Consider the following 72,089-nt stretch of genomic DNA (forward strand, 5'->3'; position numbering starts at 1 on the left):
AATTAAAAAAAAAAAAACTAAAGGACATTAATATCACTCTTAATATTAAATTAAAATTTAAATAGCAATTTAAAACTTAATATTTGCTCAAAAATGAATAATAATTTAATTGTGACAAGAATTACTGTAATAATGCTAATAATGGCAATAATTCAATCACAAATAATGTCATAATTAATCTCAATTAAATTTATTTTTAATGCCAAAATTTAAAAAATAACTAAAGGGCATTATTTTTTCAAAATTAAGCATCGGCCATCATCCAGCTGTCCGCCTTCTTCAGATGAGGAGCAACAGCAGGCTACCGCAGTATGGCCTGATGCAGCGCCGACTGAAGAAGGAAACAGTGCCACCTGATGCAGCCGTATCTGCCCGAAGAAGGGGAGGTGCAGCGACGTCACCGGAGAGTCCAGCTCGTCTTCGCCAGAACTCCTCGTCGCAGGTCCAAGTTCGCCAGAGCCTCCGTCGCGACGCCGCCACGTCGCCGGAAATCCGTTCAGCGCCTTCGCCATCTCGCTTCACTACAGCACTGCTCCGCCGACGCCACACACGACCGCACGTTTTGGACGAGGAATGGCACCAGAGAACACCCGGCGACCACCTTATTGCCAGCGAGGGGAAACAGGAAGATCGTAATGCCAACTCTGTACCTTACTGCCGACGCCTGACTTAAAGGCGTAACAGCGGCGACTTCAGAGAGAAAACAGGAAGATCGCGATCACCTTCTTCGTGGAACAAAACGCAGCAACATCCGGTGCACGTTCATCCATGGATGATGAAGCGCTGATGACAGCCCACAATGCCCCACGGCACCGCCGCTACGTCATAGCCGCTGGTGGACACTGACTCCGTTCGTAGTCCGCGATGATAAGCACTCTCTCGACCGACAACAGAGGAACATATCATGTTTCGAAAGAATAAAAAAAAACTTAAGCATTCTGAAAAACTATAGCACAGTATACGTATATGAAATTGTATTACAATTTAATATAATTGATAACTAGGCAGAAATTATTTGAGCTCTGAAACCAAATGTTAGACAATAATATGACTTACATGAACTAAAAATAACGAGTAACCTGACTCGTTACAGCGGAAGCTTTAGGATTATCTGAACATTCCTTGCCATAGTTGTTGGTATTGCCACGGGATGGTAAACTTGCAGAATAAAGGTTAGTGTTTTGTCTACCACTTCTCTCCCGAATACCTAATGGTGCTACTGCCATCGCCACTATTTATTGTCATGAAGAGGTAACACAATTCGGGCAATCGGCATGCCAGCCATGTAGTGTATACGTGTCTTCAATTAGGAACTGCCTTCTTGTCACATGTTCTCAAGGACATGTGGTAAAATAAAATATGGTAAGCGTTTAAATGATTACGTTCAGCTAATCGGGCGCTTCAGCCGACCGGGCACTCGGTCGGACAAATACAGGCTGTCGGACAAATATAGGCGGTCGGTAAGCGAACCGACCGAAGTGAAGGTATTACCTATCACTATCAATGCTCTTATAGATTTATTATTATAGGTATTTATGTAATTTGTAATGTTATATTTTTATTTATAATTTTAATGATTTTAAAATTTAGCTAAAAGGACAAAAGGGCGTTAATCGTACATTCGTACAGTGCGCGCCCTACACTGCACTGTAGTAAAAAGCCAAAAACATGGTGGAAAAAAATTTAGGATGACAATGGGTCGGGTGTGGGTTGGGGAGGGCTACATCCATCACCCGACCCACCTTATATTTTCTCCACCCACCCCCTACCCCCAACCCACAACCCGCATCGGGTGGACTTTTTCAAAACTCACCCCACCTCCACCGGGTGCGGGTGCCCACTATGGGTACCCACCACATATGATGGTTTTTGGGTTTTCGGGCCCAAGGAGGTCCAACACAACCTTTGACTGGAGGATACACCTTTCAATAAAATGTATGCCTATATTGGAAATAATGCTAGTGCTCAGAATCTCTTTGGTATTCTCCCTCTCCGGGTATTCAATCGCCTGCCCTTCCACAAGAGTGGAGGAGCCTTTATATAGCGGCTCATCCTCTACCGACTTGAAGGCCCTTAATGGCCGACTTCAAGACTAATTAAGGTATGGAGCCGTTGGACACCATTACTAAGTCGGCCAACGGCTCTTCCAGGCTTGTAACAGCCTGACCGAGTCCTGCTTTCAATGCCTTAACGGCTCCCTTTTAAACGAGCCTCTTCAATGCTCTCAACGACTCCTTGAACCGAGTCCTTTCCTGGGCTTGGGCCTCAGTCGACTCCTCGTCTCGGCCTAAAGCTCTTACTGGGCTCCTCTTAGCAGCTCTGAACTGGACCCCGTACTTGGGCCTGGGCCGACTCCAGGACTCGGCCCAATTGCTCTTCGGGCTCCTCTCGGTGCTGGCCCACTTCTCCTATCTCGAACCATTTTCTTTGGGCACCTATCTCTTGGGCCGGGGTCCTTACCCCATCAACTAGTCCCTCACTTTTCCATACCCGGTCCGCTAGCCTGGGTTTGGAAAAGTAGTAACTGTCCATCTCCTTCAATCACCGTGTCCATGCCTTGAATAACCTTTTGAAACATCCGGATCATCAGCCATTCTCTCCGGATCCCGCGGGGCCGTTTGGATTCTCCGGTCTAGACTTGGCACCTATAAATGGCCTCCTCCCTTCTTCCTTTCTTTCACAAGTCCATCATGGGTCGTTCTCCTCTGAAAGGAAAACGAATTGACTTTGGGTCTCCTTGGCGTCCGCTTCCTTCCAAGCGGACTCGGCCTGAAAGGGAACACAAAAAGAAGACTCCTCGCCCGGCTTCTCAGAGGTCTCCTGCCGGCGCTACTCCTTTAGCTCCTCAGCCGCCGACTCCTCCTCGTCGTGAGGTCGCTCCATCCTCACACCATCCGCCTACTCCCACAACTGCCCGAGTGACTTTTCAAGACGGGTCCTTTGTTGAAGTGGCGGTTCCAGAGCAACTTACTTTCAGAATGACCTTCTCAATCCTGCTGGACGACCTGGACGGGCCAGTTACGGGCCTAATGAATGATGAGGATTACGCCCGCTACCTGGAGGCGTATCCGGATGATGAGGAACCAATTGCGCCACCGCTCATGCCAGCTTTCTGGGACTCGTTCTGTCCATCCCCACCTGGACCATCGGGGGGATTCTTTGGGAGCGACTCTTCCTCGCCCGGCGAGTGATCATATGTACCGGAGTCGGCGATAGTTCGGAGGAATCTTTTTTAGGAGCATTTTCATATTCCTTATTGTAATAAGCTCCTTGCTACTTGTACCCTCCTTTTTTATAATAAAAAAATGCTATTTTCGCCTTGCCTTATGTTTTGTCGTGTACCTCTTCGGATGACTGGTCAAGGAGTCGGTCACATCATCAGGCCTTTTTCAGTCTGACCCCTGCAAGATTCCCCGTATCTCGGGCGAATCCAATCTTCTCTGCGTGACGTGCGAATCCTGTTCTTCCTGGGCGGATTCGATGGAACTAATCTCTGACAGAGATTCGCGTCATCCGTCTAATCTGGCTCAGTTATGTCAGTTATAATCTCCTCCGTAATTATTGCCTAGATATTCGCCTTCACTGGGCTATATAAGGACCCTTCATAGTTGATGCAAATCGCAACCCTTTTCCTTTTGCGAAAGCACGGCACTATGAGTTACAGAGATGGTGATCGCCGCTGGTCCATTCGCAACAAGGAGCATGCTTGACTGGAGCAGTTGAGGCAGAAGAGGCTGGCTAATGGGGGTCGTTTGGTGGGCGACTCGGCTTCAGACCCCATTGTGGTGCCCCCAGACATGCTGGACCTAATGTGTAAGGAGCCTATCGATGTGGAGATGGAGCCTGTGGTGGAAGATCCAGAACCAATGGTGGAAGAGAAATGGGAGGCTCCTCCCCTCTTTGGCGTCGCCATGTCGCCGAGCGCTCTGGAGAGGCCCTTGCAAATGATCAATGACGGGAAGCCAGCCGTGTATCTGGACGAAATGCCAGAGCCTGAGCCGAGTCCGTTGCCTTTCCGCTCTCAGTACTTCCTGGAAGGCCCTCCGACTGCTCGCCCATCGACAGAGAAAGAAGCCAAGCCTTGACCCGTTTTTTCTCTTGTAACTTGTATCGGCCGAGTTCTGGGCCTTGTAATCTCCGTGCTTATTAAATAAACTGTGTGGTTCTTGGCTTGTCTTCTGCTTTTTATTCGTTCTTTGACTGACTCCTAGCTCAGTCTTGCGAGACTTGTTCTCACCAAGGGATCGTTAAATCTGGCTGCCCGACTTCGTTATGAGAATTCTTGTTGACCGACTTCTGGTCCCTGTGACCGATTCCTGTTCTTTTCACGGCGAGACCTCCATGGCAAGGGAGTCACCGAGTCCGGCCGCCGACCTCATGTCTAAAGTCTCTTCACGAACTTGTCTGACATAGTCTGTTGGGCCGGGTTCTACCGGGTCTTTCTAGAAGCTTCTGGTTCATACCCTATGGGCCCAGAGGCCGTGGCCTACGATGGGCTTCCGACTTAGCAGGCCGGGTCACGGATACCCGGCCCTAGCCTAGGGCAGATGCGCCGCTTGCAGGCTAGCCCTAGGCCTGAACCGTCACCCCGCCTTTTGAGGCATTAAATGTGGCGTCTCTTCACATCTTGTCGCCTCCGATTCTTCAAACGAGGAGGCGACACGTGGCGGTCCTTTGGACTTCCTTCCCCTTTAAATAGCCATCTCGTTTCTCCCCTTATCCTCTCCTCCAATCTTTCCTTTCAACCTCCGTTCAAGCTTCTCCGATCATTCTGCCTTTCCTCCGACCTCGTTTCCGGCTTTAGGTAATGTCTACTTCTTCGCATTCTTCTTCTTCTCGCCGTCACTCTGTTGACAACCCGGCGGCGACTTCGCCGTCGTCCTCATCTTCTTCCTCCGTTATTCGTCGCGTGGAAGTTCCGGCAGGTCTACCGGCGGCGTCTTCTTCCCAACCGACCCCCTCTTCTTCGGGGGCGGCTACTCCGATGAGCCCTGCCACTTTAACTACGGTGGCGGCTCTGTCGGACGGTGCCCATCGGCCGCGAGGAAAATTTGATTCTATTGTCCGGCCGACCGGGCTTCCGTCGTGTGCCACGGCGGCGGACCTGGAAATGGCTCATTTTCTGCTCGGTCCTTCGGCTGTAGTCGTCGCCGCCGAGGACCGGCCCATCCACAACCCGCCGGAGGGTTATGTGGGTATCCATCTGCACTCGGTCACCTTTGGCTTCCAGGTGCCTCCTTGTCCGTTTCTCTCTCTATTTTTCCGGCACTACAACCTGGTCCCAGGTCAGTTAGTGCCCAACTCTCACCGCCTCCTCACTTGCTTCATAAACCTCTGCCATTGGTGGCGGTGTGAGCCAGATCTAGACTTGTTCCGGTACCCCTTTACCGTGAACAAAGTTGGCTCACACTCGCCCAGCTATGTCCAAGTCGCCGCTCGTCCTGGGTGACAGCTTTTCGAGGGGCTGTCCGACTCCATTAAAGAGTGGAAACCTCTTTTCTTCTTCGTTCGACCCGCTCTCTCTACCTTTTCTTTTCCGACCCTGTGGCCGGCGACTCTCTTCAAGCCTTGCTCTCGGCGTGCCGTCTTCACTAAGGATGCGGTCCAGGGCGGTAAGTTTTTGAAGAGCTTGGGACCATACTCTGTCAAGTACTGGTCCCGAGTCCGGGCCATGGCCAAGCATGGCTTGCTGCCGGAGGGTGCGACCACCGTAGGTAGCGTATTTCTGCCTTGCTTTCCTTTTGCTCTTGTGCTCTTGTCTTTATTTCGACTCGGAACACTTACATCTTTGCCTTCTTTTGCAGGTCCGTACGACTCTGACTCAACTAGTTCCGACGAGGCTGCCGTACCGACTCCCACGATGACGGACAGAGCCGAAAAGATGAGGCGCCGGCTGACCCAGCGTGCCACCGGTGCTGCCGCCGCCTCTTCATCCCAGCCGTCGCCGGCTCCAAGGTCGACTCCTCCACCACCTCGTAATGTGGTGGATTTGACTCCGTCGCCAGTTGTGTCGCCCACTCGGCAGCCGCCTCCTCCTCAGACCGAGAGTCCAAGCTCTAAGCGGCCGGCCGGTCAAACGGATGAGCCGACTCCGAAAAGGATCCGGCTGAGCCACGAGGTAGAAGAGGATGCCCAGATCTGGATGGGCGCCTCCTCCGTCCGCAAGTGGTGTGCTAACGTCCTTCTGCCTAAGGACGTGGCGGCGACTCATGCTCTGGGGGATGAGTACATCATCAAGGCCCCGCTACGCCAGTCGTACCGCATAAGCGTTCCCGACTTAATTCCTCTTATTCGTTCTTTCCTTTTATTATCTGACTTGTGGCCGTTTCACAGAACCTCACCTTCCAGATGGAGATGAGCAAGCGGCTGCAGAACTTCAGGACCGAGATGCGGTCTATGGCCCTCAAGTTACGCCAGACGGAGGAGGCCTTTCTGGAGGAGCAGGCGAAGCACCTCAAGGTGATGGAAGTGCATAACTCCGAGATGCTGAGGGTCACCCGTCAGTGGGAGGAGGAGCGGGACAAGGTGGCGACGATTGCTGCGACTTCCGTTGAGGATTACAAGAAGTCGGCCGCCTTTGGGGCGGATGTGAAGGCGGCGATAGAGGCTCGCCAAAAGGAAATCGCCAAGGAATGGTTGTCGACGCCGGATGGTGACGAGTTCCTCCTGGACTTGGGCGAGCGTGACTATCGCCTTGGCTTTCGCGAGGCGCAGACAGAAATCCACTCTGCCTTGCTGGTCCGCGACTCCTCTTTCACTCCCGAGGGCTGGGGCCTCAAGCCCGTGATAGACGCTCTTCCGGCAACTGAAGGACCGTCGGCGACTGTTGACCCGGCAGCTCTTCCGGCGACTTTTCCTGCAGCAACACCTCCCGAGCTCGCCGAGTCCTCCCTTCAGGCTGAGGACCCTTCTTCTGTTCCCCTAGCTGGACCAACGGCAGGGGCTCAAGTCGAAGGGGTTGATGTCGACACCCCCTCCTCTGTAGCTTAGGGTTTTCAAGATAACCCTCTTTTTGGAAAGGCTGACCTCCTTCTCGGGCCTTTTTTAATTTTAATAAAATTCCCATTTTCCTTTTCGTATTATCTTGGGCTCGACGCTTTTTCTTTAACCTTCAATGGTTCTGTAAATCGAAGAAGTATTCTTAAGGCATCAGGCCCTGCTAACCCTGAGGGACGACTTAGGATCGAGTCCTTGTTAATTCTTCGGGTGCTCGCCGAATCCCGCAGTCGAGGCGACTTCCTCTAGCCTTTCTCGAAAACGACTAAGGGTCTGGGCCCCTGTTCCCTAACTTTTCTCTCGCCGAATCCCTCAGTCGAGGCGACTCCTTAGGCTTTTTCTTTCTCAGAAACGATTTAGGGTCAGTGCCCCGTTGTTTCTTTATATACTCGCCGAGTCCCTCAGTCGAGGCGACCCTTTAGGCTTTTTCTTTCTCAGAAACGTTTAGGGTCAGTGCCCCGTTGTTTCTTTATATACTCGCTGAGTCCCTCAGTCGAGGCGACTCCTCTTGGCTTTTTCACGGAAACGACTAAGGGTCTGGGCCCTTGTTTCCTAACTCTTTCTCGCCGAGTCCGGGGAGTGATTAACTGTAACTTGTACTTTTTATTGAAGTCTCTCAGGACCCTTGGGCCCATACATGTTCTGTTCCTTTCTATTCATAGAACTTCTTTAGGTGGATGACGTTCCAAATCCGGTCCACAGGCTTGCCCTCCATGGTTTCCAATTTGTAGGTTCCAGCCTGGACAACCGCGGCAATGCGGTATGGTCCCTCCCACTTAATCGCAAGCTTGCCCCCCTCTGTGGGTTGACTGGCATGTCGATCCCGTAGTACAAGGTCGCCGACCTGGAAGGTTCGCGGACGAATCCTCCGATCGCGATATCTTTTTACCGCCTATTGGTATTCAGCCATTCGCGCATTCGCGGCTTCCCTCTTTTCTTCTAAGAAATTTTTCTCAATTCGAAGACTCTCTTCGTTCTCCGTGTCTTAATAGGTACGGACCCGGTGAGTGGGCTTGACCACCTCAATTGGAACCTTGGCCTCAAAGCCATACGCGAGCGAGAATGGACTCTCTCCAGTTCCTCGCCGTTGGGTAGTGCGATAAGCCCATAGGACTCGGTCAAGCTCATCCGCCCAATTCCCTCGAATATCTTCCAATTTCTTCCGAATCCCATCCACTAGCGTTCGATTCACGTTCTCGACTTGTCCGTTGGCCTATGGGTACGCCACCGACACCTTAGTGTGGCGGATATCGTGCCGGCGGCAGAAGTCGGCGAATGCCTGACAATCAAACTGTCGCCCGTTGTCGCTGACAATGTGCTCGGGCAGGCCGAAGCGGCAAATCACCCTTTTCCACAAAAAGCGTCGGCATTGGTACTCGGTTATGGTAGCCAGTGGTTCCGCCTCGACCCACTTGGTGAAGTAGTCGATAGCTACGACACAGAACTTCAAGCCTCCGGGGGCGACTGGTAATGGCCCCAACAAATCAATCCCCCACTTGGCAAATGGGATGGCGGTGGTGACCGGCGTGTAAAAAGTAGCTGGCCGAGTGTCTTTCTTGGTGAATGCTTGGCAAACGCCGCACTTGGATATCAATTCAATACAGTGCCGCATCATAGTTGGCCAATAGTATCCTTGGACGACTAACTTCCGAGCGAGCGTGTGGGCGCCCTGGTGCGCGGCACAGATACCTCTATGGGCTTCGTCCATTATTTTTTCGACCTCGGGCCTGAGCAAACATCTTAACAAAGGTCCTCCGAACGACCGTTTATATAATTGCCCATCAATGATTTGAAAAGAGGGGGCCTTTCGTCGAACCCTTGCGGCGACTCCCGGGTCTTCCGGTAACTCGCCTTTTTCTATGAATCGCCGGATGTCCTCTATCCAGAACATCTCGGGGTTCTTCTCTCGGTCCCATTCCTCGTCAGTCACTTGCTGGATCCTTAGCGGTGTTTCTTTGACGCTTGGTCGACTTAGCTCCTCCTTCTGACAGATTTTTACCAGGTGGTCCGGTACTCCTTCCAAGGCAATCTTGGACAATATGTCAGCCTCTACGTTATCCGTTCGAGATATATACTCTATTTCGTAGGCTCCGAACTCTTTTAACATTTCAACCGCGCGCTCTCTATATAGAGTCATCCGGGCATTCTTGGCCTCGCATGTGCCTGAGATCTGCCCGACTACTAACCTAGAGTCAGTCTTGACTCGTAACATCTCGACCCCTAAGGCCCTGGCGAGTCGGAGGCCGTTTAACACAGCTTCGTACTCGGCCTCGTTGTAGGATGCTTGGAACAGGTAGCTCAAGGCATAATACAGTCGGAATCCTTCGGGAGTGATAAGCACAACACCACCTCCACAGTGCTGTCGACTTGATGCTCCGTCCGCATGCATTTCCCACCACTCGCCTAAGCAATTCTCCGTGGCGTGTTCCTTCTCTTCCTCACTCGCCGTGCATTCGACCAAGAAGTCGGCCAAGGCTTGACCTTTTATGGAAGGCCGGGGCTGGTACTCAATCCCATACTGGGTTAGCTCTAGGGCCCATTTTACCAGGCGGCCGGACGACGAAGGGTTTCGCAAAACGCTTCCGAGCGGTTGGTCCGTCAGCACTCGGACGGTGTGGGCTTGAAAGTAGGGCGCCAACTTGCGCACGGTGATCACCAACGCATATACAATCTTTTCCAAGGCGGTATACCTTGACTCGGCAGCCTTCAGGGAACGGCTCACGTAATAAACCGGGTGCTGGACTCGTTCTTCCTCTCAGACCAACACCGAACTCACCGCCTTGCAGGAGGCAGCTAAGTACAGAAATAAGGGCTCGCCCGCCTGGGGGGTAGACAATACCGGGGGTGTCGAGAGGTATTGTTTCAATTCCTCAAACGACTGCTGGCACTCAGGGGTCCAAGCGAATCCTTCCTTCTTCTTCATGGCTTCGAAGAAAGGCACGGTCTTATCCACCGCCTTGCTCAGGAAGCGGCTAAGGGCGGCCAGTCGGCCGGTCAACCGTTGCAGGTCTTTTATAGTGCTGGGAGGCTGCATGTCGACGATGGCCTGTACCTTCTCAGGGTTAGGCTCGATACCTCGCTTGGTGACCATGTAGCCCAGGAACTTTCCACCTTGCACGGCGAACGCGCATTTCTTAGGGTTCAGCCGGAGGTTGTACTTTATCATCACTTTAAAACAGTCGGCCAAATCCTCTGCGTGTTTGCTCTCCTCTCGGCTCTTGACGAGCATGTCATCGACGTACGCGGCCATCGATTTTCCAAGCAGGTGCTGGAATAGTCGGGCCACCATTCGGGTATATGTGGCTCCGGCGTTCTTGAGCCCGAAGGGCATGACTCGGTAGCAATAAACTCCGTCCGGCGTCAGAAACGCGGTCTTTTCCTCGTCCGCCGGGTGCATGAATATCTGATGGTACCTCCTAAAGGCGTCCATAAAGCTCAACAGTGCCGACCCCGCCGTCTCGTCGACCAGTTGATCGATCCGAGGTAAGGGAAACGGGTCTTTTGGGCAGGCCTTATTAAGGTCGGTGTAATCCACGCACATCCGGGCTTGGGTACAAGGACCACATTCGCCAACCACTCCGGGTACTTAACCTCGCGGACGTGCCCGACTGCTAGTAGCGTGCTCACTTCTTCACAAATTCTCTTCGGTCGTTGGCCAGGTATCGCTTCTTCTGTATGACTGGTCGATGCTCGGGATCCACGGCGAGTCTGTGCGATATGATCGATCGGTCGACGCCAGGCATGTCCTCCGGGCCCCAGGCGAAAACCAGCCGGTGTTCCCGGAGCACTTTTATGATTTCCTCTCTTACCTCCTGAGGGAGACCGACTACTATTTGGACCCGCCTGTCCGATTGCTCAGTATCGATCTCGACTTCTTCCAATTCAACAGCCGGCTCAGGGCGAGGTATTATTGTTTTCTGCGGGGGCCTTTCCGTGATTTCGTGGACCTGCATCTCGCGCTTGACCATTCCTCGGCATGCTTGCAGGTAGCAGTCGCGGGCGACCTTCCGGTCGCAGCGCACCGTACCTATTCCATTAGGCGTGCGGAACTTTAGGCAGAGGTGCTCGATTGAAATCAGAGCTCCTAGGTCCTCAAGACCCGGTCGGCCAAGTATAGCATTATGCGAGCAGGCCAGATTTACCACGACGAATTTCATACTGAGTTTCTGTACGTCCGGGTAACTGCCAAGCTCAACCGGTAGGGTAATGGATCCTTCTGCCTCCACCGAATCTCCAGTGAAGCCGGCGAGTGGAGTTTTGACGAGACTCAGCTGTTCTCGGGTCAATCCCATTTTAATGAAGGTCTCCAGGTATAGCACGTTGACGCTGCTCCCGGTATCGACCAGGATTCGGCGAACGACTACCCCCTTGATATCCATTGCTATTACCAGCGCGTCTCGATGCGGTGTCTCTCCAGCCGGTAAATCCCTATCGGTGAAAGTGATGGGCTCTCGGCACACCTTCTTGGAGTTCTCCTCGCGCCCATACACCGTCCCAACATACAGCTGTCGAGCCCAGGCCTTTCGAGTGTTCGCTGAGTCTCCACCTTCCGGCCCGCCGACTATCATGTTGATAACCGGCTTTTGACGCCACTGGGCCTCGTCCTCTTCAGATGCTGACTGCTTGCCCTGTCCGGTCTCGGCGGCGGCAGCGGGATCCTCGTCCCCTCGATTGGCCGACCTCCGTCTCCATTGATTAGGAGGCGGGGTTCCTTGCTGGATGATGCCCTCCATGATCTTCTTCAGGTAAAAGCATTCTTCTGTACTGTGGGTATAAGATTTATGGTAACGACAGTATTTAGAAATCTTACCCGTCTCCTCGCTCGTAGCACGGTCGTCCATTGGCGGAGGCGGCGGCGGGGCGACTGCTTGTATCTCATGCACCGGCCGCTCGGGAGCCGGCCGGTAGGGGTGTACGACGGGCCTGTCGTAAGGTCGCCGGGCTTCGGATCGACGGGTTATGTCCGGGCGCCTTTCCTTGGTTTCGGCTCGCGTTCTCTTTCCGCCGGCGGATCCGCCGACTTCGCGTTGCCGTTTGTGTTTCATAGCCTGCTCTGTGTTGGCCCTCTTGTTTGCCATGTGAATGGCTTCCGCGTAGGTAGCCGGGCGGTTGTCCCGCAGATCTCGGTATAGCTGACCGGACCGCAAGGACTCGATGAAGAAAGTGAGTGCCGTCTGGTCCTCGACCTCCTCGATGGACTGGATTTCTTTCTGCCAGCGGGCCAGATAGGTTTTCAAGGACTCGCCTTCATCCTGGTGAATGTCGCCCAGGTGTGTTAGGTCTTTTTGTGGTTTGATATTAGCGGCATAGTGGCTCATGAAGCGGTCCGCTAGCTCTTCAAAGCTGCGAATCGACCCTGGCGGTTGTGCCACTAGCCACCTTTGTGCCGGTCCTTTTAACGTGGGCAGGAAAGCGCGGCACATGACCGGGTCCCGAACTCCCAAGACCTGCATCTTGGCTTGGTAGCTTAGCAAATGCTCTCGAGTATCGCCGATCCCATCGAACGTGGCTTGCTCCGGGAACTTGAAATCACCCGGTATCTTAAAGGCCATGACCTCGTCCGAGAAGGGTAGGGCGGTTAATAACGTACGTCCTGGGGATTTGGCTTTTCCCTCCATCTGTTATTTCAGATTTCACACTTCTTGGACTAAGTTTGCCACTTCGACCCTCTCCCGGGTATGGTTTCCTGTTGATTCCGTGTTCTCACCGACCTCAGACTCGGCCGGTTGGTCGTGGTTGTGGACGGGCTGTTCTACACGGCGAGTTTCAGTCCTGGTTCTTTTGGTACGGTTCTTCTCACGTGCAGTTTGCCGACCGCGAGCAGCTAACGGGGCACGACTGGGTTCCCTTTGACCCAATCGTTCTCTTGCCGACTGTCGTCCGGCGCTCGGACCCAACCGAGAATGAATGGACTGTACCGGCTGGCTCTCGGCCCGGCGGTTCGGTTGCCGGTCATCGGGCCTATGAGACGGCTGCTGATTGCGAGTGACGGATCGTTCTCTTATTCCTCGGCTCGCCTCGGCGCAGGCACGCCCAATCGCACGTAATTGCTCAGGCGTAAACTGCACCTGAGGCAGCTGTTGATTCATCGGTGGTGTCGGTGGCGGTGTTGTCTCGTTTTCCTGACTCCGAGTGTTTCTCCGATTCAATTGATTTCTCAAGTCCGCCCTCAGTCTGTTATCGGGTCGGCTCGATTGTTCCTCACTTCCTGCCATGTCGGGAGCTTTTTCTTTTTCGTCTGAGATTCTTCTTGTCATTTCTTGAACTCGCCTCGCTCAGGAGGACACGCGACTCTTAGTTTCGATCCCCACAAACGGCGCCAGTGATGGTTTTTGGGTTTTCGGGCCCAAGGAGGTCCAACACAACCTTTGGCTGGAGGATACAACTTTCAATAAAATGTATGCCTATATTGGAAATAATGCTAGTGCTCGGAATCTCTTTGGTATTCTCCCCTCTCCGGGTATTCAATCGCCTGCCCTTCCACAAGAGTGGAGGAGCCTTTATATAGCGGCTCCTCCTCTACCGACTTGAAGGCCCTTAATGGCCGACTTCAAGACTAATTAAGGTATGGAGCCGTTGGACGCCATTACTAGGTCGGCCAACGGATCTTCCAGGCTTGTAACAGCCTGACCGAGTCCTGCTTTCAATGCCCTAACGGCTCCCTTTTAAACGAGCCTCTTCAATGCTCTCAACGACTCCTTGAACCGAGTCCTTTCCTGGGCTTGGGCCTCGGTCGACTCCTCGTCTTGGCCTAAAGCTCTTACTGGGCTCCTCTTAGCAGCTCTGAACTGGACCCCGTACTTGGGCCTGGGCCGACTCCAGGACTCGGCCCAATTGATCTTCGGGCTCCTCTCGGCGCTGGCCCACTTCTCCTATCTCGAACCATTTTCTTTGGGTCCCTATCTCTTGGGCCGGGGTCCTTACCCCATCAACATACTATCTTATTATTATTTTTTTGAAAAATAATATATAAATTATTATTACTTATAATAATAAAATAATAAAATTCATTAGCCATACTAAAACATAAAATATTAGAAATATTTAAATATAATAACTAAATTGTTAATTTTTAAAAATAAACTTAGTAGTTTAGATATAAAAATAGTAAAAATTTACGCAAAGTTGATTCGGGTGGATATCCACGGAGCGAATTAAAATTTCCATTCCTAGAGAAGATGGCGTAGAAGTATCAACGCCAAATTCTCCACCCGCACCTTCCTAAAGATATATTTGCAGCTTGTCGATTCAACTCCGACATACTGAAAATATGGAGAATTAACATGAAACTGAGTGGAATGCTAATGTTGAGAACCTGCATAAGTTAGTCGCAAACCAATTATGGCACTAACTCTAATAGAAGGGTCTTCTTCAAATACATACTCTGTAAGGAGAGCCAATGCCTATGATAGAAAACATTAGTTCCCAAGATAAATGAAGAGTCAGAGTCAAAGTAGGCATCATAGTACAAATTGGTATCAGAGCATTGTTGAAATCGTCAATTCTAGTACAAAATTCGAGGTGTCAAAGTTTGATGGTATAGAGAATTTTGGTTTATGGCAGTCTAGGGTTATTTGATAGCAATACTCTGATACCTCGTATATTGTACTTGAACTAACCATCTCAACAATGCTCTGATATTAATTTGTGATATGATACCAATAGTGCTCTAATACCAGGCAATCTCTTCATTTCATGATCACAAAAATACCAACCCAATGGTGATTACAAAAATGCAATCACATCAAGTGATGCATTTGTATCTTCTACAAGTATTGGACGAAATTGTGCAAAAACCTAGAAAACAATGAAGTCGCTAAATCATATGGAGAAAAATATAGATAGAACAAAAAAATATAACATATTCTTAAACAATTTCGATTTCCCCTAACATATAACTTTCTAAATGCAACAATGAATTTCTTGGAAGCACAAGAGTCATTATGCTAACAGCAAACGTTGACTCACATAATGAAAAAAAACAAAAACTCAATCATGGTAATGTTGAGAACCTGCATAAGCCAGTCCCAAACCGATTATGGCACCAACTCTAATAAAAGGGTTTTCTTTAACTACATACTCGGTAAGTAGAGCTAATGCCTATGATAGAAAACATTAGTTCCCAAGATAAATGAAGAGTCAGAGTCAATGTAGGTATCACAAAACAAATTGGTACCAAAGCACTATTCGTATCATAGCACAAATTGGTATCAGAACATTGTTGAGATGGTCAGTTCAAGTACAAAATTCGAGGTGTCAAAGTTTGATGGTATAGGAAATTTTGGGTTATGGCAGTCTAGAATTAAAAATTTGACGGCAATGCTCTGATATCTCAAATTTTGTACTTGAACTGGCCATCCCAACAATGCTTTGCTGCCAATTTGTGCTATGATACCAATAGTGCTCTGATACCGGGCAATCTCTTCATTGCATGACCCCAAAAATACCAACCCCAATGTGATTACAGTAAATACAATCACATCAAGTGATGCATTTGTATCTTCTACAAGTATTGGACGAAGTTGTGCAAAAACCTAGAAAACAATGACGTCGCTAAATCATATGGAGAAAAATATAGATAGAACCAAAAAAATAAACAATTTTTATTTTCCTAACATATAAATTTCCAGAGGCAATAATGAATTCCTTGGAAGCACAAGAGTCTTTATGCTAATTGCTAATGTTGACTAAAATAATAAAAAAAACACAAACTCACACCCGGTAATGTTGAAAACATGCATAAGTCACTCCCAAACCAATCATGACACCAACTCTAATAAAAAGGTTTTCTTTAACTATATACTCTGTAAAAGGAGCTAATGCCTATGATAGAAAACATTAGTTCCTAAGAACAAGACTTAAGTGGGGCATTTTTTGGGCACTTTGTAGCGAAGGTTGTACGCCGGATACTTGTAAGTTTTGTGAATTGTATTTTTAGTTGTTTTTATTAATTATTGTTTTGTAAATTGTATTTTTAGTTTTTTTTATGTAAATTGTATTTTTAATTTTTTGAATGTTGTAAACCTGCATAAGCTAGTCACAAACCAATCATGGCACCAACTCTAATAAAAAGGATTTTCTTTAACTATATACTCTGTAAAAAGAGCTGATGCCTATAATAGAAAGAATTAGTTGCCAAGATAAATGAAGAGTCAGAGTCAAAGTAGGCATCATAGCACAAATTGGTATCAGAGCACTATTGGTATCATAGCACAAATTGGTATCAAAGCATTGTTGAGATGGTCAGTTCAAGTACAAAATTTGAGGTATCAAAGTTTGATGGTATAAGGAATTTTGAGTTAGGGCAGTCTAGGGTTAAAGATTTAATGGCAATGCTCTGATACCGGCGGTGCCACCTCTGACGAGTCTTCTGTTGGCACCTCGGCTGAATACGAGGCTGTAAAAAAGAGAAGAGGAGGAATATGGAAAACTAATTAATTCAACTATCTTGTTTGGGTGATTTATTTATTTTTATTTTTTTATTATTTATTTATTTATTTATTTATTTTTTTTACAGTTAGTTTGGACATGGATCTAAATGAAAAGTTTGGATTTGTCAATATGGGGTTTCCAAATATCGACCAAGATAATTTCTCACGGGTAGCTGTACACTTCATTTCTCATGTCAAACCGGTCGGTTAGTAATTTAATCTACTCACCAGGAATTGCTGACCTAGTGTTTTCATATGTGGATGGAGGATCGCTAGCCGGAATGGATATTCTAGCGGAAGGGACCATTGCCTTTCTAGGGTTACAAATACTTGGCTCATTAACTCGCCGGAGAAGGAAATTTAAATTGGATTCCAAATGGGACCAAAGTTTGAATTCCTTCCAAAGAAGGAATTAAGGACTTTTGTTTGCCATCTTATCCCAAAAGATAACATGTATTTCAAAATGTCTTATTTTATTCCAAAAGATAACATGTATTTCAAAATACCTTGTTATTAATTAATTTCTGTGAATTGTTGTTTTCCGTGAATTTTTTTCCGTGTTTGCAATAATAACTTGTATAATTTAACAATGATTAGTAATTATTAGTTCATGAATTATATGATGTAATTGATTGATTACTTATAGTATCATAATAATTTAATAATGATGATGTATTATTTTGAAAAATTAATATGATGATTGCTACTATTTTTATTACAGTTGAAGAAAAAATTTTGATACTGTTTACATCAATCTCATCTCATTAATTCATTGTCAAAAATACGATATGTGAATGACCACACAGTCACATTACTTTGGCCATTTCGTCAAAGAGAGGAAGACACTCCACCTGATGTAGGATGTTCAGACATAGGATGTTTCGTGATTTCTATTTATTATTAAACAAGACAGATTTTCGAATGTCTTCCTGATGATGATTGAATTGCATGCGGGCAATTTATATCGTGCACCAGGGCGCGTATTGCATTGTGCGTCCTGATGCAAAACGACGTCGTTTTAGAATTATTTTTTTTTTGAAATTTCGATTTTCTGTGTTGGCTGTTAATTTTCTTTTAAAAAAATCTCATGTTTTGAAAATGTACATAATTATATACTAGAATGTATATAATTGTATAAAAGAATGTACATAATTGTATAACAAAATACACATATTCATTTTTTTGAAAAAATAATACCCATAATCTAACATAATACATAATACACATAAATTTTTAAAATAATACACATTAACCCTTAATATAATACACATAAATTCTCTGTTTCGGATGTACATAATTGTATAAAAAAATATGTACATTTTTTTTTAATTGTATAAAAAATATACATAATTGTATACCACAATGTAAATAATCGTGTCAACCCCTTACATAATTTATTAAAACGACGTCGCTTTGGGAGACACAAAGCGAACAGCTATGTGCGCCATAGTACATGGTATAACGATTGCACTGCTAGTGGTAGTAGTGACTGTTTGCACACCGAGAATTGTACTGGAATGGCGTCGGCGAGTTCAAAGTCGCCGCCGGTTGGGAATTCTCCCAAGCGCCCGAGGGTGGTGTACGGAGTCGTCTACATAGCGGAGAAATGCTGGCAAAAGTTCAGGAAGGAGGCGATGTTCGCGCTCTACACTCCCTTCATCGTCTCTTTGGCGTCGGAGAATCTCAAGGACGAGACGTTCAGACAGTGCGTCGCACAGGACATTTATTTCCTCAAGATATTCGCTCAAGCGTTATTTTTTTTTTTAGAAAGAATATAACATCCTCTAATCTTATTCGTATTCTGTATTTCCTTCCTTATATCTATGGATTATGTGTATAGCAGGGCGGGAATTTCTTTTTCCTTTTAATGTGTTCGTTCTTCTCTATTTTATTGATCAAACAAGACAGTGTAGATACATTTCTTTTGCATTTATATTCTTTATTAAATTTATTAATTCCATAATTTCTTGAAAATTACTATTCTACCATTTATTTTGAAGTTTGTGTGTGTCTATCTTATGAGAATGCACTTTTAGGGTTCTTCTGAAACTTAATTTTGATAAAGAGTTTATCCTTTTTAAAAATGTTCTTAAAATGTCATTAGTCTGCTCGAAGAGTTTCTTTGTTCATTAACTTTGGTATTATATATATATATATATATATATATATATATAGACTTGCACTCGGGTGCGAACGGCTCGCCCAGGCGCGAAATAGGAATGGATTCTGTTCGTCCACGTGTCCAGATCTAATGGATGAGAAACACTGATTTTTTAAAAAAATGTGGTGGCATTTTCGTAAATAATTGAACATCGAAGTGCAAGTAAAATGTACTACAAGTGCATGTAAAATGTATTATAGGTGCAAGTAAAAATTTACACTGAGCATCAATACTTAGTTGCACTTATAGTTCTAAGTAGTTGCACCTATAGTTCTAAGTAGTTGCACAAATAGGTATAAGTAGTTGCATCTATGTGTATGAATGTTTGCGAGTGGTTTTCAGGAGTATTACTACCCGCTGAACTCAGATCAATGAATGTTAACAAGGCAAAATTACATGCACTTATAGGTGAAAGTAGTTGCACCTATAGTTATAAGTAGTTGCACCTATAGTTATAAATAGTTGCACATATAGTTATAAGCACACCCAGGTGCATGAATGGTTGCGGAAAGTGAATGCTAACCAGGCAAAATTACATGCACTTATAGGTGAAAATAGGTACACTTATAAGAGATTTTACTTGCACTTCGATGTTCAATTATTTACGAAAATGCCACCGCGTTTTTTTTAAGTTATTAGATCTGGACACGTGTCGCGCGCTGATTCGTTCGCATTTCTTTCCTGGGCACTTATTCGCACCTGAGTGCGTCCCTCTATATATATATATATATATATATATATATATATATATATATATATATATATATATATATATATATATATATATATATATATATATATATATATATATATATAGGGTTGCACTCACGTGCGAATAAGCCCCCAGGTAGGAAGTGCGAATAGATCACGACCTTCAATCATCTAAAATCAATGGTTTTCCTATAGCCTAAGACGTGGTGGCAAAATTATAATTAGACAACAAAATACCATTAAACCAGACACGCGAAGGGCATTCTCAACATCTTTATGCTCAAAAAGTTAGAACTCGTCTTCTTCCTTCCAAAACCCTCACGCGACGACAACAACAAAAAAAAAAAAAAAAAAAAAAAGCGAAAAAACTCTCTCAAAATCATAATCCTTTACTACAAAGACTCCCAGTTCTTCGATTCACTCACAAAAATGCAAGAACAACAAAGCCCAAAGGTTGTTACACAAGAAACACCAACCAAAAGAGGTAAAAAAATTATGTTTGTTGTGAGATAATGAACGTATATGCATGCATTTGTGTTTACTTCTCTTGAATAACTATTCGTGCACTTAGGGTTGCATGCATACTATGACAGCTAATAAGTATTCTGCAACTACGTTTGTCTATTATTGCATCTATTTGTTAACATACGTGCACCTAAAATGCCTATTTTAACTGTGCAATCGCATATAGTTATGTGTGAATATAGAACAATCATTGTTGGCATACAATGAATGTTATGTATGCAGATAATGTTCTCTATTTTGCCATTAGAATTGCCTGTCTTATTTGACATTTAATAGGAATTCTGCAACTATTTTTCTCTATTGCTGCATTTAGTTATCAACATACGTGCACCTAAAAATAAATAATTCTAACTGTACACTAACATATACTTATGTGTTACTGTAGAATAAACACTGTTAGCATGCAATGAATTCTATATATGCAGATAATGTTCCCTATTTTTGCAATAAGAATTGTCTGCCTTATTTTTCGTTTAAAAGGAATTTTGCAACAAATTTGTTCTATTGTTGCATTTAGATTTCAATATAAATGCACCTAATATGGCAATCCTACATTTGTAATTACTTTATGTTATATATGAAAATAATATTTTGTATTTGTGTAAATAACTCTTACAGGGAAAAAAAAAGATACACGGAAAGGGTAAGAAACTCTCAACGAAAAGCAAAGAAATTAAAGCAATAAGAAGAAAATTTAGAAGTTTGTACCTCACCCGAAGAGTCCCAACCTGAACATTCCCAAGCTGAAGAGTCCAACCCTGAAGAAAACCAACCTGAAGATAACGAACCCTTGCAAGAACTCCAGCTGAAGAATCGCATCCTGATGAAGACACAGACACAGACACACCAGACAAAACATACAGTGCTGTTACCTACCCATCATTGTCAACAAAAACCACACCATTCCAACTAACGAAGGTTTTAAATAAGTTCTGTAAGTGTAGAAATGATACACATTAAACCCTCAATATAAATTGGCTAATTTAATTGTCAAAATGTTAGAATTATTTTATGTGAATTATTTTATGTTATAATCTTGGACCATCTCCTATCTTTTAGCTCTAATCAGTTTTCCAAGGTTTGATATATTATTTAACTTGATTTAAATTAATGTGGACATCTTTTAAGTATGTTGTGTGGTCAGCATGGATTTAGGAGAATTTGGTTTAGTGAAAAATGGATATAAAAAGGATGGTTATCTTATCACTCCACACGCTCAGATTTTGAGAAGATAATATTGAGTGGCAAAAGCTATCTACATTACATTCATTTTACGGATTTTCTAAGCCAAATTATGGGAGAAACAATCTGCATATTACTTTAGCTATTTACAATCTAAATTGGAGTTACTGCATTCAGACGTCACTTGTCTAGTTGATCTGGAATAGAGTCAGGCACATCAACAGTGATGAAAATGAAGGCATGCACGTACCAATCCTGAGTGGATGTTAGGAAGGTTGTAGTGATAGTAGTGGCTGATCGTCTTATGTACCTACTCCTTGTAAAACTCCTCAGTGAACATCTCTAGTGAATTGAGCAGACGTGGGTTGCCGCACAGGCGTAGGAGAAGTGCCCCGAACTACGTGAACAGTTACTGTGTTCCGGGTTTTATTTTCTTACCTTTAATTTTTGTTTGTTTATTCATAAATCAACATAATTAAGGGCTGGTTAATTCATATTTATAAAACCAATTAGAACTCATAGGTTTATACTTGCATTCATGATTCACGGCATTTTTCAATTGGTATCAGAGACCGGAGACTTGAATTACTAGTCTATCGATCTGGCTATCCCGTGCTTCTTGAACTCAAGTTTTCAGCAGCTTTTATTGCTTTTGTTTATTTTGTTACTTTGTTCAATCTCACGGTTTGTTGAGTGTTTCAGAATGGATCGTGTTAAGGTTCTTCCCCAGTTAACGGGCAACAATTATGCTTATTGGAAAGCATGCACATGAACGCACCTAAAAGCTCAAGGAGAACTTGTTTGGCGTTTTGTTGTGACGGGTTGGATTCATCCGACTAAAGCCGAGACTAGTGCTAACGGTCCACAAGTGACAAAACCTGAAACTGAATGGACCCAAACTGAAATCACTAATGATGGAAATAACGATAAAGCACTAGATATTATTACCAAATAATACACGAAAGTCAATTTCCTATAGTTGCAGGTTATGATTCAGCTAAAGGTGCGTGGGAAGCTCTTGAGTCAACCTACGAGGGCACGAATTCTATGAAACAATCAAAACTACAATTGGTACAGTCTGACTTTGAAGAACTTCGGATGAGCGAAGAAGAGAACATCACAAGCTTCCATAGCCGAGTGCAAGAGTTGGCGAATCGTGCAACGGTCCATGGTGAACCTTTCCCTCAAGCAAAACTGGTAAAGAAAATTCTGAGATCTCTACCGCCTAGGTTCAGGATGAAGATCACTGCTATTCAGGAACATGACGGCTGGGAAAACAAGACTGTCACTCAATTAATGGGAAACCTTCAAACATATGAAATGGAAATTCTTACCGATCACACTAAATAACAAAAAAATTTAGCTTTTGCTGCTGAAGAAAACAATCTTGCCTCTGATTAAGATGAACCAGGTGATGATACTGTGGTTTTTTTAACTAAGCAATTTTCTAAAATCTTGAAACAGGTGTCAAAGAATTCCCGCAACAACAAACCACAGAAAGGATCAACGTCAAATACAACAAAAGCTGGCCCCAGGACGGGCTCATCAAATTTCATGCCTTCCGCCACACGTCCAGGGCAGTCCAAAGACAAATCTAGCGATAAAGGGATTAAATGCTATGAGTGTGAAGGCTTCGGTCACGTCCAAGCGGAATGTCCCACCTATCTAAGACGTAAGAAATCTATGTCGGCCATTACCTGGAGTGACGACGAACCTGAGATAGACGCAGCTGGATCTGACGCAGAAGAAATATCCAGTAACTTTGTAGCATTCACTGCTCGTGTTGCAGCGTGTTTAGACCTTGGAGGCATAGTTGATTCAGAAGGAGGCGAATCTGGCCCCGCGGAAGATTTAGATTTACCTGCTTTGTCTTATGAAGTAGAGTTTAATAAATTGTATCCCAAGTGGGAAACCCTACGTAAAGCTAATCGTGCATTGACTAGTGAGATATGAATATTAGCCAATGCTAGTAAAGTGTACCAAAATCAAGTAACTGATAGAGATTTACTACTTAAAGAGGCGTCTGATCTAGATGAGAAACTGAAACAGAAAGTATAGACCCTGAAGCAGGAGCTGAGCACCTTCAAAAGACAAATCCAAATGATGGATACCACATCAACTCTTGACCAAATACTTGATTCAGGAAGAAAGTCTTCTGCAAAATTTGGTCTGGGCTTCACTGGGGGTACTTTAAAAGATAAAGCTGTATTTGTCAAAGAATCAGTAGTACCAGATCCAGAAGACATTCTTGAATCCAGCTCAGCGAGACAAAATAATGGTATAGTACGGTTCAATAAACACTTTTGTAAACTCTATAACCCCGTTTGTCATTATTGCAGGTTGCGTGGCCATATCAGACCCGAATGTTACTACTTTTACAAGGATTAAAGGGCTGAAAAATTCAGACACACGAACATCAAGCCTTTTACAAAACAAATTTGGGTTAAGAAAAGTGATTATATTTCATTTGTCTCGTTTCACTCTAAAAATGCAGGAAGAGAAAGAAAGTGGTATTTCGACAGCGGGTGTTCACGTCACATGACAGGAAATGCAAAATTCCTAAGTAACGTAAATGCTAGCAAAGGTGAAGTCACATTTGGTGATGGTATTAACGGTCAAGTCACTGGAGTATGTACTCTAAACGTGGCTGGGTTACCTAAGCTAGAGAAAGTGTTGCTAGTGAACGATCTTCATGCCAACCTAATAAGTATCAGCCAACTTTGTGACCAAAACTGGAATGTCAGCTTCGCCAAAGATAACTGCAGCGTTATGGATAATAAAAAGCAATGTGTTATATATGGAAGGTAAGCGATCAACAAACAGATGCTATATTCTAACAAACGATATTCGTTTTTGCAGGTCCAGCATAAATTTGTCTGAGTTGTGGCATCAAAAATTAGGGCGTTAGCAATCCAGCTAATTAAATTTCTTTTTGACCGTGTTAATAAAATTTCAGGTACACTAATTCACAAATAAATATTACTTAGTGTTGCTAATATTTTTTTTCTCGTGTGCAGATTAAGTCTTAAGGCTAAGCAGTGATAAAAGCCATCTTGAATTCACATTTTTAAAAGCCAAGTATTCAGACTTATTAGTTTCTTATCTATCCACCTTCTCTTTATCTTGAATTTTCTAAGATGATTTTTTTTTTTGATATTATGTGCGTATATTTGTATTTGAACTTGTTTTGGATGTTTTTGTGTGTTCATTAAATATTCCTATCTTTTGATTGAATATTGTGTACCTATTTATCTGCTCCAATGATTGATGTCTGAATTTGAAATTATTGAGTGTTATCTGATTTCTTTTCCTCTGTGTTGTTTGTTTGGTCCGGTCATGACCGTATTTGTGTTTGTTTGTGTGCCTAGTGTGCTAACTGTTATGAATTCTTGCCTGAAGTTGCTTTATATGAATCTCTGCCTGAATATGCATTACTTGAATGCAATGTTGCAAAAAACGTTAGGCGCCCCCTAGGCGGCAAGGGGGCGCGTAGCGCCTAGGCGCCAATTTATTTATTTAAAAATAAAATTAAAAATTTAATTTTTTAAAAATTTAGTAATAAAACATAAAGTTTTCATAGTTATTTCTTAGAAACTATTTACGAAAGTAGTTGTAAAATTGTTCAAACGATTGTTTAAACCATCTAAATACATAAAAAACTAAAATTAAGAGCTAAAGAAGCATTTTTTTGAAAAATTAGTGGACCAAACTGCCTTTAAAACATTTTTTTTTGAGAAATTAGTGGACCAAACTAAAATTGTTCAAAAGAATGTTTACGTGATTTGAAAAAAAAAATTGTCCAAAACAGACAACCGAGTCAAAAGTTATGCCTTCCCGAACTTTTCGCAATTTAAAACGCAAAAAAAAAAAAAAAAAAAAAAAAATTATTAAACCATCGGTTCAGCTGGCTAGGCGGTCTAGGCGGGCCGGCCGCGGAGGAGGCCGATTCCGGCCTTCTTCGCGGCGGCGGCCGGGCGCCTAGCGCCTAGGCGCAATTTTTGCAACCATGCTTGAATGTGCTTACTGTCTAATTTACCAATATTTTTTTTTGAGTGACCCAATTTAAAGTTTGTATTATTTGTGTGTGTTTTCCGTGCTCTCTGTTATGAATCTGTTTATATGAATTTGTGCTTGAATTTGCTTTACCTAAATGTGAAATTTGTTTACTATTTGGTTATGCTTTATTTGCTTTATCTGCTCCAACTTGATTTGTATGTCTTTATGTGCTTATATGTTATTTGCTTAATTGTTATCAAATTCTGCATGTTTTCGTCTCTATTTTTCTTGTGCAGGTTCAGTCCAATCGGGCACTCCGTCAAACTCAATCCACTAATATAGATGTTCACCTTTGTCAATTTATTGACAAAAAGGGGGAGTATGGTTGGAATAAGGGGGAGTATTTGGTAATTGTTTGTTGGATGGTGACGCACTGATTGGTAGCAATTGGCTTTGATGGTTGGATGGTGGTTATTTTGTTGATTGACTTATGGGTTCTTGGATCATTCGAGCTTCTTATTATTGATATTATTGTTGATTGGCTTATGGGTTCTTGGATCATTCGGGCTTATTATTATTGATATTATTGTTTTCATTGGAGTTCAAATGGAGGTATGGTATCATTGGCCTATCTATACAGTATCATCTATACAATGTGATTGTGTGATACAGTTTATTGCTCGGAGTGCATTATCTGCGGATGGAGCAATTGTTCATATGTCATGGTAATCTCTAAAATAATTCTAACCCATAGGTTTTATGTCAAGCAAATATACTAAGGGCAAATTATTAATGAAATTGTTTAAAGATTAATGTATTTTGCCCAAAGTATATAAGCCTTAGTTTTTGCCAATTAAATTGGCAAAGGGGGAGATTATAAGTGTATAAATGATACACATTAAACCCTTAATATAAATTGACTAATTTAATGGTCAAAATGTTAGAACTATTTTATGTGAATTATTTTATGTTATAATCTTGGACCATCTCCTATCTTTTAGCTCTAATCAGTTTTCCAAGGTTTGATCTATTATTTAGCTTGATTTAAATTAATGTCGACATCTGTTAAGTATGGCGTGGGGTCAGCATAGATTTAGGAGAATTTGGTTTAGTGAAAAATGGATATAAAAAGGATGGTTATCTTATCACTCCACAGGCTCAGATTTTGAGAAGATAATATTGAGTGGCAAAAGCTATCTACATTACATTCATTCTACGGGTTTTCTAAGACAAATTATGGGAGAAACAATCTGAATATTACTTTAGCTATTTACAATCTAAATTGGAGTTACTGCATTCGGATGTCACTTGTCTAGCTGATCTGGAATAGAGTCAGGCACATCAACAGTTGATGAAAATGAAGGCATGCACGTACCAATCCTGAGTGGATGTTAGGAAGATTGTAGTAGTAGTAGTGGCTGATCGCCTTATGTACCTACCCCTTGTAAAACTCATCGGTGAACATCTCTAGTGGATTGGGCAGACGTGGGTTACCCTGCAGACATAGGAGAAGTGCTCCGAACTGCGTAAACAATTAGTGCGTTTCGGGTTTTATTGTCTTACCTTTAATTTTTGTTTGTTTGTTTTTTTTTTTTTTTTTTTTTTTTTTTTTTTTTTTTTTTTTGTAAATCAACATAATTAAAGGGTGGTTAGTTCATATTTATAAAACCAATTAGAACTCATAGGTTTATACTTGCATTCAAGATTCACGGCACTTTTTCAAGTTTAATGATGCGCAATGGCGTAGTGTAGAAGAAATGGGTTTTCAGCACATACGTCATCAACAAATTTCAAGGTTCCTTGCCAAACTGGGATAGTGGCTGCTAAAAAAATTTGACCCACGAAGCTGTTGTTTACATGTGAGGGATTGGAAGGAGCTTCACATTATGGAGAATGACGTAGCAATAACACTGGGTTTTCCTCAGGGAGGCACCAAAATTGACAGAAGAACTAAAGGAGCTGAAGATACTACATTACTTGAGGATTGGAAGGCAGGGTTGAAAATGGATGATCTGAATATAACACCGATGCAATTGTGTAAGGCAATGCTAGCATACAAGGAAGGCTGGGAATGGTTCAAGCGGCATCTTGCACTACTTATAACAACCATGTTTCTTGAGAGCACTGCAACTGGATATGTTAACACATATATGATCAATAACTTTGCTGATGTGACCAAGATTGCAGATCTTAACTGGTGTGAGTATGTACTCAGATCACTAGTCGACAGCAAAGTTGCATGGGCGAAGAAGACATCCCAAAAGTTCACTGGACCTATAGTATTCTTGACAGTGAGTTGATTTAAGAATTATAAAAAAATAAATAAGAAGGATTACTATATAAAAACTAAAATATATTTTATACATTTTGCAGGTTTTTTATGTTGATAGATTAGTGGTTTATCGCAGATCGGTACCTAGGACATTCCTAGCCTTCAAGGGATGGGACACACATCTGCTCAACAAACGGGAAAAAGCTGAGATAAGTTCAGGTGGCTTTGGATATGGATACATTGATGACCCACAGGAACTGCCATACCTGAATGAAGAAAAGAAATCAGATGAATGTGAAGAGGAACTACAGGTAACAAGTACTAATACTATGTCCTGTAACTAGATTAAGTTATATGTACTTGAAGTTATATGTATTACTGCACATAGAATTTTGAAACCATAGAACACTACTTAAAGGTTTACTAATCAAATAAATGCATACCTGTACATAGAAAACACTCTTTTGTGCAAAAATGACACATACCACATTAATATAATCCTAAAAAAGTGAAACAATGTAATTAATGATTAGTGTGCAACTAATTTATGTTATATATGCATCTATACCTTCCAATTTGTGCACTCAGAATATTTCTATCTCTGTAACAGTGTTCTATCAGTGCGTGCTTCTATTAACTGGAAAATCACATCTGTGCTGCAAAAAAAAGAGGAGAATTATATGCACAGATTTGCACGAAGATAAAATTTCTTGCAAAGACAATGCTTGAAGTGATGGAGATGGCACAAGAGGGACCATATCATACACTTGAAGATGAAAATTTTAAACAAATGGTAGAATCTGCTCAGAAACTGCTCGGGATTCCAAACCATGAAATCACATTGACACAACAGAATGAGGAATTCTGGAACAACCCAGAATTCATTGTTGCGTTTGATGAGATAGATGTTGCAATTACTAGGAGGGATCAATACAAGAACATGCTGACTGGTGGGTGTCGAATCCAACAAATAATAATTTACTTTAATAAAATTGCAACAGTGATGAGTAAGGTCGTATCCCTAGAGATTGGTTCGGTTTAATTTTGAGCCAAGATTAAATTAAGAATTGAATGATAATTCAAGTTCAAAATGCAATAATAAAATAGCGAAGAATATTAATTATCAAATAAAATGGATCAACAGAAAACTAGTATCCAACCCAAGGCATAATATCAGAATTGATTCAAAGGAGTGATCATTGAAATAAAGTGTAAATCCTTTTATCCTACCCCAAACTGGTTATGGTTATTAACAAGCTCTAACAACCTATCTGTCCTTACTTTATCGGTAATCAAAACAGGCTCTTCAATTACTTCCCTAGATAATTAACAACCATAAACAAGCTCTTATGATTTAATTAACTACCCGCATTAAAAATTAGAAAGACTACCAATTCTAGCCAACAGACTCGCAAGCTCGGTCCATTTAAACTAGATTATACATCTCCATAACATAAGATTGAAAATCTAATTTATAATCAACTATGCTATTTTACCACTAAGGTTTATAATACTTAAACAATTACGGATTCAAGAATTCTAAGTGGCAATTTACTGGAATGAAAATTGAACAACGGATCCTTTTTGCACAATTAATCAAAGCAGTAATATATCAAGATAATAGAAGATATATAAATAATATAGCATAAAAGAAAACTAAATTAAGTCTCACAATCCTAAAAGAACCAAAACTTCAATTATTCTTGAGTTGGAAAATAAACTTAGCAATAAATCATAATGTAATGTTTACAGAGAAAAAAAATTGTTCTAAAAACTGACTGAAAACTGACTGTTCTCTACTGAAAAATCCAGTCCTATTTATACTAGTTCAGGCTCCCTAATCAACTCAAAATAACCCTAATTTCCCTAACATCCACAAATTAAATTCATATCTTAAACCACATAAAATCTAGAAAATAAATAATATTTATTTTCCTAACCAGAGAAATTTAACAAAGTAGGCTCCAATTACTCTGCCTCAATCTGTTTTCTTCTGTCCGTAGCAGCAGACCACAAGTTCAAAGAAGCCGCAGAAGGAGTCGACGGTTCGTGGACGAAATGCGCAGACGGAGTCGACGGTTCGTGGACGAAATTCGCAGACGGAGTCTTCGGCAGTTCACGAGATCGTCGATTGAATAGCACGTTGCAGCTGTTCACGAGATTAGTTGAAGAAGTCGCCAACGGAGTGGACCGTCCCAATTGCTGATGCTTTCGTCTATTCTGCTGTCTACGTACGTATAAAGCTTAATGGGAAAAGAAAAAAAAAGAAGACAAATATGTTAAATGGAGATTGGGCTACTGAAATTATAAAACAATTAAATATTTAAGTTGGGCTAACTAATTTAGAACAATAAAAAAGAATGTTAGCCCAAATCAACAACTAAGCCCAATTTATACTCCATATTAATTTATTCAATCCTAATAGTGAAATAAATATTCATTAAGCCTAATTATTTAATTATTATAATATTAGTGCAAAAGATAAAATAAAGTTCAAAATAAATAAAATACTAAATAAATAAAAGTAATTTATTATAAAAACTAATCATATTTATTAAATTTGTACTTATTAAAATTCTCCACACTAATCATTTGCTTGTCCTCAAGCAAAAACATTATTTAAGAAAACTTAAATATAAAAACTCATAATATTTCATGAACATTAGTCTCAAACACATTATAAATAACTAGCTAGCAATTTATTTGAAAATAGAGTGAACTAAGTAACCAAGCTCTCACGGGAATATCACTCATAATGCACAAGTGTTTGAAGGGTGCGTATATTTCACTCAAATCAATTCTTATAGAAATATTCTACCATAGGCTTGCATATCTTCTCATTCTCCACTACAAGATAACATGCATGATCAAATCATAAGGACTTTTTTAAATGGTTGTAATGGGGCTAGGGTAAAGGGAGCCTAGGTTTCCCAGGATAAAACGTGCTACGGTTCAAGGTTTGAGCACCCAGACTTTGAACCCGGCGAACTAGAGCAAAGCTTAGAACACAGTAGGCTAAGAAAGGAGTAGAAGCATAGATTTTGGAGCTGAAATATTATTTTTTTTGTGTTTTAAAAATCTGCTGCTGCTACTACTTCTTATATAGGAGAAGGTGGTGTAAATAACATTTACTTTGGCATTTAAGTTCAGGTTAAAAACCTTCAAAACTGACTGTTGAACATGGAGATTAATTCTGGAATTCAAAATTAGAATTAATATGAAATTAATTCCGTAACAGTTTAATTAATCTCTCAAAACGGTAAGATGAATTGTATAGTCACCATTCCAAAAACGATAGACGTGTACCGCACCGGTTCGGAAGACGTAGGCACGGACTGGGAACGACAGATGTACCATGTGCCGGTAGTACAGATGTACCACAGACTCGGACTGGAGCAGATGTACTGCGACCTCTCCAGTGTAGCTCGTTGGAAAATACTGGCGTACACGGGTTCAAGCCTGAATCAAGCCTTTTCAGCCTCATTTTGGGGCACCCCCTGCGCGCGAGAAAAAGTTTCTATGCTATACAATTCAATAAGCCTTAGAAGGGCTCTTGTATAAATAGTGGTGCAAATCCACTTTCCAAACAAATGTGGGACAAAAGCTCCATTTTTTTCCTTCATTTTTTCCAACTCAAATGGGTCTACTTTGAGAATCAATATCTCATTCATCCATTATCCGTTTTGAGCGTACACTATGTCAATCTCTTTGTCTCACTACGAAGAACCCGAATCCACTTTGACCCGACCCAAATCGGAAGTGCACCCCACTGATATTTGTTCCACAAAATAGCTACTTAAAATTTCATTTTATGCCAATTTATGCTATTTTTTCCAACAATCCCCCACATGAATGAAAAATTGATTTTCAGGGTATTTTAAAATCGGAAACAACTGTGCTCAACGGTCGATCCCTACATAGGATAGGTAGGGGTCACCATTTGAACCTTCCTTTATGAAGATATGTTTACTTTACTGGCTTTACGGTAGAACACGATGTCTTTGAACCGACTGGCGTTTGTGTAGACGATGACATATCTCACACAGGAACCTCCCAACCATGCTCTATTCTCGTGACTATGCCCGTTTTGGTCGTGGGTCATCGTTCCTAATTCTGCAAGAATTTCTAAAGAATTTAGCCCGTAAATTCTCTTCTAAAGCGACCCACACTTCTCTCTCACATAGGTGATTTTTTTCAGAGTATCCCGCATACTCACACATGTCAAACGCATGCTAGTATCTTTAAAGCATCAATGTGCCAGCCTTGTACGGGAGTCACTGTTCTAACGAGGAGTGGTAGGGAGTCCGAGACCCCCACCGTGACACGCTCTGTTCTATAATTTAGTTGTCCCATTGAACCTAGGTGCTAGCTAGGTTGGGTATCCACTATAGAACTTTTTAGTCCAAGGGCCTCGTGTCAGCTTCTCCACAACTTCTTTTCCTAACCTTTGGTTAGCGGATTCGCTATATTGTCTTTTGACTTTTCGTAATCAATCGAGAGAACACCAATTGTGAGAAGTTGTCTAATGGTATTATGTCTACGATGCATGTGTCTAGACTTACCATTATACATATGACTCTGTACTCTCCCAATTGTAGTTTGACTATCGCAATGCACACATATTGAAGGTACAAATTCTTCCCATTTTGGAATATCCTCTAGAAAATAGCGTAGCCATTTAGCCTCTTCACAACCTTTATCCAACGCTATCAGCTCATATTCCATCGTGGATCTAGCTATCACAGTTGGCTTAGAGGATTTCCATGCAACGGCTAGTGTAAACACGTAGCTACTCGTGGACTTAGAGTCCTTAATATCAGATATCTAGTTAGCGTCGCTATGCCCTTCAAGTACAACAGGATATCTCCCGTAGTGCAGTCCAAGGTCACGAGCATACCTTAAGTATCTCATAACCTTTACTATTGCCTTCCAGTGCATAGTACCAGGGTTACTCATATATCTATTGAGTTTGCCAACCGCAAAGGCAATATCCGGCCTAGTACAGCTCATAAGATACATCAAACTATCAATAACCCAAACATATTCTATTTGAGACATACACTCTCCGTGGTTCTTGGTTAGATGCAGGTTTGTATCAAATGGTGTCTTAGCCAATTGATCATCATCTTTGTTGAATTTTGCAAGGATTTTGCCAATATAATGTGATTGGCTCAACACAAGACCATAAGGTCATCTAATGATTTTAACCCCGAGGATTAAATCCGCCAATCCCATATCCTTCATGTCAAATCTCGCATTTAACATGTTTTTGGTAGACTTGATCATCCGATCATTACTACCAACGATGAGCATATCATCTACGTATAAACAAAGAATGACATAGCCGTCTATCGTTTCTTTAATGTAGACACATTTGTCACTTTCGTTTATTTTAAACCCATTAGTCAACATCGCATGGTCAAACTTCCCGTGCCATTGCTTAGGTGCTTGTTTTAAACCATATAGCGATTTAACCAACTTACACACTTTCCTTTCTTGGCTCAGAACGACGAACCCTTCGGGTTGTTCCATATATATTTCCTCATCTAATTCGCCATTTAGGAAAGCGGTTTTAACATCCATTTGATGAACTTCCAAATTCCGCAACGTGACTATGACAAGTATCATCCTAATAGAGTTTATTCTCGTCACGGGAGAATACGTGTCGAAGTAATCAAGGCCCTCGCATTGCCTGTAACCCTTGATTACAAGCCTAGCCTTATACTTCTCAATGGAACCATCCGGTTTCATCTTCCTTTTAAATACCCACTTGGATCCTAAGGATTTACTACCCGGAGGAAGATCAACAAGTTCCTAAGTGTGATTTTGTAAGATAGAATCCACTTCACTTTTAATAGCCTCTTTCCACATTGGTCATTCCGTAGAAGTCACGACTTCTAAATACGTTCAAGGCCCATTCTCTATCAAACAAGATAAAAAATCAGGTTCATTTTCTAATAAACAAGTTAGAGTACCCGAATCATACTCCAAACATTCGTTTTGATGTACTCGGTCCCTCGTTGGACCTACAAGGAAATACATTTTCAAAGAAAGATGCATTCCTTGATTATATTATTGTGTTCTTATGTACGTCCGGATTGTGGGACTCGCGTACTAAGAACCGATAAGCACTACTGTCACGTGCGTAGCCAATAAAGATACAGTCCACCGTCTTAGGACCTATCTGTACTTTCTTAGGTGTTGGCACCAACACTTTGGCAAGACACCCCCACACTTTCAGGTACTAGCAGGAAGGTTTCCTACCCTTCCACAGCTCATAAGGAGTCTTATCGAGCTTCTTGCAGGGTACGTTATTTAAAAGGTAATTACTTGTCCAAATTGTCTCACCCCACATACCTTGAGGTAGGCCCGAACTTATATGCATCGCATTCATCATATCTTTCAATGTACGATTCTTTCATTCAGCAACACCGTTCGATTGAGGTGCATAAGGTGTCATACGCTCGTGTATGGTACCTACACTTGCACAAAAGTCACCAATAGGTGTTTTGTACTCACCACCTCTATCGCTTCTAACTTTCTTATTCTTATGATTAAGTTGGTTTTCAACTTCATTCTGATAAAGAATGAATTTTTCCAAGGCTTCGTCTTTGCTCTTTAGCAAATACACATAGCAATAACGTATGCTATCATCGATAAACGTGATAAAATATTTATTTCCACCTCTCGTTTGTATCGATCTAAAATTGCACAAATCACTATGGATTAATTCTAGTGGTTCAGTTTCCCTTTCAACCGATTTGAAAGGTACTTTCGTTAGTTTTGCCTCACCACAAATTTCACATTTGTTATTTGTGTTAATTTGAAAATTAGGTGTTGAATAAAGAATTGTCAAAAATATTATTGGCAAAAAGGATAATTGAAAACACAGATTCAATTGTCTCCCAGTCAAACTACAAGCATCATTCAAATCCTAATCTAATTGGGACTTGTCTCCCAGTCAAACTACAAGCATCATTCAAATCCTAATCTAATTGGGATTTATACTTTAACCAGGATTGTGATCAAGTATCACTTATTTAAGAAAGACTCTTAGAAGAATAGCGGCAGCGATTTTACCCGAATCATCTGACCGAGTGCATACAGATATATTGAGAGAAAGAGAGTCTATCACTTTGGAGTAGTACGAGAGTTTAGGTTACAATAGATTATGAGAGTTTGTGAGATCTATTGTGTAAAGTTTTCTTCTTCTTATACTCTGTACTTTTGAAATTGCTCATAGTGAATTTAGGCTAATTCTCAATTTGAGAAGTGCCTCGCAGATTAGGGTTTTCGCCCAAACTGCGTTACAATTTCCCGGTGTTACAAACATACGTTACAACATTACTGTGTGTGTTGCTCCTTATATTTTTTCAATTGGTATCAGAGCGGGCTGCTAAAACTGCTAGCAGGATCCTACACCACCCAAAGGAACAACACAATGGATTTTCCCAGAGAAGGTTTATCAAGCAGCAGACCACCAGCTTTAAACAGTGCAAATTACTCTTATTGGAAGGCTAGAATGAGAGTATATATTATGTCCCAAGGTGAAAGAGTATGGAGATCAGTAGAAGAAGGGTGGGTGCCACCTACCAATGAACAAGGAGAAAAGAAACTTAAAAGGGAGTGGTCTGAGGAAGAAATCAAAGAAGCTGACTTTAATTCAAAAGCCATGAACTCTATTTATGGAGCAGTAAGTGAAGAAACATTCAAACTAATATCAAACACTGAAATAGCCAAAGAAGCCTGGACAATCTTATGCAATCATCATGAAGGCAATACTATTGTCAAACAGTCAAAACTACAGATGATCCAGACTCAATTTGAAACCTTGAAAATGGAGGAAAACGAAAATATCACACAATTCAATGCAAAGATCCTCGACATAGCCGGAGCAGCATATAATTTAGGAGAACCCTTTCCCGAACCAAAATTGGTCAAAAAGGTACTCAGATCTTTACCTGAAAGGTTCCTCATGAAAGTCACTGCCATACAAGAAAGCACAAACCTAGACACATACAAACTTAGTGACCTGATGGGAAACTTGCAAACATACGAACTTGAGATGCTTCAAAGAAAACCAAACATGTCAAGCAAAGGAATTGCACTACAAACTACACAGTCTACCGATTCAGATGATGACACACAGAACATAGAAGAAACCATTGCTCTTCTCACTAAGAATTTCAATAAAGTGGTTAAGAAATTCAACAAGTTCAGAAGTAAAAACAAGAACTTCACAAACACCAATGGAAACAACTCAAATTCACAACCACGCATATTTGAGAACCAGAAAAAGGGGAAATCTTCTCAAAACGTCGATGGGATACAATGCTACGAATGCAAAGGATACGGACACATCCAATCAGAATGTGCGACATACCTGAAAAGGAAGAACAAAACCTACGTCACCACACTTAGTGATGACTCTGACAGCGAAAATGAAAACTCAAATTTCGTTGCTTTCACCACTAGACAAGAAGAGGAAGACACTACCCAAGAGGACATTCAAGGGTTATTCGAAGCATACACAGTATTACAATCAAAATGGCAAGAACTTATTAGGGTTAATACGGAGCTCATGCAAAAGAACCGTGATTTACAAACTGAAAAGGAAAGAGAGATACGAGATCATCAGGAAACAAAAAAGGAACTGAAGAAACTTCAAGAAAAAGAAAAAGATCTTATAGAGAGAGAAAACTTCCAGGAAACTGAACATACTGATAAAAGACAATCAGAAAATCCAGAGATGTTTCAACAACGTTTCCAACATCGAAGGATCAGGTGCTATTATTGCCACAAACCAGGTCATATTAAAGCACACTGCTGGTTTAGACAAAATTATATTATGAGGAGACAATCACAAACCAGAAAGGTATGGGTCAGAAAAAATCAAACACAAACAGTTGCCCTCACCTCCAAAACAGAAAAGAATACCGAAATCTGGTACTTTGATAGTGGATGCTCACGTCACATGACTGGGAAATCAGAACATCTGATCAACATACTACCAAAAGAAGGAGGACATGTTACATTTGGAGATGGAGGAAAAGGCCAAATTATTGGAAGCGGAACATTAAATGTAACCGGTTTACCACAACTTACTCAAGTCTTCCTGGTAAAAGGACTTAAGGCAAACCTAATCAGTATTAGTCAACTATGCGATGATAATCTACAAGTAAAATTCTCCAAAGACAGTTGCCATGTATATGACCAAAACAATCAATGCATGATGCAAGGAAATAGATCATAAGACAAATGCTACGTCTGGACAAACCAACTTACCTGTCATCTTTCCAAAGAAACTGAAGCACAAATTTGGCATCAACGAATGGGACACATAAACTTCCATGACATGAAGAAAGGGATAAAAAAAGGGGCATATCGAGGCTTACCACGACAACTGGAAATAAACGAAAACAAAGCCTGTGGAACATGTCTTGAGAACAAACTAACAAGAAAAACCCACAAGAAGATATCAGGAATCCACACCACAAGAATTATGGAACTCCTGCACATGGATCTTTTTGGTCCAACTCAAGTTGAAAGCATAGGAGGAAAACGTTACGTACATGTAACAGTAGACGATTACTCACGTTTTACATGGGTCATGTTCCTCAGAGAAAAATCGGATACCTTCAAAAGTTTCAAAATTCTCATCAATAAAATTGAAACTGAAAAAGAAGGTAAAATAGGAAAAATCTTACGGTTAAGAAGTGATCATGGAAGAGAATTCGAAAATTCGTACTTCAAAGATTTTTGCGACGAAAAAGGAATACACCACGAATTTTCAGCCCCTAAAACACCGCAGCAAAATGGAATAGTGGAACGGAAAAATAGAACTATACAAGAAATGGCAAGGGTATTGCTAAATCACAAAAGGATTCCTAAAAAATTTTGGGCTGAAGCTGTAAATACAGCCTGTTATCTAATCAACCGGGTATACATACGGAAAGAGATAAATATGACACCATACCAAATATGGAAAGGAAAAACTCCCAACCTCAAACACATACACATATTTGGCAGCACATGTTATATCTTAAGAGACCGAGAACAATTGGGGAAATTCGACATCAAAGGTGATCAAGGTTTTTTCCTAGGATACTCTACTAACAGCAGGGCATTTCGAGTTTACAATCTCAGAACTCAAAGTGTAATGGAATCCATCAATGTGTCATTCACTGACATAGATTCAACAGAAGTCAAAGATGATGATGATGAGCAAACCATAAGTGTTGAAACAGAAGTTTCAACACCACCTATAGAGTCAGAACAAGATGATAATTCTGGAAAACCAACAGAAGATGATATCGATGAAGCACCCATCAACAAGAACACTAAAATCCAGAAGAATCATCCTACAGAAAATATCATCGGTGACCCAAATCAGGGAATACGGATAAGAGGAAAGAAAAGAGATTACCTCAAAATGTCTGAAGGAGATTCATGCTACACTTCAAAGATAGAACCAAAAAACATCGAGCAGGCCCTCCTTGACGAATACTGGATCGAAGCCATGCAAGAAGAGCTACAACAATTCGAAAGAAATGAAGTATGGGAACTTGTCCCTGCACCAGACAACTCTAACATCATAGGAACAAAATGGATCTACAAAAATAAAACTGATGAAAGGGAAAATATAGTGAGAAATAAAGCCCGACTTGTAGCACAAGGATACACTCAAGAAGAAGGAATCGACTTTGAAGAAACCTTTGCCCCAGTTGCTAGGATAGAATCCATACGCCTTCTCCTTGCCGTAGCATGCATCCTAAAAATCAAACTTTACCAAATGGACGTGAAAACAGCATTCCTGAATGGATATATAAAAGAGGAAGTGTACGTATCCCAACCCAAAGGGTTTGAAGATCCATTCCATCCTAACCATGTCTATAGACTAAAGAGAGCCTTATATGGTTTAAAACAAGCTCCACGGGCTTGGTATGAAAGGTTAACACAATTCCTACTCTCAAAAGGATACAATAGAGGAAGCGTCGACAAAACATTATTTGTCAAACACTACAAAAGCGACATCATCATAGCACAAATCTATGTTGATGATATAGTATTTGGATCATCCAGAGAGACCTACAAAGATGAATTCATTCGTCACATGAAAAGCGAATTTGAAATGAGCATGGTTGGAGAGCTCAACTACTTTCTAGGTTTGCAAATAAAACAACTGGAAGAAGGAATCTTCATCTCACAAAGTAAGTATGCAAACAATCTTGTCAACAGATTCGGTCTAAAAGAAAGCAAAGTTGCCAGAACACCTGTTGCAACATCAGACAAAATTGCCAAAGATACAGAAGGAAAAGATGTAGAACAAAAACTATATCGTAGCATAATTGGTAGTCTACTATATTTAACTGCCAGTAGACCAGACATTTGCTACGCAGTAGGCATATGCGCCAGATATCAATCATCTCCTAAAGAATCACACATGAAAACTGTGAAGAGAATTATCAAGTACATCAAAGGAACATCTGATCTAGGAATATGGTACTCCTTTGACACAAACAAATATCTATCAGCATACTGCGATGCAGACTGGGCAGGCAACATGGATGACAGAAAAAGTACTACTGGAGGATGTTTCTTACTTGGAACAAATCTAGTCTCTTGGATAAGTAAAAAAGAAAATTCAATATCACTATCAACTGCAGAAGCTGAATATATAGCTGCTGGAAGCTGTTGCACTCAATTGTTATGGATGAAACAAATGCTAGAAGACTATGGAATCAGTCAAGCAAAAATGACAGTATATTGTGACAACAAAAGTGCCATAGATATTTCAAAAAATCCAGTCCAACACTCACGTACTAAACACATTGACATACGACATCACTTCATCAGAGAACTAGTAGAGGAAGAAATCATTACCATGAGGCACATCAACACAGAAAATCAACTTGCAGACATAATGACAAAAGGATTGGACGGAAATAAATTCATAAGACTAAGGTCTGAAATTGGACTGTGTAGAATTAACTAAACTCTACTCTTTTTTCTTGTTTTATATAATAGTTTTTGTTTTTCATATATTATTTTCTATATATATATATATATATATATATATATATATATATATATATATATATATATATATATATATATATATATATATATATATATATATATATATATAAAAGGTTACGAATGACAAACCGGGCCAACCCATGAATGCCATAATCTGAATCCGGATCTCAGCCCAATAGCCCATGTTATGAATCCGGTTCAAAATCCAAAATATCACTTCCGGGTCCGATTGCAATCCCACCCCTCTGCCCTGTCCATCACCATCCACGATCACCACCACTATCGCCATCCACGACCACCACTCCTGTCGATCATCTTCTTCATCACTCACCAATCTCAGAACTATGAAGAAATCAAGAGGTTCCAAGATGCCGAAAGGAAAGAAATCATCCCGTCAGCCACCACGACGAGGAACCCCTGCCATCAGCAAAGATTCTCCACTCGATCAGCCACAACACTCGGAGGATATAGTCATGGATCCAGTACCAATCACGCAGATACCTTTCGAAGACATCTACTCTCAACCAGGTAACTCATCTCCCCCTCTCGAATCACCCCTAGATGATAACCCACTTGCAGAATCAAACCCGATTGCAGAAACAGAACCGACTGGTTCAGAGGGTATATTTGGGGAATTGATAGTTGACCTAGACAAAATCATACACCAACAAAGTGAAAACTTAGTGCCACAAGAAAAACTCCCTACAAATGAGGAAGAAATTAGGGAATCAGAATCTAACCCAGAAATTAGGGTTACAAATTCAGACACAGTTGACAGCTTTGAAAAAGAGCTAGACAATATCTCTACTGAATTAAGAGTAGAAGGCCACGAAATAAGCCCAAATGAAACTAATCCTGATGAAATCCTAAGAAAAAGAAGAAGAGTGGATCCGTATGAAGGAGCTGACCCCAGAGCTAAAAGACCATGTGATTTTCCAATCTCTGTGGGGCCTCCAAGAAGGACACCTAACATCCCACCTCCAAGGATGACTAGGACTGCTAAAAGAAAACAAAAAGAAGTTGATGATGACTGGGAAAATAGTAAAGAATGCCAGAATGAAAGGTCCAAAAAGCCCCAGGTAAATGTCTCAAAGAATCAGGGCAAATCACGAAGGGAGTTCACATCAAAGGAAAAGGGAAAACAAACAGCAGAAATAGATGTTGAAACCACACTTCCAACACCCGATCTGCCACAACCTCTCAACAACCAGTTCCAGGATAAAGCTTCAAGCAATCTGTGGCACAAAACCTCACAACGAAAAATCATCCCTCAAAAGCTGGTCAATCTGGAGAACCTTAAAGATGGAGAACACATCATAGAACTCCTAGCTCAAGGAAAGTTGCTTGACATAGTCACAAAGATTGAACCATTTGAAGAAAAAATGATTCATGAATTTTATAGCAATCTCAAAAAGGAATCATCAGTCCCATCAAATCCTTTGTATGGAAAAATTTACCTAAGAAGAAATTACTATGACTTTTCCCCAGATGTTATAAACACCTGCTACAACACCTATGAACAAGATGATCAATTCGATCATAATGTGGACATCATAGCCCAGGAGATCACAGCAGGAAATGTAGTCCTTGAAAAGAAGAAGATCAAAGCTGCCTCCCTGACAAGCAAATATGCAATCATACAGAAAATAGCTCTGGCAAACTGGATGCCTTCCTTACATGAGAACACTGTGAAATGGAGCTTGGCAGAATTATTATACAAAGTTGGGAAAAAGATCAAAATCAGCTATGGAGAACTGGTACATCAACAAATCATGAATCTAGCTGAAATCAAATCTCCCAAAGCCTCTCTAATCTTTCCAAACCTAATCCAAACCATCCTCACCAAACAAGGACTGAAGACTACCAAGAAGAATCTCCAACAGATCAAAACCCTGAATGTGTCTGTTAAACTGAAAAAGGGATTTCATCAAAATGACCTGAAAATCACAAGTCCAGAAGATGACCCCATGAACACTGATATGCTTCAAAAATACTTCCAGAAAAGACTCAATGAGCTTAATACATCTGAAAGGTACATAAAGCAGAGACAGTTGGAAATCCAAGAAGAGAAAGTTGAAGTACTCAAATGGCTTACAGCCTTAGGAGCAAACAATAAAGAAGAGCCTGATAAGGAAGCTGAAAAATCCCAAGAAGTAAATGCTGATGAAGAAGAATCTGAAGGAGAGACTGAAAAGTCCCAAGAAGATGATGCAGAAAATCAAGAAGGAAGCCAAGAAGAAGAACAGGCTGTTGGAACCCCAGAAGCAACATCCTCTGACTCAGACTGAACTTGTCAAATGTTTTTGTCAAAAACAGGGGGAGATGAATCCTGATGATGATGACTGCTTATGACTGCTTACTATTATGATGATGACTGCTTATGACTGCTTACTATTATGCTTTTTTTTTTTGATACTGCTTGATACTGATACTACCAAGACAATCTTTTTGACATCTGCCTATCTTTTGTGCTCTGTCTTACTATTAAAGTAGCATGCTAATGTAACTGCAATAGCAAATGACTATGTGCATCATTAGAAAGACTATCTTTTGTGTTATGTCTTACTATCAAAATAGCATACTAATGTAATTGCAATAGCAAATGACTATGTGCATTATTAGGAAAAATTGCCTAGGTTACTAATCCTTGGACTAAGACAGTTTAAAGACTTGACAATATCACCAATCACTTCAAATCAAAACTACCACTTGAAGATTGTGATAAGCAGACTACTAGACAGCAAGGACTAAGGGGGAGATATTCAAGAAAATCAGGAATCAAGGTTTTTGCCAAAAATATTGACAAAGGGGGAGATTGTTGAATAAAGAATTGTCAAAAATATTATTGGCAAAAAGGATAATTGAAAACACAGATTCAATTGTCTCCCAGTCAAACTACAAGCATCATTCAAATCCTAATCTAATTGGGACTTGTCTCCCAGTCAAACTACAAGCATCATTCAAATCCTAATCTAATTGGGATTTATACTTTAACCAGGATTGTGATCAAGTATCACCTATTTAAGAGAGACTCTTAGAAGAATAGCGGCAGCGATTTTACCCGAATCATCTGACCGAGTGCATACAGATATATTGAGAGAAAGAGAGTCTATCACTTTGGAGTAGTACGAGAGTTTAGGTTACAATAGATTATGAGAGTTTGTGAGATCTATTGTGTAAAGTTTTCTTCTTCCTATACTCTGTACTTTTGAAATTGCTCATAGTGAATTTAGGCTAATTCTCAATTTATGAAGTGCCTCGCAGATTAGGGTTTTCGCCCAAACTGCGTTACAATTTCCCGGTGTTACAAACATACGTTACAACATTACTGTGTGTGTTGCTCCTTATATTTTTTCATTAGGAATATGGTGGATGTTAATTAATCTACGAATAGATTTAAAATTAACATGAGCTAGTCTACCATGCCACAAATTGGAAGACTCAAGCAAGTAAACAGAGTTAACTTTGCTTTTATTGATAACAGGAATTACACTGAGCTTAAAAAGCCCATCAGTTACAAAACCTTTACGAACGAACAGTCCTAACTTAGACAAAATAACCTTGTCTGACTCGAACACCATGTGGAACCCATGCTTGTTCAGCTGCGAGCCAGACACAAGATTCTTCCTCAACTCTGGAACATACAGCACATAGTTCAACGCCAGTTCCTTCCCAAAATTCATCTTCAGAACCACCTTGCCCATGCCTTCCACAGCAGACTGAGCAGAGTTTCCCATCCAAACCTTCTCGCCCTCAACGGTCTCAAAGGTGTTGAACATCTCTCGGTTGCAACATAAATGCCTTGTTGCACCAGTGTCGATGAACCACTCACGTGGGTTAGAGCCCACGAGGTTCACCTCGGTCACCATAGCCGAAAGGCTAATCTCGACCTCCTTCTGACTACTCTCTCCAACAACGTTGGCTTAAGAACTCTTGTTCTTCTTCCTTGGAGCATTGCATTAAGAGGATTTGTGGCCAGGCTTGCCACAATTATAGCATGTACCGTGAAACTTGTTCTTGGTAACGACTCCCTTCGGACCAAGCTTCCGCTTGTTCCTCTTGGAGCCTTTACCATGCTCCACAACGTGGGCCTTAAGCCATCAATGACAAGAACTTTCCTGTCATTTTCCTATTCCCCTCCTCAATTCTGAGTCACTGGATCAGGTCCTCCAGATTCATCTCCTTTCGCTTATGCTTAAGGTAGTTCTTGAAGTCCTTCCATTCTAGGGGCAACAAGTGGATCATGGATCCCACTTGGAAGGCTTCACTCAGCACCATGCCCTCGTCACGGATCTCATCGAAGATTAGTTGCAAATCTTCTACCTGACTTAGCACGATTTTGGAATCAACCATTTTGAAGTCGAGGAATCGGCCAACCACAAATTTCTTTGTGTCGGCATCCTCGCTTCGGTATTTATGATCCAATGCTTCCCCCAACGCTTTCGTTGTGCTAATCTTGCGATATACATCGTATAACGCATCACATAATTCGGTTAGGATGTAGTTTCGGCAAAAGAAGTCTGAATCCTTCCCATAGCCAACTGCCATCACGGATTGGGCATCTTGTTCCTTCAACTCAAGAACCTTGTCAAGCTGAGAGTTGCCAGGTAGAACAACATCTTCTGTTGCCACCTCTTGAAGTTCGATCCGATATCTCTAAACTTCTCCGGTCTTTCAGTCGAACCACTTGGTACCGTAGGTACCCGTATCGTAGGGATGTAACCCTCGGTGCTCCCACCATCTTGTGAACCAACGTTCACTGGTGGTGCCTGGGAATTCGCAACGTTGTTGCCATTCCCACCACTGTTGTTCTCAACAACATTTTCCTCCCCTTGATTAGGCAGTACGGGATTCTCCACTTCTTCTAGGAAAGTAGAGACTCAACAGAGAATAAGGGAATATAAGGTTTTAAGATTAATGGATATTTGTTGGTAAAACCCAAATAATAATCCTACAGAAAGGGGAAGGAAAGGGTGAAGAGAAATGGCTCGTGTTTGGTGTAGGTTTTTAGCACGAGTCGAGCGACGACCACTCTTTCCTTAAAACCTTATTCGCTACCTCCCACAAGTGCTAGGAGCGTTGTAGCCTAGGTTTCCCAGGATAAAACATGCTACGATTTAAGGTTTGAGCACCCAAACTTTGAACCCGGCGAACTAGAGCCAAGCTTAGAACACAATAGGCTAAGAAAGGAGTAGAAGCAGAGATTTTGGAGCTGAAAATATTATTTTCGTTGTGTTTTAGAAATCTGCTGCAACTACTACTTCTTAAATAGGAGAAGGTGGTGTAAATAGCATTTACTTTAGCATTTAAATTCAGGTTAAAAACCATCAAAACTGACTATTGAACGTGGAGATTAATTCTGGAATTCAAAATTGGAATTAATCTGAAATTAATTCGGTAACAGTTGAATTAATCTCTCAAAATGGTCAGATGAACTATACACGGTAGACGTGTACCGCACCAGAACGTACGTACCACACCGGTCTGGAAGACATAGGCGGTAGATGTACCGCGTGCCAGTAGTACAGATGTACCACACCGCGACCTCTCCATTTGGTTTGAATTGTATTTTGTAGACCCATTTAGAAGCGATGACCTTCTTTCAGGGTGGTAAGGATACAATTTCCCACGTTCCATTTTGTTCAAGTGCACGAATTTCCCTTTGCATGGCTTCACGCCAATAGGAATGGCGAATTGCTTGAGAAAAATACTAAGGCTCATCATGATTTGTGATGGCCGTTAAAAAAGCACGATGTGAGTTTGAAAATTTATCATAAGTAACAAAAGAAGATAACAGATATACCACGTTGCTAGTCGGACACTTTGACAACTTGTTGAGAGATTGGGGTAATTCAACTTGAAAATATGCTAAATGAGCAGGTTGGCGGCGTTCCCATTGGCTACTTGGGGAGCAGGAATTTCTGCAGCCGTTGGAGGTGAGTTGGTTGTTTCTAGTGAGCTTGGTGATGCAGAAGTAGTGAGATGTTGATCATGTGTGGCATCAACAGCTGCCAGGAAACTTGGTACATCAATCTGTGTGATATTGTAACACCCCGTGTTACGGCCTTTAAACCCGGATTAATTATTGAATTAATCTCATTGATAAATAATTAAAAAGGACTTAAGCTGGTTAGGATTCCCTTAATTAATTAATGTGGTCCACAATGGATCATGGACCCTTGCCCATATTAAAGACTACAAGCCCGATAGGAATAAAGAAAATAGACCTTTTGCTATCCAGACTCTAATTAGGATTCATAACTCTATAAATAGGGGATTAGAAAGCAATTAGAACCCCCCCACCTCTCATAACTCGGGATACACGAATTGCCCAGGGAAACCTAGCCAAAGGAATTCCCCACCACCAAGTCTAGGGAAATCAATCGGGAGGAAATCTTGGGAAAGAACCTTAATAGCCAAGGGAGTATTAATTAAGGCTAAGAGGTAACCGATGTCTTAAAAAACCTATTTTCCTTGCTATATCTTATTTATTGGCTCCTTTGATAATCGTATGTATGTTCTTGTGATTGTGCCTTGTTAGAGCTTGTCTTTAGGAATTTGTGATATGGATTCTTGTTATTCTTGATATTCTTGGTGGCCCTGTGTGGTCTTGGTATGTTCTTATATTTTATTGTGTTTAGAGCTTGTCCCTAGGATTTATTCGGTGAATCTTGTTATTGGATATGTTATTGGCGTTCTTGGGTGGGTTTATGCATGCTCGGGTGTTATTCTAGGTTTAGGGTTTGTCGTTGATGCTTGGTATGATTGAGTTCTTGAGGTTCTGGATGATCTTGAATTATTGTGCATTTATTTTTGATTCTTGGCATGATTAGTGCTTGTATTTGAGATTTAATTGTGTTGGTTTCTTGGCTTAATTCTTGTGGTTCAAGTCCATATTGTTGTTGTTGTGTATTGGGATGTATTTGGACTTAGTTTTGGGCGTAATTGAGGAATTTCCGAGTTGGGAAAAGTGCCAAGTTACCATCGTACCAGTGGGGGGTCGGTGGGGGGACGAATCCCCACCAGACCACCCGCCAGTACAGGACCGCCGTACCAACGGGTGGCGGGCGGATGGTTGATCACCCGCCGTGCACTCGCTAGTACATAGCCACCCACCGGCGGGTGGTCAACCACCCGCCGGAATGAGGCGGTGAGTTGTGACGTTTTACCCCGTTTGTTGTTTCCCCGTGCCCCGTTTGATGTTTATGAATCTCGTTTGATATTTCAGGTACCGTTTTAGGAGTTTTGAGCCGTGGTTGTTGCATGTGGGTTAAGTTAGTATCTAGTTGACCTAGGATGAGATTTGTATGATCCCGTGTGTGTCTTGTGGATGTCTCGTTATCTTGGGAAGTGGAGTTTAGGCTGTTTTTTGTGGGATGCGTGTTTATGTTGATGTCATTGGTTGGTGTAATTGTTGTGCTTTCCCTTGACTACCCCTTGCTATGTGTTGATGTATATTGATTGTTGCTGTTATTGAGCTGTGGCCACTGTTGTGGTTGTGTGTGTTGATTGTTGTGGTTGATTGTACATGATGAGAAAGAGATGTGATTGGTGGAAAAGATTGTTGGAGGTTGGCACAATGAGTGCTCGGTTATTGTGCTAATGGCACAGACCATTCGGTTATCGTGCTGAAGGCACGGACCACCTTGACTTGCTTGCTAAAGGCATGGGTCAAGTTATAAGCGTTGCGGTGCCATGTCTTCGTGCTATAGGCAAAACCCCTTGATTTAGTGCTATAGGCACGGATCATGTGTTAATGGTACTGCGGTGCTATCAGATCGGTGGTATGTTGGAGATATGTTGGAGGGGAGCCATGAAGTGCTCCGGAGGGATAAGGGGGAGGTGTTATAAGGGTGGCCTGGAGGTACAGGTTGGAACTGATATAAGGATGGAGAGGAGTAAAGGTTGGAACTTGGTATAAGGCTGGATTGTGATACTATTGTTGTTGATGCCTTTGCTTGCCGTTGTGCCTTATTGTTGTTATTGTTTGTTATTGCTGAGCTTTGTGGTTATCTTACCTTGCGAGTTAAGACGCATGCTAGTATCTTTATGATGATTCGTAATGCTAAACCTGTTGCTGTGTCTGGAGTCTTGATCTTGGTTTTAAAGCTAGAGTTGTTTAGGATTATATATGCATTCCAGTCTCAAAATGGTTTCTTATATATACCTATATTGTACTTAACGCGTGGGAGTGGGTTCCCAGCATTATTCTCTGATGGTTGTTACATCGCATGTTTTTCAGGTGCAGATCAGTAGCTTTAGAGTGCGCTAGATGGATACGAGGACCTAGCTTAGTTAGTTTAGTATTTGTTGGTTGGCTTGCGTGCCTTGATTTGTACTCGATTATGGATTTATGGATTTATGCTTTGATTAGTTAGTTTAGCATGTGCATCTAAGTTCTCTAGCTTAGATGTGGCATAGAACCCCGATTCTTATGCTTAGTTTATGCCCTGTTTGGGAATTAATGTTAGATTCGCCTTTATTTCGTAAGTTTTAAATGTTTTAAAAATTAGGGGTGTTACAGTTGGTATCAGAGCCTAAGTTCGACCCTGGCACAATGACTTAAGGATGAAAACTGTAGGACATTAGGCTTGGATTCTAGGGCACGCGGTGAGATTGTGAGTTTATTTATTGCTTTCTGCTCAGTTTACCATTGACTTGCTCCGTGTTTAGTTTAAAATTGCTTATGGTTAAGGCACCTAGATAAGTGTGTCAATCCTTGACTTACACCCACGACGAATGTTAACCCTGTAGAATCAGAAATGTCACCATCAAGGAACCAGACAAGGACCCCCGAGCCCCCTACACACGAACAGATAACCCAGAACTTACAACAGTTAACCAAATCGCCCATCCCCTAAGCAGCGCTATCCTTAACAACAATAATCGACCCCCCTCAAACGGGAGCCCTGATGTGGCTCGCCAAATATCGAACCATCGCCCACCTGTAACACCTCGTGTTACGGCCACTAAAACCAATTAATCATTTAATCAGTTACGCAAAAGAAAGAATTAAATTACAGAAATTAATTAGGAAAAAGCCCACCATGGTCCGTGGGCCCGCATCTCTAAACTCAACCCCTAGTCCAAAAAGGATTAGATCCTAAATAAGACTCTTAGATATATAAATAGCGAACCTAGAGGGTACCTAGAACCCCCCACAAGAATAACGCCCACCACCCCCAAAGAGCTCCAAGAATCCCCCTAGAAGAAATCAAGAAAGCAAGAAAGCTTAAAGAAAGACCCTTCATAGCCAAGGAATTAATTAAGGCTAAGAGGTAACCCATGTCTCAACAAAACCTATTTTCATAGCTATGATTTCCCCCGTAGGATTTCCCCATATTATTGTGTATTGATGATTTGTGATATTATTATTGATGATTGATGGGATAATTCCATGGGTGATCTTGATATTGAGAGATTCTTGATAATTATGGTGTTCTTGATGATTATGTGGAGTTCTTGATGTTTATATGTCGTTCTTGATAATTGTATGGCATTCTTGGTGCTTATGTGATATTCTTACCGAATCTTGTAATTAGAAGACGAATCGTATTCTTGTTGGTATAAAAGTGATTAGAACCCTAGGTTGTATCGTATGATATTATTCTTGGTGTATCGGGTGGGGAAATCGCATGTTTGGGTGTCGATTATGTTTAGAAAAGCATGATAGGTTATGTGCCGTACGTTTCTCGTATTTGATCCGTTAATTGTCTACGTGTTGATCGTTAATTGCGTTGTAAAGTGTCTAACCATGGTTTCGTGTTCCACAATGGTTCCCAGGGCGTTTTGTGTATAAAGAGTCAGTGGGGGGTAAGTGGGGGGGTAGGGGACCCGCCACCTACCCGCGGCCAGAAGGGACGTCTCCGGCAGCGGGCAGCTGCCCGCCGGCGACCCGCTGCCCGGAACAGTGCTGTAACACCCCAGATTTTCAAGACATTTAAAACTTATAATAAAGGTAGAATCTTATTAAATCCCAAGATATAATTACAAGCGTTCGGGGTGCTATGCCACACCTGGGCTAGAGAACCCAAGTGCACAGGCTAACTAACTAATATCCTCAAAGCGTAAATACGTAAACGTGGCACGCAGGCCAAAAGGGAAACTATCTACTTCTAAGTTCTAGCGCACTCCAGTGACTTAATCTTCTGTGCCTGAAAGCCAAATATATCTGTTCAGCGAGAGATGCTGGTAACCCACTCCAACGCGTTGAAATACAATACATATAGAGATATATATAGATATACGAAAACCATTTTGAGCATGAAGATATATCCTACGAACTCTAGCTTTAAAACCGGGAATGACTCGACAGGTAAGGCCAGACACAAGCAACAGTTATAACGAGCATATGCAGTTCACAACAGATAAGGCAGATAAGGCAAAGCATAAACAATGATCATAACCCAACATGAACAATCCCCAATATAAATCCCATAGTCTCATCCCCCAAGACACTCGTAATCACAACTCGTCCATGTCACAACACATAACACACTTTGTTGGCGCCACAGGACCAATCGCATGCCCATACATGAGGGTCAGCGCATATAGCTCTGACACGGCCCCGCAGCACCCTGCCCCGTATCGCAACACGGAGGGGTCGATCGCAATCGACCGATGAACCGCAGCTCATCATAGTGTTTGATCGCAACCAAACAGTGGACCGCAGCCCAAGAGAATGTCATCTGACCGCAGCCAGGAAAAAGGACGAACCGCAGCTCGTATAGAAACGTTTGATCGCAACCAAACGGTGGACCGCAGCCCAAGAGTATCAATCTGACCGCAGCCAGCTTCTGAACCGCAGCTCAGGATAACCAATTCGATCGCAACCGAATTGGGGTAGCACACACATAACACATAGCAAGCACATGCAACCCACATTACACATTAGGAAGGGGGAAAAACGTATAACAAAACCTATGCGTGATCCATCACTTACTAAGAATAGTCCTAAGGGGTTCATACTTCTTCCTCCTAGGTCAACGGGATACCAATTCAACTAGCATGCAATATAATAGACTCGTAAACCTACGAACGGTACCCGAAACATCAAACTAGACATAGGCACGATAAACGGAGTCCGTTGGGACACCACGGGGAACGGGGAACGTCAAACGGGGAAGCCGGGGTCCCAGGTGGGACAATTTTCCAGCGGGTTGCCGGTGGGTGGGGCCACCCGCCGGCTGCCCGCCGGATTCTACTGTTCCGGGCAGCGGGTCGCCGGCGGGCAGCTGCCCGCCCGCCGGCCACCCGCTGCCGGGCGGTGTTTTACGGCCATGGGTAGGTGGCGGGTCCCCTACCCCCACTGACTCTTTTCACACACTTTACGCCCCGGGAACCGTTATGGAACCCGAAACCATGCTTAGACACTTTACAACGCAATTAACGACAACACGTAGACAATTAACGAATCAAATACAAGAAACGAACGGCACATAACCTATCATGCTTTTCTAAATATAATCAACACCCAAACATGCGATTTCCCCACCCGATAATCCAAGAATAAGATTATACGATACAACCTAGGGTTCTAATCACTTTTATATGAACAAGAATACGGTTCGTCTTCTAATTGCAAGATTCGGTAAGAATAACACGTAAACATCAAGAGCATCACACAATTATCAAGAACGACACATAATCATCAAGAACTCCATATAATTATCAAGAACACCATAGTTATCAAGAATCTCCCAATATCAAGATCATCAAGATCCCCCATGGGATCATCACATCAATTACCAATAATAATCATCATAACTCGCCAATATACAATAATATGGGGAAACCCTAAGGGGGAATTATAACTATGAAAATAGGTTTTGTTGAGACGTGGGTTACCTCTTAGCCTTAATTAATTCCTTGGCTATGAAGGGTCTTTCTTTAAGCTTTCTTGCTTTCTTGATTTCTTCTAAGGGAATTCTTGGAGCTCTTTTGGGATGGTGAGTCGTTTATTGTGGTGGGGGGTTCTAGGTGCCTCTTAAGTCCCCTATTTATATATTTAGGAGTCCTAATTAGGAACTAATATTATAGGCCTGCTAATTCTATTCCTTTTGGGACTAAGGATTGGGTTCCATGGTCCATAGTGGACCATATTAATTAATTAAAGAGAATCCTAATCATAATCTGAATAGTAAAAGACCTACTTCCTTTATTCCTAATAGATAACTAGGTCTAGGATTCCTAATCAGAATCTGAATAGTAAAAGGTTTACTTTCTTTATTCCTAATAGGCTTAAGGCTCTAATTTAGGCAAGGGCCCACAGTTCATGGTGGGCCTTATTAATTAATTAAAGGGAAACCTAACTGAATTAAATCATATTTAATTATTATTAACGGGATTAATTAAATAATTAATCCGGGATTGAAGGCCGTAACACGGGGTGTTACAAGTGCTTACCAGCGGGCAGCCAGCGGGTGGCCCCCCACCCACCGGCTACCCCGTTTGATGTTTCCCCGACCCCCGTGGTGTCCCAACGGACTCCGTCTATCGTGCCTATGTCTAGTTTGATGTTTCGGGTACCGTTCGTAGGTTGCATGAGTCTTATATATTGCATGCTAGTTGAATTGGTATCCCGTTGACCCAGGTATGAGAAGTATGAACCCCTTAGGAATATTCCTAGTTGTGGAGGACCACGCATAGGTTTCGTTATACGTTTTCCCCCCTTCCCAATGTGCTAATATGGGCTGCATGTGCTTGCTAAGTGTTATGTGTGCATGTTACCCCGATTTGGTTGAGATCAATCGGGCTATACGGGCAGTCGGATGGGCTGAGAACCATACCGGCTGTTAACCAGGCTGGTAAAGACCGGTCAGGTATATAAATATTATATAGGACTAAGTTCCACTATACGGGCAGTCGGATGGGCTGAGAACCATACCGGCTGTTAACCAGGCTGGTAAAGACCGGTCAGGTATATAAATATTATATAGGACAAAGGTCCACTAAACGGGCAGTTGAATGGGCTGAGAACCATCCCAACTGTTAACCAGGCTGGTAAAGACCGGTCAGGTATATAAATATTATATAGAACTGCGGTTCATTAGTCGGTTGCGATCGGCTCCTCCGTAATGTGAGACGGGGCAGGGTGCTGCGGGGTCGTGTCAAAGCTATATGCGCTGACCCTCATGTATGGGCATGCGATTGGTCCTGTGGCGCCAACAAAGTGTGCTATGTGACGTGACGAGAAGAATTGATGATGTGACTGTTATGGAAACGTGACCGTAGGACTCTTACTAGTAATGCTTATTTGTGATCATTGGTTGTGCTTATCTATAACTGTTCCCTATGTGAGAATTGTTTATGCTTGATTATGACTACTGATTGTGTGTATTCCTATCTGTCGAGTCGGTTCCCTGATTTGAAAACTAGAGTCTCGTAGGATATATCTTCATGCTTCGAAATGACTTTTCGTATACCTATGTATATATGTATATATGTATTGTATTTCAACGCGTTGGAGTGGGTTACCAGCATCTCTCGCTGAACAGATATATTTGGCTTTCAGGCACAGAAGAATAGGTCACTGGAGTGCGCTAGAGCTTGGAGCGTAGAAGTAGTTAGTTTCCCTTTCGCCCTGCGTGCCATGTTTATGCATTTATTTTATTAGGACATTAGTTAGTTAGCCTGTGCACCTGAGTTCTCTAGCTCAGGTGTGGCATAGCACCCTGTACTCTCGTACTCTGATTGGGACTTAATGAGATTTCACCTTTATTTTATAAGTTTTAAATATCTTGAAAATCTGGGGTTTTACACCACCCATCTTCGCAAGGAAAGAAGATCCTACGACACTCGAAGAATGGATCCGAACGTTCGACAAGATCTTTGGGGTAGTAGGATGTCCAGAGGAACGACGCGTCGAGTTGGCCTCATTCTACTTCAGACATGAGGCCGACCTATGGTGGGTCCACGAAGGTCCTATCCATAGACAGGAGACGAATTTCAACTAGGAAGCTTTAAAGACTAAGCAGTGGGAACGCTTTTACCCCGCTCACCTAAGGGCGGCCATGTACGAAGAGTTCCTTCACCTAAAACAGGGAACCACCACGGTAATGGATTACCACAAGAGATTCCTAGTGTGACTCCCCTTAAATCTAAATATTAATTGGGGATTAATTGAGGAATTAATCCAAGCTTTCTTTGCTAATCCATTTCTAAAAATCCTGAAATTTAATAGTCGAGGGACTAGAATTGGACTAGTCACTTAAGTCAATTGAGTGTACCTTGTGCTTCATGAGTTGTACCCTTGCCCCCTTGTCTTTCCAACCTTAGTAAGGGTAAAAGTGGCTTTTCACACATGAATTGTTGTTCAAGCCATCCCTAGCAAGACATTTCATTCATTCATCATTCAAGCCTAAGTCTCAAACCCTCTAACATCTCTCTAAAAGAACCTAGCTTATTCTTCAAGCAAGAAGGTGAACCTCCTAGCCTTGCAAGATCCTCCTTCAAGATTCCTACTTTCTTCTTCCCAAGCATAGGAAAGGGTAAGGTTCTTAGCTTTTTAGTGTTTTTAGCTATCTTTTGGGTGTCTTTATCTAAAGTTAGAATCTTTCTTGTGTTTTGGTTTGTGTAAGAAGTTGGTGAGGAAGAAGAGCTCTAAGAAATGCATAAGAGGGTGGAAAGGAGAAGTTGTTAGGCTACAAAGGTAACCCATGCTATACAAAACCTATTTTCTTACCTAAATGATGATTATTGGCTTCTATTTGATGTTCTTGATGTGATTTGTGAGATTTGATGCATGATCTTGTGATGATGCATGTTTAGAGCTTGTTTTTAGGTTTCTTGAATGCCATTGCTTGGCTACTTCTTGGGTTCAAGTCATATCTTTGTTGTGTGTGAGATTTTGGGTGTTTTGAACTTGAACTTGACCTTGACCTTGATGATGAAAATCCCCGAAGGGAAATTGTGTACAGGTATTGTACCCCGCGGGCGGAACGGCGGGCAGTGGCCTACCCGCCGCCCCACTCGCGGGGAACGTGGTGCAAGTGGGGTGTATCCCGCGGGGAACATTTGATGTGAGTGCGGGGATTTGTTCCCCGTGATTCTTTTCTTCTTGGTGTTGATATTTTGACCTCCCGTTGCTTGATTATTGAGCTCTTTGTGAGTCTTCTTGATGTTTCGTATGTCTAGAACGATGAGTTAGGAATCCATGTTAGGATTTGGTGTCTTGAATCGTGCTAAGGGTCCAACTTTGTGATTCGCTGGGCTAATATGAGTCTTGAAGGTTCGTTGGGGCCCTTTTGGTTTATCCTTTTGATGAGCATGCTAGTTTGATGTTGATATGCTAGTATGTACAGTTTGTTCCTTCTTGTTGTGGGTTGGCAACTCACATTGTCAATCATTTTGATGTTGGATTGTAATCCATGATTGTTGAGTATTGTCTCATGACTTCGTTGAAATCCCTTGATTGATTCATATGATGTATTCTTGTACAAATCGTTGTACCCTTTGTTGATGCTTGATTGAAGCTATTGATGAGCCTCAATCCTCTTGATGATGATGACTATGTATGAATATGAATGAGATTGGTGGTTTTGTTACTTGAGCTTTGCTCACATGAGATCGATGGTATATGACTATGAATTGAACAGTAACCTCGTGTACTTGAGATCGGTGGTGTAGATTGGTGGGGGACGACGGTCCCAGACCGGGAAAAGGTTGGACTCAGAAGTACAGGGTGGCACTCGGAGGTACAGGTTAGAACTGTGATAAGGCCGGGGGTAGCCATAAGGGTGTTACTAAGGTATACGATTCAAACTTGAAACATGTATGTGTCATTATGTGACTTGTTGTACTTCTTTGCTTATGCATGTCTTTGATGTACTCTACCTTGTGAATGGTAGGTTGCATCCTGAGTTGTGTTGCCTATGATGTTTGTGGTCTTGTTGTTGTGTTGAGGTTGATGATCCTCGTTCTTGATGAGAGTGTGATGAGTCTTTGATGTTGACTTCCTTCCTTGGTTTTAAAATGATATATATTGTATTCCTCAGTTCTAAATGGCTTTGTTTATATCTATCTATACTATGTTATTTAACGCGTAATGATAGGTTACCAACATTATTCGCTGATCGGGTGTTATCCCTTATCTTTTACAGGTTTTGATTAGTTGTGGAGCGCGCTAGTCGTTGTTGGTAGCTGTAATTTTGCAATTTCTCTTTGTAAGAAAATTAACAGAATTAGCCGACTGACCGAGATTACTGATTGATTCAGTTAAGAAGCCAATCAGCAATGATAAATCATGGAGAGAATATAAGAGAAAGATAACCGCACAAAAACCAATGACACAGAATGTTTACCCAGTTCGATACGGTGTGTATCTACGTCTGGGGGACGATCACATAGGCGTCCAATCCACTAAATCATAATCCAATGTACAAAGGTAGATATACAATAATCTTACCCAAGTGCCCCACACAAGGTACAAACCCAGTCTACACAGGTTTAGTGGATTGTTGAAGATGGAGAGCCATGCATACAGAAGTCCAATGAAATCCCTTCACTTGGAGAGCCCACTCTGATGCAGTCCACTTCAATGACGCTCTATAAGGTTGTTCCCACAACAGTGTGATCACAGTGTCCTTTCGTTTAAGCAGCAGTAATTCTTCTCAAGTTCATCATCTTAATCACCGTGAACATATTGTATTGAGAAGATGCATGACAATCAAAGATCTAGTCTCATATAGCAGATAGGGAGTGTTTCTTCTTACTTTCGGCGTAACCCTAATTCTCTTTGAGTACGGGTACTTATAGATCCTTCAATAAACACTCTCCATAGATGACTTTGATTGTAGAAGGTAGGACTTTAAAAGAGGAATGTAATCTCAGAAGATTATGTCCATACCTTTCTTGAAAATATACGCTGATCTTCTTTCCAAACTTGTCTGATAATACCGCGTAAGCCTTTTAGAAATCAGCTTCCTAAATCAGATCTTCAGTGTCAGTCCTTCTGTTGTTGCTTCTGATTGATCAGTTAACTGTAGAGCTAAACGGACAGACTCTAAACCTATCTTAGTATGCCATAATAATATTGCCAATTATAATATGGGATTTTTGAACATTTAAAAACACTAACAAACTCCCCCTTTGGCTATTATTTGGCAAAACAACTCGACTATAAAACAAAAAGAACTAAGATAGGTTATTATAAAGAAGTAACCCATTAGTCTGATCTGATTACATAGAATAAAAACAGAAACATAAGATCCAAAACAGTTTAAGATAAAAAACAAAACGTGATGCAAGAGATGCCATCAAACATAACGCCCAGCCAGGGCCAGAAGGTACTTAAACAAAAAAACTCCCCCTGAGTTCATACTACTCCCCCTTTTTGCCAATGATAGCCAAAGGTCAAGCATTGGAGGGAATGTCACTGTCAGACTTCGCAGGATCAGCATCAGCAGAAGCAGATTCAGTCAGGCTTAAACGAAGAAGAACAGTTGCCAGCTCAGTACGGGCCCCTATCAGTTGCTTTGCAATAATCCTGTGTACTGTCTCAAATCAGCAACTCTTGCCTTCAACTATATGGAAAGTTGAACATCCTTAGCATGAGGAGAGTCATCAGGCACAGCATCAGGTTCAGAATTGGATGGGGCAGTCACAGGAACAACATCCCGAATGTGATCTCCAGACAGCAGATGTTTATCAACAGTATAGAGCAGCGTTGGACTAATCACTTCACTGGGCATAGGCTCAAGACCCTGAGTGGTAAGAATGCCATAAATCAGATTTGGAAAGGGTAGTCTTACCTTCTGTTCCCGTGGATGAATCAAGGTAAGGATGTGATAGTAAATCCATTTGCCCAGATGGGTAAGAACCCTGCCAGAACTTTGCCAACCGTGTGGAAATGGGCTGATGGGAGCCAGTTGTGAAGGGCTAGGCGATGTAAAATCACATATCTGGATGTGAGTTGAGAGCTCTGCAGATAGTCCTTGTCACCTGTAGGCCAAGATTCTATCAGTCCACCGGTCAGAGTTTTGGCCACCAAGTTCCAGTCAGTAACAGCTTCTTCTTGCACAGCAGTCAAGCCATAGTATTCATTGGTCATATCCGGCCCAAAAACATACCACCTTTCTCTGAAGATCTGCATCGGCCGTGGCCCTGTTAGAATGTCAATCTCATCATTGAGATTGGAATAGAATTCATAAGTGAGCAGCTTAGAGTATGGGCAGATGTCCGTGACAGTTTTCAATAATCCGACTTCATTCAGCAAGGGTAGAATGTCACAAACCGAGTTCAGCTGGTTCTCATCCACCGATCTTTGAACAATAAGATCCCGTCTAACCATAGTAGCCCATTTGGTCTGCGCAGCAGGGGATACAAATTGAGGCCTGTAAACAGATGGATCAGTTTCTTCAACAGGTTGAACCTCAGGAGTGATGCTTCGGCCTCTTGATCGTGTGGATGGCCTCCCTTTTCTGACAGAAGGAGCTGGTACAGAAGTAGCTTGAACAGCAGTAGACCCCTTTTGCTTAACAGACGATCGCAGAGTCTTGAACACTTATTGAATAGGCGGGTTTCCTTCAGGCTTAACAGCCTCACTCGACTTCCTCTTCTTCTCAGGCTGATCCACATTAGCACTGTCATCACCGGTCTCAACAACAACCTTTACTGGAACATTCTTCCTTTTAGATCATCTAGTTTCTTTGGTTGGGGATTGAACAGGAGTCACAGAGTGACTGGAATCAGACACATTGGCAGATGGGTTCCCAATAAGATTCGAAATCTCTCGAACTTTGAAGGTCGTGGAGTCAGGATGAGCAGTGACCTCAACATTTTGAATATCAGATGTAGGTACTTGAGATCCATACACTGCAGCCAGAATTTTATCATCTTCGCTGGAGGATTCAGATCGGTGAATCACTTGATACGGTTGAGGATTTGAAGCAGATGGTAGTTCAGCAGCGTGTCGCACATGTTCCAGACTTTCACCTAAAGATGTGACAGTGTAGACTGGGATTTCACCAGACTTCTCAGACTTATGAGGGCTTGAGAGATCGACAGTGTTAACATTTGCAGGTAAAATAGGAGGATCAACAGTAGAACAAATTCCTTTAGGGGCATCAGCAGTCTCAGCAGGAGGCGGAGCAATATTATCAGAAGAGTAAACAACTAAACTCAGTTTATTTGGCTCATCAGAGACTTTTTCTTTTTCATCAGACACATGCAAGACATCAGTTTTCACACCAACAGACTTACTCAACGGCAGGGATGAGGGACCAACATTCACAGAGGGCTTCTCGGAATCCAAAGAAGTTAAATTTTCAAAAATAAAAGGCACACAAACTGGGGTAGCAGAATCATCAGGTTTATCCGGTGAAATTTCAACAGAGTCTCTTGTTGTAGACTCTGTCGGCACGACTGTTTGGAGAGTATCCAAGGAAGATGCTCTCATCACTCTTTGGTTCGAACTTCCCTCTTTGTTCTCTATCAGCCAGCACATAACACTTTGTCCCAAACACATGAAAATATTTCAGATTTGGCTTCTTTCCCTTCCAGATCTCATATGGAGTTTTCGTTGTTCCTGGTCTAAGATAGACCCTATTTATAGTATGACGTGCTGTGTGAACTGCTTCAGCCCAGAAGCGTTGCGGCAGATGTGAGGCATGTAGCATAACTCTAGCCATTTCCTGTAAAGTTCGATTCTTTCTTTCCACTACTCCATTCTGTTGAGCAGTTCTAGGAGCGGAGAACTCATGTGATATACCATGCTCGGAGCAGAAATCTGAATATAGTGAGTTCTCAAATTCCATTCCATGATCACTCCTCAATCTCTGAACTTTTATAATAGACTCATCCTTTTCCTTCTGAACTCTTATGCACAGAGTTTTAAAGGCCTTGAAAGCTTCTGTCTTTTCTCTCAGAAAGTATACCGAGCTGTATCGAGAGAAGTCATCTACACACACAAATATGTATTTCTTTCCCCCAATGCTTTCAGTCTGTGTTGGCCCCACCAGGTGTATATGAACAAGATCTAGGCATTTCTCAGTGGTGATGCCTCTTACTACTTTGTGTGGAGTTCTGATTTGTTTCCCAATCGCACATGCGCCACAGATTTTTTCTGGATCAATTCTGATCTTAGGTACACCTTTCACTGCTTCCAGTTTTATCAGCTTATCCATATCTCTGAAGTTTATGTGACCCAGTCATCTATGCCAGAGTTTTGATTCATCAGATTTGGATAGGTGACAAGTAGTTTCATTGGTCAAAACATAACAATTGTCTGAGGACCGAGTTCCTTCCATGACAAGTTGATTTGCTTTGTCACTAAATCTGCAGCAGTTACGATCGAAGCACACATTCCAATTTTGATCACACAACTGACTAATGCTAATTAGATTCGCTTTCAACCTACTAACTAGCAGGACTTCTTCTAATTGAGGTAAACCTGGTACATTCAGGATACCTTTCCCAACAATTTTACCTTTTTGTCCATCTCCCTATGTTACAGCTCCACTGCTAGGTTGAACAGCCATCAGACACTTAACATTTCCTGTCAGAACAATGGTGGGGTAGCAAATAACTTCTAACTTCCTGACCCAAACCTGTCTAGTGAATGGTGTAATAGTCTTATTCTGATATTTTTCCTTCCTTTGATCTCTGTAGAAAAAATAACACTCAGGTCGAGTATGACCTTTTGTTTGACAGTAGTGACAAATGGGAGTGTAATATTTAACTTTGACAATCTTATTTTTGAACCTTGAATAATGAGATTGATGAGTTAATCTGCCCAGGCCAGTATCAGCAGTCTGGTCGTACCTCCTTTCCTTGTTCTGCACTGACTGCGATGACTGTCCTTGTTCATACCTGTGATCAGCTGTGGTCTTAGACATTCCCTCTTTGATGAACTTAGGTGCGTTATTCGAAGATTCTCCTTGTTCAAATCCCAGACCCTTTTTATCATTTGGATTTCTGCCAGAGTCTAGAATCTTATCTAGGGTAGATGTGGTGTCCATCATCTGGATATTTTTCTTCAAACTCTCCAATTCCTTGATTAATTTTCCTTCTCTGGACTGTATCTGAGTGATGAGATCTTCTTTTATGACAAGTTTTGCATTCAGTTTCTTTAGTAGATCATCTCTTTGCTTCAGCTCGTCATTCAGATTCTTATTCACTTTCACAAGTTGTTCCCAGCTAGCAACAAGTTTTGCAAATTCTGTCTCAAGTTGAGTATGTCTGTCTTCAAAATCATCAGTTGATATGTACGATTCTCCATCTGATTGATCTCCGTCTGACTGAAGGTCTGTAGCAGTAAAGAAAGCTACAAAGTTTCCCACATTATCATCTGATTGATCATTTGAAGTTTCCTCCTCATCATCACTAAAAGTAGTTACAGACATAGCCTTTTTCCTTGTAAGATATGTTGCACATTCCGCCTGTATGTGTCCATATCCTTCACATTCCCTACACTGCACTGACCGATTGAGGGATTTTCCTGTGTCTGTGGAACTGTTTCTGTTTTGTCTTGATCGCCCAGTCTGAGATTGATTGTTCTGTGAGAAAGGTGTTGTTTCAACCTTTTGATATGAGGAGTTGTTGCCTTTGTATTGTGTCCTGGTAGGCTGACCTTGACCCTTTCTGTTGAAACCTTTTAAGATTTTCTTGAAGTTCTTGGTTAGAAGAGCTAAGGTTTCATCATCTATGTCGTCTGTGTCAGATTCTCGATCAGCCTCAGCCACAAAGGCCACTGACTTTACTTTTCTGTTGCTTCCAATATCATCATCAGCAAGAACTTCCAGTTCGTATGTGTGTAAGCTACCCATAAGTTCTCCGACAGTCTTCTTTTCACAACCTATGTGTTCCTGAATAGCAGTTACTTTCATTCGAAAGCGTTTAGGTAAAGATCGAAGGATCTTTTTGACCACTCTCTCATCAGTGAAAGGTTCTCCAAGAATTGAGGCTCGGTTCATCAAGTTCTGAACCCTACTGTGGAAGGTCGAAATGGTCTCTTCTTCAATCATTCTGAGTGCTTCGAATTTTGACAGAACCATTTGTATCTTAGACTGTTTGACATCACTAGTTCCTTCAAATCTGGGTACAAGAATTTCCCATACCCGTTTAGCCTCTTTTACTCCTGTGACAAGCGTAAAAACAGATTCATGCAGAGATCCTACAATTGAGTTCAATGTTTTGTTGTTTATGTAACACCCCGAAATTTCTGAACATTTAAAACTTATAAAATAAAGGTGAAGTCTCATTAATTCCAAAGAACGAAGCATAAAGAGTACGGGGTGTTATTCCACACCTGAGCTGGAGAACTCAGGTGCACAGGCCAACTAACTAATATCCTCAATAAAGTAAATGCATAACATGGCACGCAGACCGAAAAGGGAAACTATCTACTTCTATGCTCCAAGATCTAGCGCACTCCAGTGACTTATTCTTCTGTGCCTGAAAGCCAAATATATCTGTTCAGCGAGAGATGCTGGTAACCCACTCCAACGCGTTGAAATACAATACATATATATATATACGAAAAGTCATTTTGAAGCATGAAGATATATCCTAAGAGACTCTAGCTTTCAAATCAGGGAACCGACTCGACAAATAGGGGTACACACAGTCTACAGTCATAACCAAGCATATACAATTCTCACATAGGAAACAGTCATAGATAAGCACAACCAATAATCACAATTAAGCATTACTAGCAAGCGCCCTATGGTCACGTTTCCATAACGGTCATATCATCAATCCCTCGCATCTCATCATATAGCATACTTTGTTGGCGCCACAGGACCAATCGCATGCCCATACATGAGGGTCAGCGCATATAGCTCTGACACGGCCCCGCAGCACCCTGCCCCGTCTCACACTACGAAGGGGTCGATCGCAACCGACCGATGAGCCGCAGCTCTATATAATATTTATATACCTGACCGGTCTTTACCAGCCTGGTTAACAGTTGGGATGGTTCTCAATCCATTCAAATGCCCGTATAGTGGACCTTTGTCCTATATAATAATTATATACCTGACCGGTCTCTACCAGCCTGGTTAACAGTTGGGATGGTTCTCAACCCATTCAACTGCCCGTATAGTGGACCTTTGTCCTATATAATGTTTATATACCTGACCGGTCTCTACCAGCCTGGTTAACAGCCGGTATGGTTCTCAGCCCACCCGACAGCCCGTATAGCCCGATTGATCTCAACCAAATCGGGGTAGCATGCACACATAACACATAGCAAGCACATGCAACCCACATTAACACATTGGGAAGGGGGAGAAACGTATAACAAAACCTTTGTTTGATCCTTCACATACTAAGAATATTCCTTAGGGGTCCATGTTTCTTTCACCTAGGTCAACGGGATACCAATTCAACTAGCATGCAATATATAAGACTCATACGGCCTACGAACGGTACCCGAAAATGAAACTAGACATAGGCACGATAGACGGTGTCCGTTGGGACACCACTGGGGTCGGGGGAACATCAAAACGGGGAAGCCGGGATCCCGAAGTGGGGTACAAACCAGCGGGTAGCCGGTGGGTGAGGGGTCACCCGCCGGCGTTTTACTATTCCAGGCAGTGGGTGCCCGGCGGGCAGCTGCCCGCCCGCCGGCTGCCCGCTGCCGGCGTTGCCCGACTAGGCCGCGGGTAGGTGGCGGGTTCCCTACCCCCACCTACCCCCCACTGACTATTTTTTCACCAAAAACGCCCCAGGAACCTTCGTGGAACCCGAAACCATGCTTAGACACTTTCAAACGCAATTGATAGCACACGTAGACAATTAATGGATCAAAATCAAGAAAGAAACGGCACATAACCTATCATGCTTTTCTAAACATAATCTACACCCAATCATGCGAATTCCCACCCAATATACCAAGAATAATACCATACGAATCCCACGATATAACCTAGGGTTCTAATTATTTTTAAATCAACAAGAACACAATTCATCAAGATTCGGTAGGAATATCATATAAATACCAAGAACATCATATAATCGTTAAGAACATCAAGAACACCATATAATCATCAAGAACGTCATATAATCATCAAGAACACCATAATTTTCAAGAACCTCTCATCATCAAGATCACCCATAGAATCATCCCACCAATAATAATATCACAAATCATCAATACACAATAATATGGGGAAATCCTAAGAGGGAAATCATAGCTATGAAAATAGGTTTTGTTGAGACATGGGTTACCTCTTAGCCTTAATTAATTCCTTGGCTATGAAGGGTCTTTCTTTAAGCTTTCTTGCTTTCTTGATTTCTTCTAAGGGGATTCTTGGAGCTCTTTGGGTGGTGAGAGATTATTGTGGTGGGCGTTCTAGGTGCCTCTTAAGTCCCCTATATATATATTTAGGAGTCCTAATTAGGAACTAATATTATGGGCTTGCTAATTCTATTCCTTTTGTGACTAAGGATTTGGTTTAGGGATAAGGGCCCATGGACTATGGTGGATCTTTCCTAATTAATTATTTTGATTTAATTCTTTCTTTTGGGTAATTGGTTAAATGATTAATTGGTTTTAGGGATTGTAACACGGGGTGTTACACTCTCCCCCCCTTACAAGGGGCTTCGTCCCCGAAGCCCGGTGTGTTAATCCATTCTTTCACCCCTAGGCATCCCGCATCTTGGCCTCCTAGTTAGGAATGTGGCCCCACGTTTTGTCTTAGCTGGGGTAGACTGGATTTCTGGTGGTGTTGTGATAGAAGGGTTTTAGGTCTACCTCGGTCTCCTGCTCCTGAGCTGGACGCCCCGCGAGTGCCCAAAGTGGCCTCGATTGCTGCCACCCTCTGGCCTAGTGCGCGTGTCATACGGATCAAGGATGAGAACCCTACCTCCATGATTTGGTTTTGCCGGTTGAGCTGTGCGAGTATGCGTTCATTGATTGAGCCCTCGTTTTGCTCCCTTGGGTTCCCTCCTGATCGTGGTTGCACCGACGGGTTGGGTTCGTCATCCTCCTCCTGGTCCTCATTTCCCTCCAGAATTCCGCAATCTTGCATTGCCCGTTTGAGCTTCTTGTTGGAGATGTCTAACTGGTCGACCAATTCTCTTCGTTCATCCTCGGGTTTTTGGCAAATTTCTTTGAGGGTGAGGTAATGTCCTCCCTCGGTGAAGTAGATATCATTGCGGCGTAGGTCCTGGGCGTTAAAGACCATGCCATTTGCGGGCTTGACCTCTGTGTGGTTTAGGTCCACCCCCTTTTTCTCCATGATCGAACTTAGGATCATCCCGTAGGGTAGGCTAAGTCGGTTGTTTGTCTTGCAAAACTCCATGTGTTTTAGCATGAGTGCCGGCAGGTTGAACTTGATTTTATGTTTCAGGAGATAGGCAAAGATGCACTCTAAGCTCCCTACGTCCTTGCTCTTATTATTGGTGGGCAAGAGGCTATTGGTCACAATCATAACCAATATCTTTTGCTCCGCCGATAGCTACTTTCGGTTTGGTCGCGTGGCCGAGGTGAACCCGTCCACTCTCCCGAGTAGGTACCCGAGATAGTCCTTGTACCCCGTGTTTTGGGTATCTATCTATCCCTTTCGGTCGTAGTTAGACACACCCGTGGTGGTCAATTTCAAGAGCTTGGCCAGACGGCCTTCGGAAAGCACAATTTCCTTGCCGCGGACCTTGGTGGTGATTTCTAGTTTGTCACCCCGTTTGGTGGCTACAAGATGTTGATAGAATTCTTTCACCAATTCGGGGTACGTATCCCCCTTGATGGTGAGATACGTATCCAGGAGACCTTGGTGCTTAAGCATATCAACCAATTCCGGAGAAAATTGGTCGGGTTCAAGGGCTTTACCTCCGATTACGGTGTAATCGGCATTGCTCCATTCCGGTGTGCGGGTTCCGAGGGGCTTTTTCGGCATTTTATTTTTCTTTCAAGTGGCGTTTTCCAGTGAGTGCTCCGGTGGTGTGACTTCTCCGGCGGCTTTTCCGGCGGGGCTCCGGCGTATTTTCCGGCGGCGCGTTTTTTTTTCCTTGCGGGCAAGGTGGGCGGCGATGAGCTGCGCTCCGACGGTGGCTTGGCGAGGGGAGGTGGTGGCTCGGCGAGGGGCGGTGATGGGTTTCGAGTGGGGTTGGGCGGTGCGTGGCAGCGAGCGGCGGCTGGGCGACCGCCGGGCGAAGGTGGCGGGGCGCTGGTGTAGCGGCGTGGGACCGGCGGGAAGTGGTTGGCCGGCGGCGGCGTTAGGCTGGTGGCGGCGTCGAGTGGCTGGGGGGTTTCTTTGGTGGGGTGCGGCGAGGAGCGTGAGAGAGAGTAGGGGAGGGAGTGGGGAAGGAGAAGGAGAAAGGGAAGAAGAAGAAGGGTTTTTGATTTGGGGATTTTGTGGGTTTTAGGGATTTGTAGGGGTTTTAACAAGGGAGTGTTCCCTTGAGGTTTTAAGAAACACTTATGAGCTAGTGGTTAGAGTTTTGGTCACATAAGTGGAAGGTCAAGAGTTCAATTCTCAGTGGTAACACTAGGCTCTTTGATGATGGGGCCCCTGTCTTTTTCCTTCTTTTGTCTTCTAGTGGTGAGACTTGGCTAGTTTGTATAGTTCTAGTTCTACCCCCGTAAATAGGAACGAATTTCAAACCGATCTTTTATTTATAATAACTCCGAAGTAATTAAGCTAAATAAGTAGTTCTACCACGAAGGTGATTACAAGAAATTGCCAACCTAACCTAGACAGAATTTGTCTTCTTGGTTTTCTCCCACGGGGTTTGCGTGGTCCTCGTCTTCTTGGGTTAGGTTTCCCTCCTCGAGATTGCTCTCGTTCCCGAGGTCGGCTTGAGTGCGGCTCATGACGAATATTTTTCCAGGAGCGTCGTAGTTTCCTCGATGAGCGGTGCCCCCATGTTGTCCCATGGTGGTAGTGCGTGGTCTTTGGGGTTGGGTGCAAAGGAAAGCCTTGTGTCCTTCCTCTCCGCAGTTGAAGCATCGCAAGGGATTGCCCATGCAATCCTTGCCTCTATGGTTCTTGTTGCATTTCGGGTAAGGAAAGCTTCTGGTGCTAGCGTCGTTGTTCCCCAGAGGTGGCCTTTGGTTGGTCAGGTTACTTGGTCTTGTGTTGGCGTCGTTTCTTGTTCTCTTTACTGGTGGTGCCCCTCCTCCGGGGTTCCTCTTTCGTATTTGCTCCTGAACCCCGCGTTGGAGTAGTTGGATTCGGTAGAGATTAGCGGCACTGGAGTAAGCCTCTTTGAGAGTCCGAGGTCTGCTTACCACTAGTGCTTTTCGGGCTTCAAAGTTGAGGCCCGATACGAATCTCTCAATTTTGGTTACCTCGGTGGGGACTAGTTCTGGTGCGAAGCGTGCTAGTTCAAGGAATCGTTTGTGGTATTCCATAACGGTAGCTGTCCCTTGTTTCAGATGGAGAAACTCTTCGTACATGGATTCTCTTACGTGTGTTGGATAGAATCGTTCTCGTAGTCACGTTTTGAGTTGTTCCCAGTTGAACCCCGGTTCTTGTTGGTAAGTGGGGCCCTCGTGGATCCACCAAAGATCGGCCTCGTGTCCGAAGCAGAACGAGGTTATCTCCACGCGGCGTTCTTCTGGGCATTCTACTAACCCGAGGATTCGGATCCATTCCTCCAGGATTACGGGATCCTCTTCTCCTGAGAATGTGGGTGGTCGATGGTTAGAGACTTGTCGGGCGAAGTATGCGTTTGCGTTCGATGGAGGTGGTGGGGGCCTGTTGTTGCGGAGAGCCACGTCGCTTAGTGCTTGGGCGACTTGTGTTAGTTGTTGTAGTGTTTGGGTTAGGGGGTCGTGTGCGGCGGGTTCTGGAGTCCTTGATTGTCTTCTGTTGGGTGCCCCATGCTGTTGTCTTCCTGAGTCAACGTTTATAAGAATGTTAAATTGGGGCTTTGGTGTCTTTCTTTGACGTGATAAGCGGGGGAAAGTTTTCTTCAGGTAAGGGAGGAGAGGTTATGTGTAGGTTTCACAATCTCACCGCGCGTCCTAAGATCCCTGAATCCTATGTTCCTAAATACCTAGGGTTCAAGCCTAATGTTCTAAAGTCCGGTCTTAAGAGTCTTATCCTAGGGTCAAACTCAGGCTCTGATACCAACTGTAACACCCCGAAATTTTAGAACATTTAAAACTTATAAAATAAAGGTGAAGTCTCATTAATTCCCAAGAACGATGCATAAACAGTATGGGGTGCTATGCCACACCTTAGCTGGAGAACTCAGGTGCACAGACCAACTAACTAATAACCTCAATAAAGTAAATGCATAACATGGCACGCAGGCCGAAAAGGGAAACTATCTACTTCTATGCTCTAAGATCTAGCGCGCTCCAGTGACATATTCTTCTGTGCCTGAAAGCCAAATATATCTGTTCAGCGAGAGATGCTGGTAACCTACTCCAACGCGTTGAAATACAATACATATATATATATATATATATATATATATATATATATATATATATATATATATATATATATATATACATAGATATACGAAAAGTCATTTCGAAGCATGAAGATATATCCTAAGAGACTCTAGCTTTCAAATCAGGGAACCGACTCGACAAATAGGGGTACACACAGTCTACAGTCATAACCAAGCATATACAATTCTCACATAGGAAACAGTCATAGATAAGCACAACCAATAATCACAATTAAGCATTACTAGCAAGAGCCCTATGGTCACGTTTCCATAACAGTCATATCATCAATCCCTCGCATCTCATCATATAGCACACTTTCTTGGCGCCACAGGACCAATCGCATGCCCATACATGAGGGTCAGCGCATATAGCTCTGACACGGCCCCGCAGCACCCTGCCCCGTCTCACACTACGGAGGGGTCGATCGCAACCGACCGATGAGCCGCAGCTCTATATAATATTTATATACCTGACCGGTCTTTACCAGCCTGGTTAACAGTTGGGATGGTTCTCAACCCATTCAACTGCCCGTATAGTGGACCTTTGTCCTATATAATATTTATATACCTGACCGGTCTCTACCAGCCTGGTTAACAGCCGGTATGGTTCTCAGCCCACCCGACTGCCCGTATAGCCCGATTGATCTCAACCAAATCGGGGTAACATGCACACATAACACATAGCAAGCAAATGCAACCCACATTAACACATTGGGAAGGGGGAGAAACGTATAACAAAACCTATGCGTGATCCTTCACATACTAAGAATATTCCTAAGGGGTCCATGTTTATTTCACCTAGGTCAACGGGATACCAATTCAACTAGCATGCAATATATAAGACTCATATGGCCTACGAACGGTACCCGAAAATCAAACTAGACATAGGCACGATAGACGGTGTCCGTTGGGACACCACGGGGGTCGGGGGAACATCAAACGGGGAAGCCGGGATCCCGAAGTGGGGTACAAACCAGCGGGTAGCCGGTGGGTGAGGGGTCACCCGCCGGCTGCCCGCCGACGTTATACTATTCCGGGCAGCGGGTACCCGGCGGGCAGCTGCCCGCCCGCCGGCTGCCCGCCCGCCGGCTGCCCGCTGCCGGCGTTGCCCGACTAGGCCGCGGGTAGGTGGCGGGTCCCCTACCCCCACCTACCCCCCACTGACTCTTTTTTCACCAAAAACGCCCCGGGAACCTTCGTGGAACCCGAAACCATGCTTAGACACTTTCAAACGCAATTGATAGTACACGTAGACAATTAATGGATCAAAATCAAGAAAGAAACGGCACATAACCTATCATGCTTTTCTAAACATAATCTACACCCAATCATGCGAATTCCCACCCAATATACCAAGAACAATACCATACGAATCCCACGATATAACCTAGGGTTCTAATTATTTTTAAATCAACAAGAACACAATTCATCCAGATTCAGTAGGAATATCATATAAATACCAAGAACATCATATAATTGTTAAGAACATCAAGAACACCATATAATCATCAAGAACGTCATATAATCATCAAGATCACCATAATTATCAAGAACCTCTCATCATCAAGATCACCCATGGAATCATCCAACCAATAATAATATCACAAATCATCAATACACAATAATATGGGGAAATCCTAAGAGGGGAATCATAGCTATGAAAATAGGTTTTGTTGAGACATGGGTTACCTCTTAGCCTTAATTAATTCCTTGGCTATGAAGGGTCTTTCTTTAAGCTTTCTTGCTTTCTTGATTTCTTCTAAGGGGATTCTTGGAGCTCTTTGGGTGGTGAGAGATTATTGTGGTGGGCGTTCTAGGTGCCTCTTAAGTCCCCTATATATATATTTAGGAGTCCTAATTAGGAACTAATATTATGGGCTTGCTAATTCTATTCCTTTTGGGACTAAGGATTGGGTTTAGGGATAAGGGCTCATGGACTATGGTGGGCCTTTCCTAATTAATTATTGTGATTTAATTCTTTCTTTTGGGTAATTGGTTAAATGATTAATTGGTTTTAGGGATCGTAACACAGGGTGTTACAGTTTAGATCAGAGGCATTCATTTCATCGTCTGTCCAAGTCTCCATGGGCTTATCTTCAGTAACTCCTTGCGCATTCTGAATAGTAGGACGACTCTACCCAGTTAGGACGGTGCGATAAACCCTGGTACCTTGTGCTTGAAGGTATATCTCCATGCGAGCCTTCCAGAAAGAGTAGTTGTGACCATCTAGTTCTGGTGGTTTCATACTTGCGTCCATCCTGAATACAACAACCAGCCAACGAACACACAGAAACACTTGCGCAAAATAGAGAGAATGCAAAACTAAAAACAACCCGTCGGATCAAGTCACTATGTAGACTTAAAAGCTCTGATACCACATGTAATTTTGCTCTTTCTCTTTTTAAGAAAATTAACAGAATTAGCCAACTGACCGAGATTACTGATTGATTCAGTTAAGAAGCCAATCAGCAATGATAAATCATGGAGAAAATATAAGAGAAAGATAACCGCACAAAAACCAATGACACAGAATGTTTACCCAGTTCGATACGGTGTGTATCTACGTCTGGGGGACGATCACATAGGCGTCCAATCCACTAAATCATAATCCAATGTACAAAGGTAGATATACAATAATCTTACCCAAGTGCCCCACACAAGGTACAAACCCAGTCTACACAGGTTTAGTGGATTGTTGATGATGGAGAGCCATGCATACAGAAGTCCAATGAAATCCCTTCACTTGGAGAGCCCACTCTAATGCAGTCCACTTCAATGACGCTCTATAAGGTTGTTCCCACAACAGTGTGATCACAGTGTCCTTTCGTTTAAGCAGCAGTAATTCTTCTCAAGTTCATCATCTTAATCACCGTGAACATATTGTATTGAGAAGATGCATGACAATCAAAGATCTAGTCTCATATAGCAGATAGGGAGTGTTTCTTCTTACTTTCGGCGTAACCCTAATTCTCTTCGAGTAAGGGTACTTATAGATCCTTCAATAAACACTCTCCATAGATGACTTTGATTGTAGAAGGTAGGACTATAAAAGAGGAATGTAATCTCAGAAGATTAGGTCCATACCTTTCTTGAAAATATACGCTGATCTTCTTTCCAAACTTGTCTGATAATACCGCGTAAGCCTTTTAAAAATCAACTTCCTAAATCAGATCTTCAGTGTCAGTCGTTCTGTTGTTGCTTCTGATTGATCAATTAACTGTAGAGCTAAACGGACAGACTCTAAACCTATCTTAGTATGCCATAATAATATTGCCAATTATAATATGGGGTTTTTGAACATTTCAAAACACTAACAGTAGCTAGTGTAGTTCCCTCCCTCTAGTTGCTTGGGCCTGTGAGCCTTGTTTTGATGGATTGTTGTAGACCTAGCCTGTGCACCCATGGTTTATGGGTGTGGCATAACGCCTTCCGGTTTTAAATATCTTTCGCATTTGATTGCTTTGATGATTAGTTATTTATCGTTGAATTCTAAGTTTTAAAAATGTTGGTAAAATCGGGGGTGTTACACCTAGAACTGGCTCGTTTCGCGCGTGAGTTGGTACCCACGGAAAAAAACTAAAGTTGAGAAATTCGTGGCTAGAATAAACTTTGATGCAAGGAAAGCTCTGACAGTAAACAAACCAAGGACTCTCAACGAGGCCTATGCCAGCACCGCCGACCTTTATCGAATACAATTGGTACAACGTGGGGCTCAGGAACAAGTAAGGAGGAGGAATGATGGAGGTGGGGGCCCCAGCTTCAAGAGAGAGAAAAGTAATTCCAACGTAAGGGCGACTAATCAACAGACCCAAGGGCCGCCAAAAAGGAGCATCGAGACAAGCGGAGGACAATTCTTTTGCAGGAAATGCGGTAAGGATTGCCAAGGGTATGCCTTGCAGTGCTTCAATTGCGGGGAAAGCAGCCACAAAGCCATCCAGTGCCAACGACCCGCAAGCACGAGACCGCCATCTGGAGGGCAACCAGGCAACCCGAATAACCAAGGGAACTATGGAGCGCCCAGAAAAGTGTTTGTCATGAGTCACACCCAAGCTGACGTGGAAACCGAAGCTGAAACTAGGATTGGAAACGAAAACATACCCTTGGGAGACGAGGACCCCGCGAACCAATTGGGGGAAAACTCTGAAGAAGAATCCTGCTTAGGATAGGACGAACGAAACTCTTGTACGCCACCCCTCCTTTTACTTTTACTTAGTTCGACTACTTGGAACCCTCGTGTTTCAAATAAAATTAGTTAGTTAATCCGATCAGTTTAATTTTTCTACTCCGCTCATTCGGCTAAACAAGAAACTAAATTCGTGCCTCTTATGATCTACAAAGAAACCCCAGGACCAATATGTTGATAAATCTACGGATGCAATTGGAAAGCCTAAAATCGGGATTTTTCCCCACCTTGAGGCAACAAAATGTAAGA

The 72,089-nt window shown here is 42.5% G+C and overlaps 3 protein-coding genes and 1 long non-coding RNA gene across 5 annotated transcripts; 3 read left to right on the top strand and 1 right to left on the bottom strand.

The window, feature by feature from the left end:
- The first annotated feature begins 26,718 nt into the window (after positions 1-26,718).
- On the top strand, positions 26,719-27,663 carry LOC109154771. The gene is made up of 2 exons (XM_019302499.1): positions 26,719-27,293; positions 27,376-27,663. The coding sequence occupies exons 1-2, from the start codon at positions 26,889-26,891 to the stop codon at positions 27,616-27,618; spliced, it is 648 nt and encodes a 215-aa protein (XP_019158044.1). The 5' UTR covers positions 26,719-26,888; the 3' UTR covers positions 27,619-27,663.
- On the bottom strand, positions 27,454-29,484 carry LOC109154772. 2 transcript variants are annotated; one of them, XR_002049778.1, is made up of 3 exons: positions 29,215-29,484; positions 27,843-27,925; positions 27,454-27,540 (listed from the first exon to the last, which is right to left on the bottom strand). It is a non-coding gene; the product is annotated as an uncharacterized LOC109154772 (long non-coding RNA). The 2 variants fall into 2 exon arrangements; XR_002049777.1 differs by having other exon boundaries at positions 27,843-27,930.
- Positions 29,485-34,715: 5,231 nt separating this feature from the next.
- Positions 34,716-36,527, top strand: LOC109154740. Its single transcript, XM_019302468.1, has one exon. The coding sequence runs from the start codon at positions 34,716-34,718 to the stop codon at positions 36,525-36,527; it is 1,812 nt and encodes a 603-aa protein (XP_019158013.1).
- A 3,130-nt stretch (positions 36,528-39,657) lies between these two features.
- On the top strand, positions 39,658-41,601 carry LOC109154741. The gene has a single exon (XM_019302469.1). It carries the CDS (start codon positions 39,658-39,660, stop codon positions 41,599-41,601), a length of 1,944 nt encoding a protein of 647 aa, XP_019158014.1.
- Positions 41,602-72,089: the final 30,488 nt, after the last annotated feature.

The sequence above is a fragment of the Ipomoea nil genome, unplaced genomic scaffold (genome assembly GCF_001879475.1).
Source record: "Ipomoea nil cultivar Tokyo-kokei standard unplaced genomic scaffold, Asagao_1.1 scaffold2653, whole genome shotgun sequence".
NCBI classification, from domain to species: domain Eukaryota; kingdom Viridiplantae; phylum Streptophyta; class Magnoliopsida; order Solanales; family Convolvulaceae; genus Ipomoea; species Ipomoea nil.

Coding starts and splice junctions, on each gene's coding strand:
- LOC109154771 (XM_019302499.1), top strand. CDS start 26,889: ATGGAGAATGACGTAGCAATAACACTGGGTTTTCCTCAGGGAGGCACC. Junction 27,294..27,375: donor GACCTATAGTATTCTTGACA/GTGAGTTGATTT, acceptor TACATTTTGCAG/GTTTTTTATGTTGATAGATT.
- LOC109154740 (XM_019302468.1), top strand. CDS start 34,716: ATGGATTTTCCCAGAGAAGGTTTATCAAGCAGCAGACCACCAGCTTTA.
- LOC109154741 (XM_019302469.1), top strand. CDS start 39,658: ATGAAGAAATCAAGAGGTTCCAAGATGCCGAAAGGAAAGAAATCATCC.